Source organism: Schistocerca gregaria, chromosome 6, assembly GCF_023897955.1.
Source record: "Schistocerca gregaria isolate iqSchGreg1 chromosome 6, iqSchGreg1.2, whole genome shotgun sequence".
NCBI classification, from domain to species: Eukaryota; Metazoa; Arthropoda; class Insecta; order Orthoptera; family Acrididae; genus Schistocerca; species Schistocerca gregaria.
Window position 1 is genome coordinate 125,470,118 of NC_064925.1, and position 60,948 is coordinate 125,531,065.

General features: G+C 42.8%; 1 protein-coding gene across 1 annotated transcript; it reads right to left on the reverse strand.

Annotated features, from left to right (window-relative positions):
* Positions 1–16,506: 16,506 nt before the first annotated feature.
* LOC126278753 (odorant receptor coreceptor-like) lies at positions 16,507–57,777 on the reverse strand. The gene is made up of 7 exons (XM_049979030.1): positions 57,517–57,777; positions 45,947–46,087; positions 36,039–36,562; positions 33,066–33,165; positions 30,028–30,141; positions 22,222–22,377; positions 16,507–16,563 (listed from the first exon to the last, which is right to left on the reverse strand). Exons 1-7 carry the CDS (start codon positions 57,775–57,777, stop codon positions 16,507–16,509), a joined length of 1,353 nt encoding a protein of 450 aa, XP_049834987.1.
* Positions 57,778–60,948: the final 3,171 nt, after the last annotated feature.

Below are 60,948 nucleotides of genomic sequence, written 5' to 3' on the forward strand. Positions count from 1 at the left end.
GCCGAGGCTCGCGTGCCCTGGTAGCCTTCTAGTTAATTGCGCACTGATTTACTCGAGGCTACGCGCGAGTCAGCCGGGGTGAAGCAGTGCGCGGGTAGAGATACGGCCCCAGACGTGGTCAGCCGGAAGGCGGTCCTACGGACCGAGCGCCTAGCCCTGTGTGTTTACAGAGAGGGGCTGCCCTATTAAAATTAGTTACGGGCGCGCGGCTGGAGATAGCGGCCGCTGTCGTCTTCGGCGCGAAATTGGAATGGCTTATCTGCTTGCCGTGGAGCGCCGCAAGCGTGACCGATGCTACCTCGCAGGACTTCCCTGCTGCGACGCCGCTTCTTGCAGGTAGGTGGGCGCTCTATTGTTCTCCCCGTGAAAGGGTTGCTACAATGACGTGTTACCGCCGTTGTCTGAGGAAGGCGTACTATCTGTCTGCAGGACATTTGTCTGACCCCTCCATACTTCAGCGCGCATCTCTTCTTACCACACTGTTGGAAAGCATTCGCGGCTTTGCGTCGAAACTACCGCTTTTTGTAGATGTAAACGTCTCGATTCGTTGTTCTTGTCGTCGTAGTATTGATTAGGTGGAGTTGGCACGTAAGTAAACGCAGAGTAACCGAAGAGAGTTCCTCAAACACACTGACGTAAATGAAAGGTATTACACCGTGAAACAAGAGTCCGGAATTTATCAAAGTTTACGGGCAGGTTCATAGCACAGTGGGTGTTAACTGATTCAGTCTGCTTGTACCTCTTGTACATCGTCAGCATCAGAATAAAGTCCGATTCCAGGGTCGTAACTACAGTGATGCCTCTGGGCAAGTACCTCTTCTAGGCTTTTGTGTCCATTTTAAGTATTCTTCTCATTATTTTATTTTTTATACAAGTAAAGGGAGAGTTGCTCTCGTAATAACGCAGCCCCCTCTCTCTCTAAATGTCTACCTTCCCCTCGCTTTCTCTGTTACCTTCTTGTGTGTGTCCTTCTTTTCCAGCACTCTCTCTCTCTCTCTCTCTCTCTCTCTCTCTCTCTCTCTCTCTCTCTCTCTCTGCCCGTGTCACCCTTCTCCACAGTCTCACTGTCTCTCTCTATCCATCTCCTCTTCTTCCCTTCCTCTGTCCACTTTATCATTCCCCCTTTCTCACTGTGGTGTCACCGCCAGACACTACACTTGCTAGGTGGTAGCCTTTAAATCGGCCGCGGTCCGGTAGTATATGTCGGACCCGCGTGGCGCCACTATCAATGATTCCCGACCGAGCGGCGCCACACGGCAGGTCTAAAGAGACTTCCTAGCACTCGCCCCAGTTGTCCAACCGACTTTGCTAGCGATGGTTCACTGACAAAATACTCTCTCATTTGCCGAGACGATAGTTTATCATAGCCTTCAGCTACGTCATTTCCTGGGACCTAGCAAGGCGCCATATTCAGTTACTATTGATTTTGTGAATCATGTACCGTCAAGAGCGACGTTCACCATTAATGGATTAAAGTAAGTATTCCACCAGCTACGTCCGTTTTTATAAATTCTAATTTCCTTGTCCTGTTCCAGACCTCACGCCAGCCTGCGTGAGCTAAAACGCGTGCCTTTCGGCCTCCTCTAGTAACATGGTGTTGGCTCTCCTTCCAACCACAGTACTCACTATCCATCTAAGCTCCATCTCTCGTACCCGCAAGTGCAGCCTTTGAAAGGCAGGCCAATTCTAACCATACAATACGCCTCCTCTGTCCCCTTCCCTGGAAATCAATCTAACCATCTTTCTTTCTTTTCTATCTTTTGCTTGTGGCTTTGCCCTGCAATGTCGCAGGGTGAGCATGGTTAATCGGATTTGGGAAAGTTAATTTAAGGGTTGGCTGGATACAATTCCTGCCGCCACCCTGTATTCCCTGGGACGGAATTAGTGTACCCCAATTGTCTGTGTCGAGTCGAATCCATGGGATAGTGCGAATGTGTTCAGATGTCTGCGAGCCGTGTAACTGAGGCAGGACGTGGGGATCAGCCTGGTAATCATATAGCGGGATGTGGAAAACCGCCTAAAAACCATGTCCAGGCTGTCTGGCACACCGGCCTCCGTCGTTAAGCGGCCGGGCGGATTCGAACCGCGACTGGAGCTCCTACCCGAGTCCAGGAGGCAGCGCATTAGCGCTCTCGGATAACCTGGCGGGTCCAATATATTCATCTTGTCCTCCATAATTCTCTATCTCTCGTCCCCTACATGTCTCTCTCTCTCTCTCTCTCTCTCTGGCTCTCTCTCTCTCTCCGTCTCTCAGCAGGCTGTGTGTCATCAATAGAAAACTCTTCTTTTTTGACCATATCTCACCTCCTATGGGAGCTACGAGGTTCTCGACGCAACAGTCATAATTCTCATTTAAAAAACCAGATTTGACTGAAATCGCTCTATTGGTTTATGAGGAGCACAGATGTGAATAAGGTGAAATCACATATTTCATATGCATATACAAAATGCAAAATACCTATTTGTATTTTGGATTTGAAATACTTTTTTCAAAGTTATTTTCTATTTTATTTGAAATACTTGCAATAGCTGTTTCCTATTTGTAAACAGAAAAACGTTTCCCTTGAATTTTTTCTAGAACAATCATTCGATGTGACCGTCAGAGCTATATCTCTGCAAAAATCTTCTGCATCTCTGGAGGACTTGAAAAGCTGCTTTATCTTCTACTGTCGATAGTCCTAAACTAAACATCATCCCCCATTAACGGATGCCGGCACGGTAGCTCAGCGTGTTCGGTCAGAGGGCTGGCTGACCTCTGACATAAAAAAAACTGAGTAAATGAATCAACGATGAACCTGAAAGGGTTTCAAGCGACGTCCTTCCAGACCAAATGCAACGAACAACCACGAAAAAAGTGCGAAAAAAGTGCGAAAAAAGTGCGAAAAAAGTGTTCAGCACGTCTGACTACAATGCACCAGGCCCCGTTTCGATTCCCGGCCGGGTCGGAGATTTTTCCTCCTAAGGAACTAGACACTTTGTTGTTATCATCATCCTTTCATAATCATCGACATGGAAGTCGCCCAGTGTGGTGTCAGCTGGAAAGACTTGCAACTTGGCGGGTGAGCTACCCAAGGTGGAGACTCCCAGCCATTAATGCCATAAGATTACTTCACTTTTTTTTCAACTGAACATCAAGTTGTTAAACATCATAAAATAGTTATTTCTAGAAAACTAAACTAAAATAGAATTCCACCATTATCGATTTTCGTTTGGTAACGTGTAAAATTGTATTGAAAATAATTAATTTACAATCGCTGGAATACCCAGCATTGCTGAGGAGTCTACTTTTTATGGATTTCATAATGTACCCTAAGAGTTGCTGAAGGTGTATATTTTAGCGTTCTCGGGTGTTGTCTGTCTACAGTTCGTACACGACAAGCAATCGCCTTGGCCCCTAGTTCTTTTCTTGCCACGTTGGCACAATTCGGAATATTTCGTGCCGACTGCTTCCGTTTTCAAGTTCTTCTCCTGCTGAATGACCGTTTTCCATTTTGTGGAGTGATACTGAGGCCACACAGGTTGAACATGAGAGATGAAATATTCGAGGCATTATTAGCGTCAAGATCAGTGAAATAAAGTCTGTAAGATGTTTACTAACTAGAGGTATTTTATTTGAATAAAGATATTTTTGTTTTGTATTTTAATACTTTTATTTAAAATTGCTTTTATTTACATTTTAAGTAGAAAAAATAATCAAGTACTTTAATTTCGGCTTTGAATACTTTTAATAAACTATTTTGCAGATCTAACATGAGGAGATGCTTGATGTCATACCTACAAACACACACCCGCTTTTGTATGTATAAGGATAGTTTAGGTTTAAAAAGAAAACAGTCTTTCAAGTTTTTAATCTTTATAAAGCAAAATATAATCGCCACAATACTTTCTCTAGTATGTAAAAACCTGAACCAGCAACTTGTTTGTACGTCAATATACATATCAAATACTGCTCAGAGCTGTTGTGGTATTTGATCAAAGATTTCGTTGATGGAGCTCTCCACGATTGTTTACTCTTCGTTTCTGTGTAGCTTCTCCATCCTACGTGCCCTGAATCTGATTAACGAAACTATGGTCATATGGTGTATCAAACAAAATTCACGACTGAGTTATAAATTTCTTGATAGGGAGTACGCATCGTGTTCTCGTAGATGGATAGTGATCCACAGGTGTACAAATAACGTGAAACCTTTCCTATAAAAGTGTGTTGTGCTATGACCGTCAATGTTCACGTTGCGTAAGGGGCGATCAAAAAGTTTGAGTTTGAGGGCGTTTTGCCGGGTATGTGTTACGTAGCGTGACTCCGATGGGGGTATACAAGCACCAACGTGCAGGCAAGGGTTTAATGTGGCATCCGTACCTCACAGAAGTGTGCACTTGAACTCTGTCGACGTTATTACTGCGTGCGTGCATAAAGGACCAAAGCACTGTTGTTATTTTCCAGGCCGCCGAAAGATGAACACTGGTGTTAACAACAGCGTAGCTGCTAAAAGCTACCGTATTTGAATACTAGATCGGAGGGCGTTGCTAGTTCGTGACAACATACGATCACGTGCCCACTGAAATCGTAATTGACCATGTCAACAAAGAAACACCTGGGGGTCGTCTGCTAAAGACAGCTCTATGTTCGGAACGAGCGAGGTGGCGCTGTGATTAGCACACTGGACTCTCATTCGGCAGGACGACGGTTCAAACGCGCTTCCGTCCATCCTGCTTTAGGTTTTCTTGCAAATGTAACGCAGAAGTCACGCCAACATCAGTAATACACACTCGAGTACTCGCTCTGTAATCCTGATCCCTCCCCAAGTGATTATCATGCCTTCGGTCCCTTAACAGGGTGGATAATTCTTGTCAGACGAGGACTTCTTCAAGCAGCGGGACACGGTGGTTCAACAAACCCGTGTCTTCAACGTGGTGCGTCGGCGAGATGATTGCCTCAATGCTGATGGTGATCTTGCCTATTTTCATACCGATTCTGGACTGTACGGCCTTCGAGGGGAAACTTTTTGAACAGCCCTTACACTGTTCGGAAACTTTGCCTTGAGTACTGATAGCAGACTGGCTCTCGGAAACATTTAATTGATTTTATGATTCTGTCGAATACAGTAAAGAGCAAATGGCATCCTAGTATTCATGTATTTCATTTTTAATAGGACTGAGATCTTTCTGTTTGCCACTTCCTTATGCACTGTTTACTACATGTGCTGAAGCCGGCGGCCAGACGGGAAGAAACCGATCGGAACAACGGAGGTAGCAAGAGATCAAGACGAAAGGCAATCAGATTGCCTCCAGTTGTGCTACGTAAAGTGAGCACAGACATTAATTACTGAAGTCCACCGTGTATGTTAATTCTGACACAACTTTTTAGTCGGAAGTATTACATTCAGGAAGACACCGCATAGTATGTAGTAGATACATACATAATAGTTATACTCTGTTATTTACTCCGGCTGCTGTTACATCTGCAAATAGTTTTGTGTTAGCAGAAGAGCGAACACCGTGTTACGAGTGGAGGCCGAAATGCACGCGTTTTAGCTCAAGCAGGCTAGCGTGAGGAGGGAAGAACTATACTGACGTGAGGTCTGGAACACAACAAGAAATGAGAATTCAGGAAGCGGACGTAATTATTTTGATACTTAACTTTAATCCATTAATGGTGAACGTCGTTCTTGATGGTACATGATTCACAATATTATCTGTTCAGAATACATTCCTGAAGATAGTTCCTTATAGTAACTGAATATGGCGCCTTCCTAGGTCGTAGCAAATGACGTAGCTGAAGGCTATTCTAAACTGTCGTCTCTGCAAATGTGAGCGTATATAGACAGTGAACCATCGCTAGCAAAGTCGGCTGTACAACTGGGGGGGGGGGGGGGGGGAGTGGTAGGAAGTCTCTCTAGACCTGCCGTGTAGCGGCGCTCGGTCTGCAATCACTGATAGTGGCGACACGCGGGTCCGACGTATACTACCGGACCGCGGCCGATTTAAAGGCTACCACCTGGCAAGTGTGGTGCCTGGCGGTGACACCACACATAGTGTGTGCGGAAAACGACGAACCTATAGCTAAACTTCACTTTCCCTGTTTTAGCCGTGGCGGTTATTTCGCGAGATAAACATGGGAGGGCGTAACAGATTGCCTCAGTCGCCTTCGAAAGCGGTCTTCCCTCGTTGCAGTTCCAGCCTGCTGCCGTAGGAGCAAAGTGTTAGTTCCTCTCTCTGTAATCCGCTTAAGTGGTCGTAACAATTAATGGGATACCTGGGGACGTTGAGCTTCGGTGGGTTACTGCCTCTGATTTGAGATTCTGCCGCTCGGCGATGCTCTCATCTACGTATGGTCAGTGTAACTAGCTACACTCCATCCCGTACATAGAGTAACTTAAACTAATGAAATTTTCTCTATTTTGAAAGTCGAAATTTGTGTTATTTCAAAATATTTTAACTTGTAACTGGTACCGAGAATACTTCTTTTAAACTGATTTCACATACTGATTATTGGTGCATAGTAGATTAATAATGTAATACGTAGACCGTTAAATATAGTATTTAAATTTGAACATTAAATCTGAATTTTTCACGTTTGAAAAAACTTACTTTTGATGATGCAGAAAGGACTACAGCACAGAGAATGTTATTATTTCAAAATGGAATAACAAAATATATTAAACTTCTGTTAGTTCTGGAAAGTGTTCGAAGGATCTCTTTCCTAATTAAACTTGATATTGATTTTATATATGCTCACGTTACACATAGAATGGCTACGAAAATTGTAAAGTAGATAAGAATACAAAATAATAGTGTATTACGTTACTCCAAGCTTTCATAAAATCTCATCTGTTGAAACTAAAATACTGGAAAGCTCCACGTAATTGTTATGAAATATGCGACAGACGGGAGAGACACACCAGGATTCAAGATTAAGGAAGAAACAAAACAGTAGTTTATAGACGGAAGTGTATAAGAGATGGTGATATGATGAACGTGTGAGGAATTCATGTTGGAGAGGCTTACACATAGTTAAGAACGTGTAAATAATATTTCAGCTGTCACTGGTATCGGGGAATAAATTAGTATGCAACCGATGTTAAGTAAAATTATACCTCAGGGGTTCAAAATAACGCCACAGTCAGATTAACTGTATTTCCTAAAACAAACATATCCTGGCTGTTACCTCTTGTCCTTCGGCCTTTGCTTATCGGAAGGTAGGGTAGTTGTCCGATGCTATCAAGCGCTGGCCAGATTGTCTTCTGCTCGCTTTAGTCTGTGTCACATGTTTTTCGTGGAAAAGCGAGGATCTACTACATATATCAGTGCTTCGACAGACGGCAGGCATTAAACATGTATGACGACCAGAGACGGCGAGGACTCAAGGATACGCAAACCTTTTCTAGAAACACAGGAAATGGTCTTTGAGTTGCCTGTTTGACAGCTAATTCTCTTTTTTTGTGGTCTGTCATCTGCTTTGCTTTGAATACTGCACCAGAGGCACCGTTTTATGTAACACGTGCTTGAAAACGGCACCAGTGAAGAAAATATATTCTGAGTGATGTGGCGAAACGCATCTTATTTTTCCTGCGATCTTCTTTTTGATTCGTTTCCTCTCTATTCTATGGAACACGTATCTAAAGACTGGACCGTCTCCGTGACAGCTATGTCATAGGTAATGCTGCCTTGTGACTCTTTTGTTCTCGGCAACATCCGGGGGAAGATTATCGGGAATACTGTGATATTCGCTGCAGGGGTGTTCTAATTTGGTATGGCATGATAGTAGCTCTCGTATTACGTAAGTGTTCCGTTTAAAGAAAAATCTCAGTTTGCTGACGGAAAGCGTGTGGTATAACAAGCACTGTCGCTGCTTAAGCGTCCCATTAATTTTGATGTCCAGTGTTATCACTGACCAATTGGTTTGTTGTTACAGCATATTTTGATACATTACTCTGGAAATGGGCTATTTGAAAACAAAAATGACTGTTTCGAATAATATTATTCTCCTTCGAAACGCAAATTCAAAATTAACTCAAAATTTCTTTAGGTATTTTAAATTTTGGTGAGGGGGTTACTGCTGGTTATCATTTTATAACATTAGATATCATGAATGAAAATTAAATGCTCGTGACAGATTTGGCATCAAGCCTGTCGTACTATATGTATTTCGTCGACACATAAGCTGAGAAGGATGATTCTTACATTTACATGGTGACCCAAACTCCGTTAACGTTTGAAAAGTAATATGTCATGGAGTAACTTATGTGGAGACGTAATAATTGACGCACATGCTTGATATTGAAACAAAAATGTGCAAAAAATGACTAGTAGATCCAAAAAATGGCACTCCATACGATGCAAAAGCAATAAGTAGTCCAACAATTGATTATTAGTGAAGACGATGTTCTTTATTATAAATGTTCAACATATCGGTTGTCATTAATAAACAAGCGGTACCAGACAGGCCAGGGAAAATCTGACCTCCTCTCTCACTAGAGCTCATTTTAGATGCGACCCTCGTGCGACGTCACTGACAACTTGCTGCACAGAGGCATCTCTGTGCAAGTTTCCACTCGTTTTTGGTTTCAATGAAACCCCATTTCATTAGAGACATATGTGTCAATTTTATACCTATGCCTACATTATTGCAAGAATCAGTGAATTTTCAGATGTTAACGGGCTTTTAGGTCAACTTGTATATAGTCGCCTTTGGTAACACGACCTCTCGCAATCAGATGACTACTGAAATTAGTAAGTGGATGCGGGAGTTAGTACTAATCGGGCAAGCAGCTCCTGAGTTGGCTTAGCGAGGGTGACTACACCCCACACCAGTACTCCTACTGGGGAAAATTTCCTAGAAGTATCAGGAATCGAACCCGGGTCCTCTATGTGGATGTGCAGTACCACTCATCAACATTAATTTATCACCAATAACACTACACTTAGGGCTTTCCCATACATCGTAGAGGCTGCCAAGTGTTCAGTGGTACAGCACAAAACATCTCTATCACTACATGGAGCATTGGTAGCAATGCAACACGGTTATAATCAACATAAGTGATAAGCCTGTAGCAACCCTTCTTTTCTTCGGCGCTGCATCAAATACACTACCGAAAGAAAAGTTGGCAAACTAGCAAAGACGACGTCGATTTGGATTCGATGACGACATATGCCACCTTGGGGATGTACTGATAATGATTTCAACGTCATCCTGCCATCTGGGAGACAGCAGATGTACTGATAGTGGTTTCAACGCCTTCCTGCAAAAGATGGCGTTGTAGAATATCTTCCTGAGAACCGTCTGTGTCCGGGCCTAAATAGGGAATGTTGGCAGCCAGAAGGCTCAGTGTGGTTCAAACGCCTGAAGCAAGCAGAGAACTACGCCACAGAGACACACTGGTGATTCCTCTAGACAAACGATCGAGTTTCTAAGGGATCAGATTGTGGCCTTCCACGAGGAAGGATGGTGTTTTCGGAGAGCTGACACACGACGTGGACGTGCTTAGTCAGTTCGTTGCTGGTATCAATGGTCACGCGAACATTTTCACATCTGTAGATGAGACTCTGGACGTCCACACAGCACAGATGCCCACCTGGATCGACGTACTGTGAGGACAGCAGTAGCAGAACTAACAGGTATCACAGAATGGAAAAGACGGCTTCTGAGCCCAGACGGGTCAACACTAATTGTTGCGAAACATTTATTAGCAGTGGACTATGGGCACGCACATCTCTAGCCAAACTCCCATTCACGCCACGGATTCGACATGCACTGCTCGACTGGCACCATCAAAGGACCACGTGGAAGATGGAATAGTGGACCGTGGTCTTCATCGATGACAGCAGATTCTGAAACTTACTGGCAGATTAAAACTTTGTGCCGGACCGAGACTCGAACTCGGGGCCTTTGCCTTTCGCGGGCAAGTGCTTTACCAACTGAGCTACGCAAGCAGGACTCAAGCCCCGTCCTCACTGCTTTACTTCTGTCAGTACCTCGCCTCTTACTTTCCAAACTTCACAGACGCTCTCCTGTGAGACTTGCAGAACTAGCACTCCTGAAAGAAAGGATATTGCGGAGATAGTGCTTAGCCACAGCCTGGGGGATGTTTCCAGAGTGAGATTTTCACTCTGCAGCGGAGTGTGCGCTGATATAAAACTTCCTTGAAGGGGGGACGGGGCGTGAGTCGTGCTTGGGCAGCTCAGTTGGTGGAGCACTTGCCCGCGCAAGGCAAAGGTCCCGAGTTCGAGTCTCGGTCCTGCACACAGTAATAATCTGCCAGGAAGTTTCATATTAGTGCACAATCCACTGCACAGTAAAAATCACATTGTAAGAAAGCAGATTCTGCCTCCAATCAAGTGACAGTCGTTTGCGAAGTGATGAGCGCCGACTCGTAGACTGCATTCATGCAATACTGGCTCCAGCCCAGGTCTTGTTACAGCTTCAGTTCATCTTTTCTGTATGTGGATGGGACGCTAAACAGTGCTCGGTACTGAATAATGTTATCAGATCCGTTATTTTGTAGTTTTGCCTACAGAAACATGATGTATTCATCCTACAACACCTGTAGAAACTTCACTGGAGAGAACGATCTTCTGTCTTGTCTCCAATAGAGGACGTGGGGGTATGATGGGACGAGAAGTGACTCCTGCGACCCGTCAACCAACTACTCTTATAGGAGTACGTGAACAGTTGGAGCAGGCGTACATTATTCGGTGTCTTAACGGTTCAAAATGGTTCAAATGGCTCTGAGCACTATGCGACTTAACTTCTGAGGTCATCAGTCATCAGTCATCATAACTTAGAACTAATTAAACCTAACTAACCTAAGGACATCACACACATCCATGCCCGAGGCAATATTCGAGCCTGCGACCGTAGCGGTCGCTCGGTTCCAGACTGTAGCGTCTACAACCGCACGGCTACTTCCGCCGGCGTGTCTTAACGATCGACTGGAAACCAGAGTTAGTTCCTGCACTCCTGTCCGTGGAGGCTACAACGCATACGAAGACGGGTGTTCCTGGTACCTCAGAACCGCTTGTGCTACCGATCTCTAAATGTAATCATTTCATGTACTCCATATGCATTGTTGCAACCATAAATCGTGAACGAGATGGAAACCTCTAAAAGAGTGCCCAATTTTTTCCTGCGGCTTAAAATAGCAGACTCGTGGGCAGATAATGTGTTCACACGTTTTCACCAAACAAGTAAATTACGGAGATCCCGTGCTCATGACATCCATGATCTCACTGGTTTCTTAAGGAATAAAGTTATTTGTGAATGGGGTAGCGGTTAGACTGATGAGTGTAAGCCAAAACTGCGCACAGTGCACCGACGCCGTAGCAAATATAGCGATCTTGACAATATACTATTGCCAAACAGATCCTCACAAGCAAACATGCGATGATGTTTGACGAAACGAAAATCTTATTAAGTGCATCGAGGTACTGGAGAGTTCGGAATGTGCAATAAAAACTTTAACTGCGACAGCGGTTATACACTTTATGGTGCATGGGAACGGGAGATCTGTGCTGAAAGGCTGCAGAAAAAGAAGCTGAATTATCTACCATGTAAAAGAATCAGCATTGATACTAACGTTCTTCTCTGACAGAGATTGATTTATTCCCTGGTATCATGTGGGAGTTCCATGATTTAGTGACGTCTCCATAACATAACTCCTTCAAATACACACGAAGATACCACACGTCCTGTTAGTACGTCACTTAACTTCTGACGGTGCCAATAGAGTAACCGTTGACAGTTTGAGTATACAAATAAATCTGGCTCTGCAAGAAAACCATTCCCGGCGGGATCAGGGATTTTCTCTGCCTCGTGATGACTGGGTGTTGTGTGCTGTCCTTAGGTTAGTTAGGTTTAAGTAGTTCTAAGTTCTAGGGGATTTATGACCATAGATTTTAAGTCCCATAGTGCTCAGAGCCATTTGATCAGAGCCAAGAAAGCCACGAATCCTTTATCGAAGAATTTCGTATCGAAAAACTACTTTTTCGTCCTCTTGTTTTTCCCAATAAGCTCTGCTTTTGGAATTTGAGCGATCAGAATTGATAACCACAATTGCGTTCCTCTGCAGACTCTTGCGTATCTATGCACTATGGTTTTAGATACGACAAAGGCACCATAAAGCTTACGGACTAACCAAGAAGTAAATTACTCTCCAATGTTAGTTTGTACTCTCATTTTCAAAGCGTGGTGGCGCAAAGGTTAAGCTGCTAGACTCGCCTGCGGGAGGAGTCTGGTTCTAATCCGTGGCTGGACATCCACATTTAGTTGTTCCATCGTCCCTCAAATCGATTAAGCCGATGCCAGGATAGTCCCTGTCAAAAGGAAGTGGCTGATTTCTTTCCTCATCCTTGTTGTGATCATCAGGTGCTCCTTGATTGGACAAGTCATCTTCGAAGCCAACTTAGCCCCAAATTTTATTCTATGTACAGTATTATAGTTAGTATGCCAAAAAGAATTTTACTATCCAAGTACATTACTGTTTTATCCATAGCTATTTTCTCCGTTGTTCGCTATTTTCGTCATTATAAATTACAGGTAATCGTGTCAGTCAAACCTAGAGAATTCTGAATATCACATACAAGCTTAAACAAACCCAACAAAAACAATCCACTGAATAAGAGACAGTCTGGAATTACTCATGAAATACGCACCTGATATCGCAGCGTGTAATCTGTTCCTCTACTATAACCGAAGAAGATGCACACCTAGAGAGTGAAAGGACATAGAAAATTTGGGTACTTCGTGCAAATACAACTAATGTAAATTCTTAGTGTACCTGGAAAAGTGAAAATCAAAACCGCTGAATTCTCTAGGTATTGGACAAACATAGAAACAAGCTGACGAAGGGTCCGTCGCGTCTAAAAGCAGTGGATCAGATATTTCAAAATATGGTTTGGTTATAATTTATACAAATTCTGCACAGATGAGCATATACCTACCAGTCCTTCAGACCATAGCGAACATCTAAAGTGTTAAGTCCTTTAGAGTAGCAGTATGTTTCGAAAATACTCCTTCATATTCTAGACTAAAAATAGAGACACTAAAAATAGCGTTGTTTCAAAATTTTTCGAAGTTTTTACTAAAATTTGAAATCATCACTAACTAGCAGTGCTGTAAGACCGAGAGTTGACACTGATGTGCCTATTTTCGAGATCGTCGCTGTACTGCCGTCGTATCCGTAACGGGCGTACAACTGAGGCTGTGACGTCAGTAGGCCCAGCCGCTGTGTCCCTACCGTTGATGCCTCCATCTGGCTAACGAACATGTCTCTCAAGTTAGAGTATTGTGCCTGTGGTTGAGATGGGGCAAAATCGCTACCACTGTGGGCAACATGTAACCATAGTGATGGGACAACGGACTGGCTTCAGCGTGACTGTTTAATTTTATGAAATATGTTACAGTAATAGTTCTGTTCTTGCCTAATGTGCTGCAATACCAGATTTTATGAGAATAAGTAACGTTAGATATCACAATAAAACATAAGAGGAGCAACTCATTACATATGTTTGCGTGGTGTCTGATCTTTAGGACATGCCTGAAAGAACAGACACAATTTTGATCCCACAGCTGTTATGAATCAAGGGCAAAGTAATTAATGACATTATCTGACAGTAGGCATGAATTTAAATGGATGGGCAAAGTTGAAAATTTGTGCCAGACTGGGAGTCTGCTGATTTCTAGGTAGATGTGATGAGTAGTGTACCAGCTTTTCTTCTTTGTCGCTCTCTCTCTCTCTCTCTCTCTCTCTCTCTTTCTCTCTCTCTCTCTCTCTCACTCACTTCCTTTTTTTTTGTTTGTGCCATCCGAACACAGTTGTCATCACAACTGCATAGACCTAATCCCTCTCGTCAGACACAAATTCTCAGTTTATCCCTACACAACTAACATATTGACCCATGCACCACTATCCTCATTACTCCCGAAAATTCGTACTTTCCGTAAGAGTTAGAGCATTATTGCTCAGCCTCCCCTTAATAGTGTCTGTCCTTCCGGTCATGCCCAAAAGAACAGACACCACATTCACAAAGTTTTCGAAAATTTCCGTTGTTCCTTCTACGACTTGTAGAGAAGAGTGAGTAAATAACAATTTGAATATGAACCCATGTCTGGAAACGTGCCCTTTCAGTCTACGATGGTTTTAATCCAGATGTGTAACGTGTCCACATATGCTGAGGGAAAGAGAAAAGTGTCACAGTTGTTTGTCCTGGACCGGAACATGCTTCGCAGGAACAATGTCTGTAACAACGTTGGCGGTCGCCACATCGAACCGCTGTTGTAATGCATCAGTACTATTCTTTACGTACAGAATTCTGGGTCCTCTTTATTTTTCGATAATGTAAACACGCAGTATTTAAGTGTTAATACAAACACACGTACTTAATTGATAAATGGATGTTTCATTCCATTTTCCATTAGAATTGTTACCTAACAATCCAGTCCCTCAAGCAGAAGTGGATGAGGAAGGCATCTAAATTGAAACCGTCAAGAATGGAAACACACAAGGATTCCTATTCGAAGTATTATGTATCAATACTTTCTTTAAGTCCTAGAACCCTGTAACGGGAATTTCTGAACACTCTGTATATAATGAGAGTTAGGACGACCGGTTGATTACTTCGGTGCGAAAGCACACTACGTTCGAACTCTTACGGGAATCGGCGAAATGCCCCAAGTAATGAGGACAGTGGGGAAGGGGCGCCGGCCGGAGTGGCCGAGCGGTTCTAGGCGCTACAGTCTGGAACCGCGAGACCGCTACGGTCGCAGGTTCGATTCCTGCCTCGGGCATGGATGTGTGTGATGTCCTTAGGTTAATTAGGTTTAAGTAGTTCTAAGTTCTAGGGGACTGATGACCTCAGAAGTCCCGTAGCGCTCAGAGCCATTTGAACCACTTAGGGAAGGGGCACCACATCTGTAGTGTGTACCATAAGTTGACAATTCGTGTCTGACAAGAGGTGCGCTGGGTTAGTCCGTGCAGTGACGATGACCACTGTATCCGTACGGGGCAGTGGTCAGTACATCTGGCTGTTAAATAGGAGAGCCGTGTTCGAACCACGGTCCGTTACAAATTTTCGACTATCCTCATTGATTTAAACCAGTGCCCACTGACTCAAGCAAAAAATCGTGTAGTGATGCGGACGCCAGGCAGCTAACGCTTCTGGGTAGGACCTCCCATTCGCCTACAGTCTGGTAGAGGAAGGGCGTGTCCTAAGTGCTCCACGAGAGCTGCTGCGTACAGCCGAGGCTCAGTAACACTTCTAAGGAAACTCAGTAGCACAGATGGATGTGTATCTAGGATTAGATGTGTAGACAGTCTGATATTTGTTTTATTAATTCTAAATTGTTTTTATAAGAACGTTGTAACAAATTTATTTAAACCAAATGTCTGCGATTGTGTACCGTGTCTCATGGTAGGAAATCGTGATCGTAATTGTAAGTTCCTCCAGTTGATTATATAGGGTCACAGAAGTTGATTCACTGGTTTGATGTAGACACGAAGAGCTTGCTTATCATCTTAGTAGGTACTCAAGCCTAGTTGCGTCCTTATTATACAATAGTCAATTTATTTTTGTCATAGTCCAGAGATACCACACTTAACTACTAGCAGTACTTTAGTTCAGTCGTATTGTAACAAACTGGTGCTAATGTAGTGAACGAAGTGCTACAGCGAAAGCCAATACATAACCAACCACCAATCTTCACATAATCCTACACGTTGCATGACTGCCCATTACTGAGACGGGATCTAAGAGGATGTTAAGCCAGTGAGTGACACTCCGCCACAGACCTGAAAATGTGAACATGAATTTAGTTACAAATTATTGGTAAGACTGCTTTTTGTTTATTTTAGGTGCTGTTTCTCTCATTCTGTAGAAAGTATTCAAACACATCTTTATGTTCCGCAGTGAAAAACAAGGTTAATATGGAATGAATGAAAATATTCTTTGTTGTCAAGCATAACAGTGCCAATGTGTATATTATTACACACCATACAGAATTATTTTATTTCGAGATTAAAAAATGGTTCAAATGGCTCTGAGCACTATGGGACTCAACTGCTGTGGTCATCAGTCCCCTAGAACTTAGAACTAATTAAACCTAACTAACCTAAGGACATCACACACATCCTTGCCCGAGGCAGGATTCGAACCTGCGACCGTAGCAGCAGCGCGGCTCCGGACTGGAGCGCCTAGAACCGCACGACCACCGCGGCTGACGAGATTAAAGTAATTAACAATACACAAGTAGTTGCTTTCTGAACTTGTGAGAGAAAATTATAGCTACTGTATCGTTTTAGTAATATTACCAATAGGTTTAAATTTGTGTACTCTTCACTATACGAACTTAAATTTATCACTGGTGGTAAGTAAAGTGCATGTAAGATGAATGTGCTGTTGTTCTGATCCAGCACATTCAGAAACCGTGATCCTTGTGACACAGCTGCGTCCATCTTCAGACCGTCGTTGTAATCCGCAGTTCGAGAGGTAGCCATGGTGTCAGAGCATCCCTGTCTAGTTGGTGTGGACCTGGTACACCAAGTTGAACAGCTGGTACGTTCCTTTCAGCAGCTGTAGAAAGTAAGAGAGCGCACCGTTGTTGATTATAACTTAAGAGAAAGATGAACATTTGTGAGGAGTCAGAAAAGCTGATACCCTTCACGCTCGCGCCTGACAAACCGTCTCGAAGCTTCAACTTCAATACTAGCTCCTCCCATGACATTGTTGGATACGTTACAATTATTGGTAGTGTAGAAAAACTGCGGAAAACGAAATTTTAGGGAAAGATTACGTGTTTTTTGCATAAAATCTAAGAAAGTTTACCCAAACCGTTATCTGTATATTGTTTACTGAGTCCTCCCGACTGCATATCCCATCGGTAACGCTAGCCTGACTGCTGGGGCTCGCTCGGAGATAGGCTATTCAAAACCTGTTGGTGGCCAACTGTTAGTGGGAACATTTCTTGAGTATTGTTTATCTGCTTGGGCCCCTTGTCAAGGGAAATTTTAACGTAAAAGATGGACGCCATTTTAAGAAGAGCTGTACTGATGTTCATTGTATGTTCAATCAACTTGAGAGGGCTGCAGAAATCTTCAAAAGAACTTCATATCCAAGAAACACGTTTCAAAACAGGTGCACAAATTTATTACGTCTACCGAAATACGCTCCACATAATGAGCACTATACTAAAATGGGAGGTGACGTGGCTTATCTTACCAGTCCACGTAATTTTCAACACGACATCTCATAAGCTTCGATTCTCTTTCATTAAAGTCTGCGTGTCATGGTCCTTGCTTCGGTAGATGTGTTATTTAGCTACCAAAATAGCAAAATTCTTCAACTTCGTCTAATTCTTGATCACCAGTTTTGATGTTAAGTTAATCGTTAATCTGACTTATACCACTCTTTGTTACTCTAGTTCTTTGGGTTACTCTCTATACATCCTCACTAGTCATTACATGTTGTTCCATTTCACCAGATCCTGTAATTCTTCTTCACTTTAACTTAGGATAGCAATCTCATAAAAAATTTTAGCATTGACATCCTTTCACTGTGAATTACAGTCCCACTCTTGAAGCTTTCTCTAATTCCCCTTATTCCTTCTTCGACGCATATATTTAACATTTGAAGCGAAAGACAATATCCTTACCTTACACCTTTCTTATTACGAGTATTCTTTTCCTTGTCTTCCATTTTTATGTTTCCTAGAGGTATTTTATACTGCCCGTCTTTTTTCCTATGTTTAACTCCTTCTTTTCTCATATTTCGAACATCTTGCGCCATTTTATACTGTCGAACACTTTTTCTAGGCTGCCGAATCCTATAAACGTGTCTTCCTTCCTTTATCAACCGTAATATCAGAAATGGGACTCTGGTGGCTTCACCTTCCCAAAAGCCAAAATAATCGTCACCTAACAGATCATCAGACTACATATTATCCTTGTCAGCAACTTGGATGCATCAGCCCTTCAACTGATTGTGCGAAAGTTCTCGCATTTGTATCCAGTGATATCTCGATTACTGTGTCGATGTTACTTTTCCAGAAGACTTAAGGTGTGTCGCCAGTCTCGTACATTCAGCTCACCACCTTGGTCGCCACTTACTACAGTGAGCGTAGACGTTCTAGCTTATTGGGTCTTCGAAAGCTCTGTTAAACTATAATACTGGATTCCCTATGTCATACACATCGATTACCTTTCTATTTCTATCACATCATCAGACAAGCCATCCTCATGGTAGAGACCTTCAATGTACTCTTTACAGCCTTTCTATCTCTCTCTTGTATTCGTAGCAATGCAATTTGCATTGCACTCTTAATGTCGACTCGCTTCGTCTTTTCACTAAAGGTTGCCTGGACATTTCTGCATTTCGAATTTGTCTATCCGTGTGCCATTTCTTCTTCGAAACCTTCTCCCTTTTCCTGCAGGGATTTGGCCTTTGCTTGGCTGCACTCCTTATTCCTTTCGTTTCAAAACGACTTTTCTTTCCCATGCTTCCAGAATTCCCTTAAAATATTATTACCTCTATCTTTCGTCGATCGTTTGACCTAAGGTTTCTTGATTGTTTCTTTCCACGTATCGTAGGTGACTGCCTATTTTAGAGATGTCCAACTCTCTTCAGCTGAACTACATGCTTGGTATTAATTATAGCAGTAACTATGTCCTTAGCGAACTTGACAAACGTGTCGTCATTCCTCAGTACTTCCGTATTCCACTTCCTTCCACACTGATCTTTCCGGACGATTCTTTTTTGACTTAGGTGTACCCTTCATCACTACTAAATTGTTAGCATTGTCTACATTTGTCACTGGGTACTCCTTACAATCCCATATCTGATTTCGTTATCTCTATGTTACGATGTTCGTCTGGGCAGAAAACGTTATCACAAGCTGCCACACAATCACGTGAGGTGTAGAATTCCGTTTTGTTCCAGTCTACCATCGCAAATACTTTTTTGTCCTCAGAGTACCGATTTCGCTCAGTGGTGACCATCTTTAGATTTGTATACAATGTACCTTAATATAATGAAGCCAGGATGGCATAATCAAGAAATAGAGAAGCTAGGGATCTTTGAGTACGGTTAACAATATGGAACGAACAACGCCACTCTAGTGGCATCGTGTTGGGCAGTTCGCAACGTATTCTTAGCCGCATTCGACGATGCCTAGATGGATGCATTTCTTGATGATTCCACTCTGGCTTTATTATATTAAGACATGTTGTGAACAATTACAAAGATTGTCACTGTTGACCGAAATAAATGGTGAGGGTTGTGGAGAACATCTTTTTATTGCGGTCATATACTGCAGTAAAAGAAACGAATTCTAGAAGTTCTTCTTTCCATTGCACTTCACTGACACATTCCCCCCCCCCCCCCCCCCCCCATCGTCACTTCCACCTACCACATTAAAACGGACTTCTTGCCTTGAAGATTTTCTAGCTTCCGTGTCACGTTCAAACATCTGAAATTACGCACTCTGGATCGTTGGATATTCAATATTGTTCTGACAATTACCTCCCACCTGTACCCCGTTACGATTATCTGAGTGGGGAACTAATTCGTAATCTTTTTCCAGAGGAGAGATCATCATGATATTCTTTCAGTTAGTGGCCATATGACTTATGGATATACCTTATGCGTCTTTAATATAAAGGTTTCCTTTGCCTTCTGCAGCATCGCGTCGTTAATCATTGCAGATTTTTTCGCCTTTTGAGGACAGCTTCCCACATCAAAAGAAAGACGATGCCCTGAAACTCAGTCCATCCTTCCGCCCATTTTGACAAAACGAACGAGCGTGACCACTCATTGCCGGAAGTCTTCGTCTGCCATTACAGCTGCCCTTTTCTTTAGAATTTAAGCAGAGGTTTCACTCGAACTGGGGAACCACGCCGTTTTTATTACTAGTCAAAGACGCTTCCAGTAGACCACGCTGAAATGTGCAGACTAAATATTTGAGGACTTTGGTTATAAGAGATGAAGAGACTGGTACTGAAGAGGAAGTCATGGCCGTCCATTTCAGACGTCAGAAAACTTGTAGGCAAAAATCTGTCACTTCACAGGACCATGTGCGGCAATGCAAAACCATGTCCACTCTCTTTAGAGGTGGATAATGGGCTGATAGGCTCCACGAAAGTGGTAAACTGACACCTCTGGTCGAACTTTTATGGACTGTGAATACTCTTTGCGAATTTGTAGTTTAGGTGGAAAGAGTACAGTGATGGCCCGTTCCGGGGGGGGGGGGGGGGGAGTGGGGACTCATCCGATGACGCGATGGAAGAGGAGACAGGAGTCGATAGAGGGTAGATAGGGGATCCATTGTTAGCACCAGACATTGAGAAGAGCTTTGGAAGACTTAAAATCGAATAAAGCAGAAGGCATGGATAACATTCCATTGGAATTTCTAAAATCATTGTGGAAAGCGGCAACAAAACGATGATTCACGTTAATATCTAGACTGAATGATTTTGACGAGATACCACCTTTCTTCCGGAGAAATATCACCCACACAATTTACACGTCTGCGACAGCTGACAACTGGGACATTATTGCAAAATCAGCTTAACAAGTAATGCATCCAAGCTGCTGACAATAATAATATAAATAAGAATGGAAAATAAAAGTGAGTATCTGGTAGATGACGATCAGTTAGGCATTAGGAAAGGTAAAGGCAGCAGAGAGGCATTGCCTTGATAATGGAAGCAAGACTGAAGAAAAATGAAGTCACGTTCATAGGATTTGTCGACGTGGAAAAAGCGTTCGACAAGATGTTGTAAATCATGAGGTAAACTGGGTAGGCTGTAGGGAAAGACGGATAATATACAATATGTGCAAGAAGCAAGACCAAGATGTAAGTGCACGGATTTAAAAAGGGTGTGACACAAGAATTTAGTCTTTCGCGCTTACTGTTCAATCCATACATCGAAGGAGCAATAAAAAGGTTCAAGAGCGGGATTAAAGGTGAATGGATATCAGTGTTCAGATTCGCTGATGACATTGCTGCTCTCAGTGAAAGTGAAGTAGAATTATAGGATGTGCTGAATCGAATGAACAGTCCAATGAGTACAAAATATGGACTGAGATTAAATCGAAGAAAGGAGAAAGTAATGAGAAGTAGTAGAAATGAGAGCAGCGAGAGACTTACTATCAGAATTGGGGGTTAAGAAATTGATGCAGTTAAAGAATTCTGTTACCTCGGCAGCATCATAGCTCGAACGGAGCTAATAGGACATAAAAGGCAGATCAGTACTGGCAAAAAGCCATTCCTGGCCAAGAAAAGTCTACTGGTATCAAAGATAGACCTTAATTTGAGGAAGGTATTTCTGAGAATCTACGTTTCGAGCACAGAATTGTGTTGCACAATAGCATGGACTGTGGGGAAATCGGAACAGAAAAGTATCGAAGCAATTGAGATTTGGTGCTACAGAAGAATGTTGAAAATATAGGTGAACTGTTAGGATAAGAAATGAGCAGCTTTCCGCAGAATAGGTGGGGAAAGAAATATATGTAAAACACCGACAAGAAGAAGGAACAGGATGAGAGGACATACATTATGACATCAGAGAAAATCTTACATGGTGCTAGAGGTCAAAACTGCAAAGAAAGTCAAAGAGGACATAGGGATATTGCTCCGCGAATGAACCTACACGATATAGTGGAGTAAAAGAGGACAGATGTAAAGTATATGAGCTCTTAGTGTTTTGTAAACAACCAGCACTTGAGCCAAAGGCAGAGTTCCAAAGTCACTGTTGCGATCTATGCAGAGAATAGTCTCTGTACGTCCATCTTTTCGGAAATGGCTGTGGGACTCGGGTGTTCGGTACAGGATGTCAAGTTAAACACCTTTCAGCCGTTTAATTTCCAAACTGTTATTTTATTTGGCTATCAGTTTCGGCGACTTAGTGCGCCATATTCAGGCACCTGACTGACTTGTAGGAAGATTCTAACCTTGGTTCAGGTCAAAGTAGGGGCCAGCATTCAAGTACTGGTATCTGTAGATTTCTGCCTGATACAGCGATCACTTCAACCATCACCTGCCGACTCAGAAATCTACAGATACCAGAATTTGAGTGCTGGCCCCTATTTTGAACGGAACTGAGGTTTTTATATTCCTACACGTCGGTCAGGTGGCCAGAAGATGGCGTGGAAATTAGACCACTGAAAGAAGTTTGATTTGACATCTTTTACAGTGTATAGTTTGCTGCTGTGTGTTAGTGAAAGATAGTGACTGACCTCCTGGAAGGTGGCCCTGGAGAGCTCGACAAGCTTGCCCACTTTGATGCAGAGGGGTTGCTCGGCGCGAGTCATCAACACCCGGAGGGACCTCTTGAAACGCTGGTCGGCGTCTGGCCAGCCGCAACTGTAGGCGGAGTCGGCGAGACGGTCGCTCTGGAACATGGCAGAGACACGCCGCTCTACGCTGTGGAGCCAGCAGCCAGGTGGTATGTTGCTTCCGAACGACAAATAATATTAGTCGAGGAGTCTACAGTTCACAATCCAAGATCACACACAAAAAGTAACAGGGAATACATCACTTCATCCCACATACGCCTTCCGGAAAGAGGGTGACGGTACGTAATGTGACATAGAAAGTAAGAGTCCATACGTAGGCTTACCGATATTCGGTCTTCTCGCTCACATATTCTTATTTATACAGGGTGTTACAAAAAGATACGGCCAAACTTTCAGGAAACATTCCTCACACACAAATAAATAAAAGATGTTATGTGGACATTTGTCCGGAAACGCTTAATTTCCATGTTGGAGCTCATTTTAGTTTCGTCAGTATGTACTGTACTTCCTCGATTCAGCGCCAGTTGGCCCAATTGAAGGAAGTTAATTTTGACTTCGGTGCTTGTGTTGACATGCGACTCATTGCTCTACAGTACTAGCATCAAGCACATCAGTACGTAGCATCAACAGGTTAGTGTTCATCACGAACATGGTTTTGCAGTCAGTGCAATGTTTACAAATGCGGAGTTAGCAGATGCCCATTTGATGTATGGATTAGCACGGGGCAGTAGCCGTGGCGCGGTACGTTTGTATCGTGACTGTTTTCTAAAACGAAGGTGTCCCGACAGGAAGACGTTCGAAGCAATTGATCGGCGTCTTAGGGAGCTTGAAACATTCCAGCCTATGACTCGAGACTGGGGAAGACATATAACGACGAGGACGCCTGGAATGGATGAGGCAATTCTTCGTGCAGTTGACGATAATCCTAACGTCAGCGTCAGAGAAGTTGCTGCTGTACAAGGTAACGTTGAGCACATCACTGTATGGAGAGTGCTATGGGAGAACCAGTTGTTATCGTACCATGTACAGCGTGTGCAGGCACTATCATCAGCAGCTGATTGGCCTCCACGGGTACACTTCTGCGAATGGTTCATCCGACAATGTATCAATCCTCATTTCAGTGCAAATGTTCTCTTTACGGACGAGGCTTCATTCCAACACGATCACATTGTAAATTTTCACGGTCAACACGTCTGGACTGACGAGAATCCGCACGCAATTGTGCAATCACGTCATCAACGCAGATTTTCTGTGAATGTTTGGGCAGCCATTGTTGGTGATGTCTTGATTGGGCCCCATGTCCTTCCACCTACGCCCAATGGAGCACGTTATCATGATTTCATTCGGGATACTCTACCTGTGCTGCTAGAACATGTGCCTTTACATGTACGACACTACATGTGGTTCATGCACGATGGAGCTCCTGCACATTTCAGTCGAAGTGTTCTTACGCTTCTCAACAACAGATTCCGTGTCCGATGGATTGGTAGAGGCGGACCAATTTCATGGCCTCCACGCTCTCCTAACCTCAACACTCTTGACTTTCATTTATGGGGGCATTTGAAAGCTTTCGTCTACGCAACCCCGGTACCAAATGTAGAGACTCTTCGTGCTCTTATTGTGGGCGGCTGTGATACAATACGCCATTCTCCAGGGCTGCATCAGCGCATCAGGAATTTCATACGACGGAGGGTGGATGAATGTATCCTCGCTAACGGAGGACATTTTGAAAATTTCCTGTAACAAAGTGTTTGAAGTCACGCTGGTACGTTCTGTTGCTGTGTGTTTCCATTCCATTTGAAAAGAAGTAATAAAATGAGCTCTAACATGTAAAGTAAGCGTTTCCGGACACATGTCCACATAACATGTTTTCTTTCTTTGTGTGTGAGGAATGTTTCCTGAAAGTTTGACCGTGCTTTTTTGTAACACCCTGTATATATGATAGGCCTTCTAGTATTACAGGTGATTCAAAAGTATTTCTGTTTGCAGATGACACCAGCTCGGTATAGAAGGATCTTGTGTGTAATATTGAAAAATTATCAAATAATGTAGTTCATGAAATAAGATCGTGGCTAGTGAAAAATAATTTGATGCTAAATCACAGCAAGACTCAGTTTTTGCAGTTTCTAACCCACAATTCAACAAGAATTCATATTTTGATCAGACAGAATGGGCATATTATAAGCGAGACGGAACAGTTCAAGTTCCTAGGCGTTCGGATAGATAGTAAGCTGTTGTGAAAAGCCTATGTTCAGGATCTTGTTCAGAAACTAAACACTGCTTTGTTTACCACTAGAACATTATCTGCAATAAGTGAAAGTTCAACACGAAAAGTAGTCCACTTCGCCTATTGTCATACGTTTATGTCATATGGTATTATTTTGTGGGTTACTTCTTCTGATTCAAAAATGGTATTTTTGGCTAAAAAACGGGCTGTTCGAGCTATATGTGGTCTACGTTCGGGAACCTCTTGTCGACCCCTATTCAATGGTCTGGGAATTCTGACATTGCCCTCACAGTATACATTTTCTTTAATGTCGTTTGTTGTTAGCAATGTTAGCTCATTCTAAGAGTTAGCAGCTTTCACTCAGTTAATACTAGGCAGAAATCAAATCAGCATGTGGATTGCATTTGCTTGACTCTTGTGCAGAAAGGAGTGCACTATTCCGCTGCATCCATTTTCAATAAGCTACCACAAGAACTTAAAAATCTTAGCAGTTGGCCCAACGCTTTTAAGTCTAAACTTAAGAGTTTCCTCATGGCTCACTCCTTCTAGTCTGTCGAGGAGCTGCTGAAAAAGCTGAAAAATTAAGCAAATTATAGTGTTACATTGTTGATTTTCTTTATTTAAACTTACGATTTGTCGCCTGAATGCGATTCTTGTATTTCATTTCATCTGTTTCTACTATCGAGTTATGATTTCATGTATTGACTCGTTCCATGACCAAGGAGACTTCTCCTTAAATTGGTCCCAGGAAACAATGAATAAATAAATTTAAAAAAAACGTGTCGGAAGAAACAAAAATACACCCTGAGGAAGGTTTCTTGCAATATACGCAAAAACGTCGGAATTTTATAGTTGACAATGCGGGTCCAAACCCAGAAGAATTTTTGTTGACTGTGACAACGACCGCGGAAGCCTACGTTAACAGGAAACAGAAAAGTGGTAGTATTTTATGAAATAGAAATGAGCGTGCGGCGTCATTGGCCGGGAGGCCCCTTGCTTACGAGGCAGGTGCGTTAGCCACTAAGCTGCACAACTGGCCATTAAAACTGCCATACCAAGAAGAAATGCAGATGATAAACGGGTATTCATTGGACATTGACATGTGATTACATTTTCACGCAGTTTGGGTGCATACATCCTGAGAAATCAGTACCCGGAACAACCACCTCTGGCCGCAACAGCGGCCTTGATACGCCTGGGCATTGAGTCAACACAGAGCTTGGATGGCGTGTACAGGTACAGCTGCCCATGCAGCTTCAACACGATACCACAGTTCATCAAGAGTAGTGACTGGCGTATTGTGACGAACCAGTTGCTCGGCCACCATTGACCAGACGTTTTCAGTTGGTGAGAGATCTGGAGAATGTGCAGGCCAGGACCGCCGTCGAATTTCTGTATCCAGAAATGTCCGTACAGGACCTACAACATGCGGTTGTGCATTATCCTGCTGAAATGTAGGGTTTCGCAGTTATCGAATGAAGGGTAGAGCCACGGGTCGTAACACATCTGAAATGTAATGTCCACTTTTCAAAGTTCCGTCAATGCGAACAAGAGGTGACCGAGACTTGTAAACAATGGCACCCCATCACGCCAAGTGATACGCCGGTGTGGCGATGACGAATACACGCTTCCAATGTGCGTTCACCCCGATGTCGTCAAACACGGATGCGACCATCATGATACTGTAAACAGAACCTGGATTCATCCGAAAAAAATGACGTTTAGCCATTAGTACACCCAGGATCGTCGTTGAGTACAACATCGCAGGCGCTCCTATCTGTGAAGCAACGTCAAGGGTAACCGCAGCCATGGTCTCCCAGCTTATAGTCGATGATGCTGCAGACGTCGTCGAACTGTTCGTGCAGGTGGTTGCTGTCTTGCAAACGTCCCCATCTGTTGACTCAGGGATCGAGACGTGTCTGCACGATCCGTTAGAGCCATGCGGATAAGATGCCTGTCATCTCGATTGCTAGTGATGCGAGGCTTTTATGATCCAGCACGGCGTTCCGTATTACCCTCCTGAGGCCACCAATTCCATATTCTCCTACCAGTCATTGGATCTCCACCAACGCGAGCAGCAATGTCGCGACACGATAAACCGCAATCGTGATAGGCTGCAATACGAGCTTTATCAAAGTCGGAAACGCTATGGTACGCATTTCTCCTCCTTACACGAGCCATCACAGCAACGTCTCACCAGGCAACGCCGGTCAACTGCTGTTTGTGTATGAGAAATCGGTTGGTAACTTTCCTCATGTCAGCACGTTTTAGGTGTCGCCACCGGCGCCAACCGTGTGTGAACGCTCTGAAAAGCTAATCATTTGCATATCACAGCACCTTCTTCCTGTCGGTTAAATTTCGCGTCTGTAGCAAGTCATCTTCGTGGTGAAGCAATTTTAATTGCCAGTTGTGTACGTTGGCACAGCGGTTGCCACAACTGCGCTGATTATTCTGGCATGGATCCCTCCTCGATCCAAATTCTCAGTGCCGACCCAGTTTATTTTAAATCCTCCCTTAGGTAAGAACAGAACTGTCGAGGCTCTCCATGTTCTGGCTTTGCACCTCAGCATAAAGCGTAAATGAGGGATCCAGCCTGAAACCCATTTGGAGGTGCTTATACATATGAAATGATACAATTTCAGATACTTTACTGGCCTCACGTAGATATAATTTTATGTATGTATACTGCAGCGGCGAGTGAAAATTACATATTAGACAAAAATGACGGAAACACCACAAACACATTACCATATCTAATTGTAGTGTTGGTCATTACCATATCTAATACGGTGCTGACGTTCAAAATAGCTTGCAGTCGTCTCAGAATGGTAAAACGCGTCCTGCAAAGTATTCAAGGAACCCTCATACCATTATTTCCGCAAAGTAGTGGTAAATTCAGGTAACAACGATGGATGGGTATAGCGCTCACGCACCCTTATCCCCGAAATGTACCACAAAGAGTCAATGTTATTGAGATATGGGTATTGTGGTGGCCAGGGAAGATGCAACAGTTCATCCCCGTGCTCAGAAAAGCAGTTATGGAATTCCAGTTACCCAGCTTATTGAGCTCAGCTCGTGTTGTTTTAATGCTGACACGAGTTCTGCAGTGACATTTTCAGTCGTCGTCTTCTTATTTTTCTTGACAATCCTCTTCAGCGAACTCCACGACGATGTTTCAACACACACTTTCGTCCGCGTTTTGACTTAGTGGACGAATATTTCTCGTTTTTCCTGTACGCAATACAAATCTTCGATACGGTGTCTCGTGGAACACCAGATACTTCAGCTACCACGGTTAAGGGCGCCCTCATCATAGGAGCGCCGACAATTTGCTCACTCTCCAAGTTGAGTGGCTCCGACATACTGCACTTACAGCTACACGGAACATTATTCTCATCACCACTGACACCTACAACGTATTGACGACATTAACAGCGCAACCTGTAGGCTTGGCTAGTATCTGTATTTACTTTAAGGCATTCATTTCTAGTGATATTTCCATTTTTTTTCCAAACCCGGTAACTGTCACTGTAAAATTTCCTCATAGTTCTAATTCCATATATATTATGATAATTATGGGTTGACACATGCTGTACAGAGGGCGGTGGTGCGCACTCTGTGGAAAAGATGGCAAAATCATCTCATGAGCGCCTACACGTTCGCAATAATCAGTATTTGGAATGGAAAAAGCTCTTTTAAAATCAAATATCTTTTTATTTCTGTTAACAGCACAACATGCAGCAATATGCAGTGGTTGTGTAGTTCATTTTAGAGTGTTTGGGGGACAATGAATCAATACAGAAGCATGGTTTATTTTCAAGGCTTGTGAGGGATCCATTTGTACGTGGAGCCAGGTATAGTAATATAATTCGTGAGAAATGACCTGAAACGACTGTCATATGTAGAAGAGACTGTATTTTTGACACCACTGAACCAAAGATGTTGCCTATGTGGCAGAATCAATTGAAATAGGGGCGCGCGGAGCGCAGTAGCAGTTGCCTATGCAAGGATATAAGACTTAAAGCTAGTGGCTAGCTGTGAGAATTTAGTGTTGGCCTATGGACGCAGCATAACACAGTTTTTATAATGTGAAATGATGAATGATACTGTAACTCAAAGGCAAAGCCAGTAGAACAAATTTGTAAGGTAATAATGCAGCAACTCAGTGTGGCTTTCGCTAATTTTTACAGTGCTGACTGTTGAAAGTAGGAACCAAGTGTTTCCCATGAGATTTAATGTATAGGTTGATGAGATATACACAATTTGTAACAGTTTGTGTTTTGTAATCCTGATACAGAGGAGTTACATTTTTGAATCTATTTTGTCAAAGGATGTCAAACTTTTTGTTATGTACCAATCCAAGTTTTTTTAATTACCACAGTAAGTGGAATTGTAGAATAGTTGAGAATTTCACTGATTTTGAAGTTAACGTAAAATGTTTCATATCAGATTTTGTGAAGAGGAATCTTTATTTTGAATTCAACTTTCAAACTGAATGATGCATTTCGTCTTAGGATATCCCCTTATCAGTACCTTATCCTCTTCCATGTCGTATCTATTTGAGCCCAATGAATGTTTTTTTAAAGAAATCGTTTTTCAGTCAGAGTCAGAAAAATATTAATGTGCCAGATTTAGAAAAGTGATAATGTTTGTAACAGCTTCAATGCGGGCAGTATTGCACGGCGCTGAGTCAGTATCCAGTATTTTGACTGAATATTTGCAAGGTTATTCTTTTATCAACTATTATCTACTGATATTATTTGTATGAAGATATTTTACGGTCGGCATTGCACTTCGCTGTGCCAAGATTGAATGCTTTCTATGGCTACTGTGGAGAGAAAAGAATACCAAGATTACATCCGTTGCGATTCTAGAACTAAGGAAAATTTTTATTGCACGGGGCCGTAGAACTCGATGCTCACAAGATGCGTAAATTTCAGAGGGATTGATTTCATTACGAAAACTGCGTATTGGTTTTTGCAGATTAAGTCGTTTGCTCAACAAAAAATCACACAGTTAATTTGCATGACACAAACATTACGCGTTGTAAATTCATTAGCAAACAAACAAAAACACAAATCTTTTTAGAGAATGTTACAGGCTGTTATTCATGTTTTATTTAAATTTAAAATATTTGTTCTGATGTCCTCTTGAAGCTGCATTACTAAGCTATTGGTTAGCTAAAACAAATCAAATGGCTCTGAGCACTATGGGACTTAACTTCTGAGGTCATCAGTCCCCTAGAACTTCGAACTACTTAAACCTAACTAACCTAAGGACATCACACACATCCATGCCCGAGGCAGGATTCGAGCCTGCTACCGTAGCGGTCGCGCGGTACCAGACTGCAGCGCCTAGAACCGCTCGGCCACTGCAGCCGTCGTTGGTTTGCTCCGATTAAACTTAGATAGCATGTTAGTTGGTATTAGAAGACGTGTGTCAAGACGCATCCTATGTAACTTCTTACTTCTTTTTGAATGCAGAAGCGACGCTAGAAGTAGTTACTTACAAGAGCTCACCTGGTCGATAATCGCCTGTCCAGTGAGGCAGTACAAACCACTCTGACACATGAAGACTGGAGCAGCGAGGAACATTTTGATTTTAGTGGACATACTGGTGTCCGTCTCCAGCATCTGTAAGACACGTGTTTAAGATTGCATCTCAAACACATAGAATCTAAATACGTAGCAAATGAAGCAAAACTTTTAACACCGATGAAACCCAACAGTCATATTTGCTATATACAAATGACATTTGAAAGTTTACTTCCTCGATGTGCAGGTTGAATGGTAAAGACAAACTGCATCCCTGCATTGCGCCCTTTATAACACGTGACGTTTGGTCTTAGTTACGTTATTTAAGGAAACAGGAAGTGTTTAGCCACATGTGAAACGTCAACCACAACCTGCACGACCTGCAATAAATGGTGATGCCCAAGTAGGTGTTTTAGCTGCTGTCGCGGCTAATCCGCACATTAGTAGCAGAAAAATTGCGCGAGAGTCGGGAATCTCAAAAACGTCGGTGTTGAGAATGCTACATCAACATCGATAACACCCATACCATATTTATATGCACCAGGAATTGAATGGCGACGACTTTGAACGTCGTGTACAGTTCTGCCACTGGGCACAAGATAAATTACGGGACGATGACAGATTTTTTGCACGCGTTCTATTTAGCGACGAAGCGTCAGTCATCAACAGCGGTAGCGTAAACTGGCATAATATGCACTATTTGGCAAAGGAAACTCAACGATGGCTGCTACAAGTGAAAAATCAGCGACCTTGACGGGTTAATGTATGGGGCTGCATTATGGGATGAAGAATAGTTGGCCCGCATTTTATCATTAGAAACCTAAATGGCGCAGTGTATGCTGATTTCCTTCGTAATATTCTACCGATGTCACTACAAGATGTTTCACTGCATCACAGAATGGCGATGTACTTCCAACGTGATGGATGTCCGGCACATAGCTCGCGTGCAGTTGAAGCGGTAGTGAATAGCATATTTCATGACAGGTGGATTGGTTGTCGAAGCACCATACCATGGCCCGCACGTTCACCGGATCTGACGTCCCCGGATTTCTTTCTGTGGGGAAAGTTGAAGGATGTTGGCTATTGGGATGCACCGACAACGCCTGACAATATGCGTCAGCGCATGGTCACTGCATGTGCGAACATTACGGATGGCGAACTACTCGCTGCTGAGAGGAATGTCGTTACACGTATTGCCAAATTGCACTGGGGTTGACGGACATCATTTTGAGCATTTATTGCATTAATGTGGTATTTACTGTTAATCACGCTGTAACAGCATGCGTTCTCAGAAATGATAAGTTCACAAAGGTACATATATCACATTGGAATAACCCAAATAAAATGTGCAAACGTGTCTACGTTCTGTATTTTAATTTAAAAAACCTACCTGTTACCAAATGTTCGTCTAAAATTGTTAGCCATGTGTTTGTGACTATTACAGCGCCATCTATCGCAAAACGAAAAAAGTGGTCCAACTAAAACATTCGTATTCCTTTACGCACTACAAGAATTAATAAAAATGTGGGATCCTATTTTTAAAAAAAACGCAGTTGATATCCATTTCACGTATGGCAGCGGCATCTAGCCGGCCAACCATAGCGCCATCTGGTTTCCCCCTTCAAGCTAGACAAGTTTCGTTTTTTGTAGTTTTTTCGTTTGACGCCTATTTTGTGAGATATTTTACCCAGCCACGATCAATAGACCATTCTGTATATGCAACTTGACTAAGAGCAAAATATGAACATTAAACACCGTCACACCAAAACTGGCAGCCTCAAGTGTACTGATCATAGCTTTTGTTAAGGCGGCACTGCAAGAAGTGGTTTACGGTCTGCTGAAACGTACATTCACTGATCACTGACTCCAACACTGAGACTCCCTTCCTGGACATGGTTTCCTCCTTGTGGCCCCAGAACGAAGTCGGACGAATGACATTCAGGTACTCCATGAGACACCCTTCTTCAGGTATCATTCATGTTTCCACATGCTGTATTCTATCACACCGTTTCATTTCCAGTCGTGGTGCTATGAAGAATGCTTTAGTTAAGGGAACTCCATCTTGGTATCAGTCATGTACGTGTTTTCTAAAAGGTAAACAGAGGACGAGTCTCTGACGCTGTTGTTTTGCTCCTGTTTTTTCTGGCTTATACTTCTCGTTGAATGTCAAGGAGGTGTGATTGCAATTAGACATTACAATCTCTCCAGAGGCGATGGACATAGAAAGCCCGTAATGAGACGACACGTCCCGTTGATATCCACGTCCTCTGATATGGTGTGGTGGACTCTCGTACACGGCTTTCGTATTTGTCAGTAGAGCAACACGAAACTGCCACGGAAATCCTTACAGTTCCTGGTTGTGTTCCCCGATTTGTTCCGGTAAATTTGTGCACAACACTATTTCTGGCAGCCTTTTAAAAGGCTACATTCCGTCCACCAGAGATCATAACTATTCTTAAGTCACGAAATTGAAAATCTTTATTTTTTTGCCTCCCTTTTCCTCATACGAAAAGAAAATGTTTTTATTTTTAGTGGCTTTGGTTGGAAATTGTTCCTTTCACGGCAAGCAGACAGGCTTCATGGAGCAGTCATCAGTTTTCTAGCTAGAGAAGAATCGGCTTTGTAGTCGGTGATAGTAGTTAATTGCCCTACTGAGGATCATGGAGACAAAACTGAGACGCTATGTACTGCTGAAATTTTTGCGAACTTAAGTTGACAGGTACACAAGTGGAATCCAAAAAATGTCTCTGAGCACTATGGGACTTAACATCTGAGGTCATCAGTCCCCTAGAACTTAGAACTACTTAAACCTAACTAACGCAAAGGTAATCATACACATCCATGCCCGAGGCAGGATTCGAACCTCCGACCGTAGCGGTCGCGCGGGTCCAGACTGAAGCGCCTAGAACCGCTCGGACACACCGGCCGGCCGAAGTGTAATCCTAATAATAAAGTAATAAGCGATAAGCAATAGAAGATCACAGGCAATTAACACAATACAAGCGCTCAGATATCATACTTACAACTACTAGTGAGAAGACATGCGAACATAAGTTGAGAATGTTTATAGAAAGAACGGCAAATATTCCCATGCTTACTGCCTTTTCTAACTCGCTCACACACCTGCAAAGAAAAATTTAGAAATGGTTATCGCACTGTCTGTTTAATTTTTCCATCTGCGCTGCAGATTCCCCCCTCCTTTTCATGTGTGACAACTCTTTTAAAATATTCACTTTGTCTATATGTACTTATTCTAAAGAAAAATCATTGTTATTTGTCATGTATACAGAAAATTACTAGAGCGAAAACAAAAATCGTACATGTAACGCATAACAAAATAATATTCGCAACATGGAAATAAACTGAAATTCCTTTTAAATATTCACCATTAAAGATTTCAGCAACTTTCAGCTCATTCTTGATAATTATAGCGTATTTTAGATTTGCGGGAAGTTTTCAACAATTGCTGTTCGGCCTATTTCCTGAATGAAGTGCGTTGAAGAGCTTAATGAGATTGTTATCGATTGCAGTGCCGTTATCTAATCCCCATATATCTGGTTTTCAACTTAGAATAGGCGATATTAATCCCTTTACAAACGTGTAAGATAGAATTCTTTTTACCAGCACATTCTGTTAGTAGATGTAACATAGAAGGGCTTATTTCAATAGTGGTACCGGCCCAATTTTGTTCATATTGAGATACAGAGTCCTAACGTTAAATGAGCGCTGAAAATTCTGCAGTTGAGATACGAGAAATATTAAAGCATATGGCCTCTTGCTAGAGATGAACCTTTCTTTCTGTTTGCTTGCCTCATTAATTTCTTGCAGACAGAAAAGTGGAAGTAATAAACTTGAACCACTTTTGAAATAAGCCCTTCATATATTGGTATCCCTTCTGCTTGGTTCTTAATTTTTACCATTGTTACTCATAAGATGAAAATCTCTTCTAAAGGCACAGTTTAATGTCGAAGTTGACAAATTACTTAACTTGCATGTTTAGGAATTTATTCATATGTTTCCTTTGGAACTGTTCATGACCATGGTTTTAACCAGTTTGAAATATACATTTCTTTTACGAAATAATAAAAGACGGCTTAAAAGTTCCCAGCAAATTGCAGATATTCAGATTCACTTCCAACAAAAATGGTGAAGTAAGTACTTAAACTCTGTCAAAAATGCTCCTTTTGAAACAGTGTGATTGGAGATTTTTGTTTGATAGTAGAAGTTCAAATAAACAGAATTCACTGCAAGTTACCATATAGTAACAAATTACCGTTTTGAAAATGGGAATGAGTTCAGATTGATGAATGAAGGAATGAATTCTGCGTAATATTTGACAGGTCATTTTCTAGAACAGTTAATATATCTACGTATCGTGATTCACAAGTTTAGTATCTCTGTTGGTGGCGTTTTAAATGTACTCACGTTGTTACAGAGTTAACAATGTTCATTATCATTTGACTTTCATGTCAATACTATTTACATTTTTGCACATTTATGTGGCTCATTGCAGGAAAAAGCTTGTGAGTATTGCATAATTTTTAACATTTTTATGCAGCGACAGCAACTGATGTTGTTTATATAAGAATATACAGCCTACACTTGCAGGTTAACTTTATCGTTTACCTAGGTTTCATAAGAAAACGCGAAAAAGGACAACGACTGTAGTAAACACAAATACTCAAACCCAAGATCTGAATCAGACGAAGAAATGGTTCGCGGTTGATTATATAGGTAATGTCTCCTACAACATAGGGTGCTTGTTGAAAAATTCAGGATTTATAATTTCCTACTCGACAAGTAATAGTTTAAAGCAATATTAGGTTCATTCCCTTAAGAAAGACGGTGACAAGCCAGCGAAATCAGGCGTATATAAGATTATGTTTAATGAGTGCCCATGTTATTACATAGGTCAAACAGGCAGGGCTATAGCAGTAAGGTTTAAAGAACATCTTCCAATAAAGGGCGTAGGAACACAGGGGTCAGCCTTTGCGGAACATCTGGTGCAAATGGCTCACACACCTAAACCTTTACGTGACATAGAGCTACTACATCATGAAGTTAAGGGATATAGACTCGACACGCTTGAGGAACCACAAATTCATGCACACCTAATTACAGATAGAAGCAATTTTCTAAACGATCAATTGCATCTAAAAATAGGGCATACTTCGAAGGCTGCCAACCTTTACTACGTTTACAATAATTCATAATGCACCTCACAGTTTCTGTAATAATAGATCCTTTCCTACAGATGTTCATACGAGATTTGTTGGTCAGTTTAGAAAGCTCTGTAGTAGAATGTAAAACGTAGTCATGCTGGATACAGTAATTAACTTACAATAGTAAAATAAAAAATTAATTCATAGCAAAAAGGTTATCTGACGCGTGCGTAATAAGAGTTTGACTCTATGCATCTCGCGCATGGGCGCCGCCATCTCTGAGGCAGGCAGCGAAGCCCTTGGGGTCCACATTCTCTAGTCACACGACGAGGCCAATACAATGGCTTAAAGTGAATTTATATAGGTGGTTTCATAGAAGTGACAAAACCTTATGGTTATGAATCAAGATTTATGAAGTTGAATTAGGACATGGCGTGTTTTAGGCAAATATTTAAATAATAATTTATGTAAGTACTATACGTTGCATCATGCAGGATGACCGGATCTAATATAATTTACTAGCGCATTACAATATTAACTTGTTGCAGGTTCTGAAGAAAACGTCATTACTAACGTTGAAACCTAGGTAAACGATAAAGTTAACCTGCAAGTGTAGGCTGTATATTCTTATATATGTGAATATTACCACTGACACCCAAACTAACGTGGTGTTAAGCCTACGGTGGAAAATGCGTGGATCAGCAGTTTTATGTGTTAATAAAGAAAGAAGTTCTCTCTAAAGAGACATTTTACAAGTAATAAATTCTGAATTAACAATAGTTTTTGACAAACGATAATGCGTATTGTGTAAATCATGTCCTGATGTATACTTACACGACAATGAGTTGATGGTGCTGGATGCTCTTTACTAACAGCCTGTACATTTCGTCATCAGCACTTTTTCCTTGTTTGGAGTATCTTGAAGTGAAGTCAGATATAGAAGTACTGAACAAGCCAATGTTAGTTGTGATAGAATTTGGGAGGATTATCGACTCGTCGCTAGATGCAGTATCTCGGGCCGTTCTAGCGAACGTGGATGTAGTGGTCATCGACCGTAGACTAGTTACATGGGTAGTTGCCTTTCTCATACTCTGAATGTTGCTGTTGAGGACGTGTATCTCGGCCGTGACGCTTATGATGAGAGTGACGAAGACGACGTCGATGAAGAGAGAGAGCTGCACGCCGCTTACTATCATCGAGGACTCCAGCGTCCAGAGGAACCCGTAGTTTGATGGATCGCTCTGGTTGAAAGGCAACCACACAGGAAGCGGCAGCTGGGGCTCTTCATCTGCGCTGCTCAGTGCGTGGCTGATCAGCGGGTCCAGGCACCAGAATGTCAAGTGCATCTCCGCCGGTACCTGCACACATCACAACCTCGAATCAGATAACTGGCTCTGAAGAGGAATCACGGCAGCAGTGGCATTTGGTGACCTGCTGCACGATGACAGGTCCCTGGCTCTTCGACCAGTCCAGTCTCCTCCTCCTTCGTCAACTGAACGCAGCACAGTCTGAAATCACACACCTAGCCCTGGCTGAATGTCATCCACTGTTGAAGGGGCAGCTGCCGCCCATGCTCTACCCTGCCTTACCCTCTTTAGCATGCACAGAGACACTTTTCTCAGCGTAGTCATCTACACATGGCTCAGCCTCAAATCACAGGGATAACTCTGGTTGATGAGTAGCCCAGTCATCAATAGAAGTTGGCGGATTGGCGCTCAGAACCTCACTAATCAATGAATCTAGGCAGCAGAAGGACAAGTGCATCAGTGCCTTCATCTACCAGTAGCCCAATTTCGAATCACAACCGCCAGCATTCACTAAGTACACTGATGTGCCACAGTATCCTGGCCGCTACCCAGGGCAGGATTAAATGGCACCTGCTGGCTGTGATGAAATCATATAACCAGAGCACAGACAGGAGGAGAGTCGTTCCGATGATGATGTTGGTCTAAAATGGGTAACTACACCGAATTATGTGGCTCTGACAAAGGTCACATTGTGAAGGCCTGGTGGATGGGAACGAGCAACTCGGGAACGACAAAGATGGTCGGCTGTTCGCATGTTACTACCATTTACATGTACGACAAGTGCTTGAAGGTCGCCGAAAGCACGAGCAGGCAACAAGGTGTTGGAGGCATTATTGCTGAACATGGACATCTAATGCGCGGACACTTCCTACGGCAGGATATAACGGTGATTTAAAATCTGAGACACCACCTGTTGTGTAAGATTGCCTGTTTGGTTCTGTAGATAATGAGCAGCTCAAATGGTGCAGTACGGATTGCCATATTGAAATAATGACATGTCATTAATATTTGATCTTTATAGCGTGATAATTGGAATGAAACCGAAATGGCTAGTTACATTACAGGACGTACGTAACAGCTGTTTGGAGTTGCTCTCAAAAAAATGTTAAAGGGGGATAGATGGCGACAGTGTACAATGCCATTGCAGGACAAGTGTTTTGGAGCAGGTTATTCAAATAACAGTGTTGAATATGGGGCTCCACAGTATATGACCCCTTCTTTTTCCCATGTTCTCTAAATTATAGTGTCAGTTACGATTTCAGTGAGCTTGCTATCACGGAGACTGGACTATGGCTCAGTGTAAACATTCACTTGGGCTTCTATAGGACCTGCGGTAACCGAAGGTAGTAAGACACTTGTGGATTATGTGAACTCTTTTGCGAACCGTCTTCATTCCTTCAGGTTGGATACCTCTTTCGACGAGCGAGGGCATCTTCTAGCAGGACAGCTCTCCATGTTACAAGCCCAGAATCGTGCTGTAGTGGTTTTAGAGCACGAAAGTGAACTCACGTTGCTGTCTTGCCCACTGGTATGACCCAGATGCAACACAGCTAGTACCGTGCTCGTAAAGTATCTGGGCATTGCGTGACTTCAGAATAGACGTCCAATGTCGCTTACCTCCAGAAACCTATCAATGACTTGTCAAACCTACGCAACGCAGTGTGTTCCAGGTGGTCTAAGTGTTTCGGCATATCATTTTTGCCCCTTTTTTTTGGGTCTTCTATCTTCTGATTGGTTTGATGCGACCCGCCACAAATTCGTCTTCTGTGCCAACCTCTTTATCTCAGAGTAGCACTTGCAAACTACATCCTGAATTATTTGATGGATGTATTCCAATATTTGTCTTCCTCTACAGTTTCATTCTCCGATACGTTCTATCATCCTGTCCCTTCTCCTTGTCAGTGTTTTCCATGTATCCTTTTTCTCTCCGATTCTGCGCAGCACTTCCTCATTCCTCACTTGATCAGTCTATCTAATTTTCAACAATCGTCCTTATCACACCATCTCAAATGATTCGATTCCCTTCTGCTCCGGTTTTCCCACAGTCCACGATTCACTACCACACAATGCTATACTCCAGACGTGCGTCCTTAGAAATTTCCTCCTTAAAGTAAGGCCTATGTTTGATAATAGTAGACTTCTCTTGGCCTGGAATACCCTTTGTGCTAGTGATAGTGTGCTTTTGATGTCCTCCTTACTCCGTCCGTCATTGGTTATTTTACTGCCTAAGCAGAGGAATCTAGCAGAATTCCTGAAATCTTGATGTTAGGTTCCTCGCTGTTCTCATCGCTGATACTTCTCATTAAATTCGTCTTTCTTCGATTTACTCTCAATCCGTATTCTCTACTCATCTGACTGTTCCTTCCATTCAGCATTTCATGTAATTCTTATTCAGTTTCACTCAGGATAGCAATATCATCAGCGAATCTTATCATTGATATCCTTTTACCTTGAACTTTAATTTCACTTCCAAACCTTTCTTCTATTTCCATCATTCCTTCTTCGATGAACAGATTGAACAGTGGGACGAAAGACTACATCCCTGTCTTACACCCTTTTTAACCCGAGCACTTCGTTCGTGGCCGTCCACTCTTATTATTCGCTCTCAGCTCTTGTGCATATCGTATATTATGTGTCACTATCTACCGCTTAGCCGTATTTTTCTCAGAATTTAGAACATCTTGCACTATTTTACATTGTCGAACGCTTTTTCCAGGTCGACAAATTCTATGAATATGTCTTGTTTTTTCTTTAGTCTTGCTTCCATTATCAATCGCAACGTCAGAATTGCCCCTCTCGTGCCTTTACCTTTTCTAAAGCGAGACGTATCGTCATCTAGCACATCATATACCGTGTAATTCATTATATATCTGGTGACTTTCCCATGCGTACTGAACTGTACTATTGAACCTGTGGTTTGGAGTTAGCGTCTTCGACTAGTCATCAAGGTTGGAAGAAGTTACCAAGTTCATCATCTGTGGCAAAACTTTGAAACACAGATGATGTACTTGGCTGCTTCTTGGCATCACTCCACATCGAAGGTATCAATTATCCCGTCGTGACGTGCAGTTTTGAGAAGAGGTTACAGCTCAGATGGGACAATGGTTTTAAGCTTTTTTATGGCCACAGGTTGTATGGAATTGATAATAAAGGAATTCATAACTAGAGCGGTACCAAGAGTAATGAATGTATGAAATTTTCTCGGTGTTCCGGCCTGAGACTTCCGAAGATATGCACTCTTAGTGTCGTATGTAGTCTCTTACCTGCTAAATGACTTGGACTGGCCTATTGTTTGTGGAGCAGTGGCACCTGGAGTGGAATTTGAAATCGAAAAAGACAATGAAGGGGGTATAATATCCCCCACGCTACTACGCTTCTGGGCTCGAATTATGGACCGGGCAAGAGAACGGAGGCTGTCCGGAGGTGTGTCCGACATTGTATGTGAATAGGTAAGAGTGAGTGGAAGTGATTGTGTGGGGATTGTGTGTGTGTGTGTGTGTGTGTGTGTGTGTGTGTGTGTGTGTGTGTGTGTGTGTGAGAGAGAGAGAGAGAGAGAGAGAGAGAGAGAGAGAGAGAGAGACAGAGAGACAGAGTTTGGATCATTTGACAGTTCTTTGGGGCGGAGAACAGTGTGCTTCACAAAGAGTTGTGTATTAGATTCTTGTATCTTTTCCTCCAACTACCACTCTCTGTATTTGGTAGTTTTCTTCGTTCACTCAATGTATAGATAAACAATATACCGACCCTTGCATAACTGGAGTTTTCAATATCTGGATTCCTTGAATTCGTCTTTGGAGTGTTTCCTTCGAAGACTTCAGAACAACAGTTTCTGTCAAGTCTTCGAAGGAAACACCCCAAAAACAATTCACGGAATCCACTCCAATTATGCAAGTATCGATATATTTGTTTGTCTATACACAGAGTGCAAAGGGGCCTGAAGATGGCATTAATGAGATACTGAAACTGGTCGTCTAAGTACCGATAATATACGGTAGTTTGAGGACTTTTCTGTGGTAAATATTGGACCAGCCGCTATCTGAGATCCACAAAGGATCAACAGAAATCTTCCAGGTGGTCGGCTTCTGCCAGTTTATTCATTCTCAGTGATTCTGAGGTAATGTAGTCTACTCAAGTGACCTTGTTTCCAGTTAGGGCTTTCAGTGATCTGCCTAATCCTTCTCTCAGTATCTCATGCATCACTGTACGTTCTTGTGTTCCACGTCTAGCTATTCCGGCTGTGCAAATCTGCACGTTTTATCAGTCCCGTTTCTTAAAACTATGTATTCCCTTTTTCCATGATCATTTGCTGCTTTCTAAAATGTTACCCCTTTGTCAATTACATTCGATATCGCGTGCGTTATGCAGGGATTTCCACTGGACCTTTTTTTTCCTGTTTGGTACTCTGCTTTCAGGTTCGTCAGGTCCACCTCCTTAATTTCCTACTTTCCTCATGCGTCTTAAACTTCCTCTGCAACTACTAACAAATGAATTGTGGCCAGAGTCCACAACTGCCTCCAGAAATGTATCTGCTTTGGAAATCTCATATCTCAGCACTGAGTAACCTTTCAGAAATATTCCTACCTCCAGGTCTCATCCACATACACAATCTTTTTTCATGATTATGAAACCAAGTATTAGCTGTGACCAAATCACGCTCTGTGCAAAGTTGTACCACCCTGCATATTCTTTCATTCCTTTGCCCCAGTCTGTGGTCTTCTGCTACTGTTCCTTGCTTCCTTTTCCCCTGTCGAATTCCATTCCCCCATAACCCTTGAAATTTCGATCAAAAATTTTCAGATACCTGAGTTCTTCGGTCCCTAGACTTACACACTACTTAAACTAACTTATCCTAAGAACAACACACACACATATGCCAGAGGGAGGACTCGAACCTCCGCCGGGAGGGTCCGCGCAATCCGTGACACGGCGCCATAAACCGCGCGACAATTTTCGTTTCGCTTGATAATTTATGTTATCTCAATAGACGTTCTTTGAATCTTTTCTCCATGAGCACACCAAGGTGGCATGTCAAGGGGTATTGCTGTCGTGGTGTGTGCTAGCTTCGTGTCTGTCTAGGATCCTACAATGCGTTCGCTATGCTGTTCATGGAAACTTACCCGCTTTCATATTTCCTAACCCATTATTAGGAGTAGTCCTGCATTATACCTGTTTTATTGGGTATTTATGGCGTTGTACTCACATGGCTGGCTCTGAGCACTATGGGACTTAACTTGTAAGGTTCTAAGGTCATCAGCCCCCTAGAACTTAGAACTACTTAAACCTAACTAACCTAAGGACATCACACACATCCATGCCCGAGGCAGGATTCGAACCTGCGCCCGTAGCGGTCGCACGCTTCCAGACTGTAGCGCCTTTAACCGCTTGGCCACCCCGGCCGGCTGTACTCACATGACCAGAAGTTCTCCCCACTATGGGACTTCACAAAGTCCTACTATATAGAACATCAACCTATGCTTTTTCCTTTTAAATTCTATAGCTTACCAACTCGATTAAAGAATGTAGTATTCCACGATCCAACCAGTCATATGCACGTTTCGGTTTTCCTGATGGTGGCTTCAAGTCTCTCCTGGAGATCCTAACTGCGGAGTGTCTTACCACCGGAATATTTTACGAAAAAGAATGCCTTTATCTTTTATATACAAAGCAGAACTGCATGCCCTCGGGAAAAATAATGCCTGTGGTTTCCCTCTGATTTCGCAGTGACAGCATAGCAATGGAAGTTTTGCTAAAATTACCGAAAACCGCTTTTTTCTACGCTTATGCATAGAAAATTGGATGCGACATCCACCTTTGTAAAGATCCCTTGCCTGGCGACCCATTTTCGTAATCAACGATATGAACAGTTTTCAAGATAAAACAAGTTTGAAGCGCTTTCCTGGAATGGGAAATTTTACCCATTCAACGCAAAATTAATATAATTATGGACCTAATTACAATTAAGAACATTTTCTTTAGTGCTTAGAGGCACTGTTAGAGGTGATATTTTAATAAATGTGTGTGAATTCCTAAGGGACCAAACTGCTGAGGTCATCGGTCCCTAGACTTACACACTACTTAAACTAACTTATCCTAAGAACAACACACACACACACACACACACATGCCCCAGGGAGGACTCGAACGTCCTGCGGGAGGGGCCGCGCAAAGATTTTAATACATAAAACGAAATCAGTAAATACATATATCGTAGCCAAGTAAATTTAACGATAGTTTTTATTCGTAGAAATAAAACTGCGACACCTTATTCTGTCACTGACGTAAACGTCCGAAAATACTTCAGTAGTTGAAATAGAAAAGAAAAAATAGAATGAAACCGCGCCGTCTATTGGTTCTTTGGTGTACTGCGAAACTAACAGCTTCGTATGTTGCTTCTTTGGCATACTACGCCATGATGACCGTGCCACTGAGTTATGCATCTGAACTACGAACCTGAGCATGCTCCTAAAACTTTAAGTTCAAACCAATCCTTTTCCGTAATCTACGCTCCAGTTACCTGTGAAAAGCTCATGAGGATTCATCTAGTAGTTAGGGAGTGTCCGTGTGTTACCACCTTATTGATTTTTCTGTTTAATCATAGCGAAATCAGTGATGTTCCGGCCTCGAAAGCCTGACCTGTTACAACCTGATGATTTTGGATTTCTCTAGAGGAAATTTGAACTGGATATCCTTCAAATGTAAAGCTTCCTTTGTGTGAAGATGATCGTTACGACCGAAGTCGGTAGAAAATAAACAATAAATTTGTTCAGCTGACGGCAAACAAGTCATTATATTAACGCTTGGTGTCCATTCGTTTGAGCATGACCCAAAGAACAGACACCACTCCACGTGGAATCTATATGTGACGTAAATTTAAAGTGTAGGGGGGGGGGGGGGGGGGAGGAAAGGAACTAACGACAACAGCAACTCTCCTTCTTCAGGCCGCAAGTGGCCCATCGGGACCGTCCGACCGCCGTGTCATCCTCACCTGACGATGCGGATAGGAGGGGTGTGTGGTCAGCACACCACTCTCCCATTCCTTATGATGGTTTTCTGTGACGGGAGCCGCTACTTTTCGGTCGAGTAGCCCCTCAATTGCCGTCACGAGGGTGAGTGCAGCCCGACAAATGGCTACAGCGCATGGTGGTCCATATTGGCACCCATCCAAGTGCCAGCCACGCCCGACAGCGCTTAACTTTGATGATCTGACGGGAACCTGTGTATCCATTGCGGCAAGGCCGTTGCCAACGATATCAGCAACGACGAGTGAAAATGTGTGCCTGACCCGAACTAGAACCTGGGATCTCCTGTTTACTAGGCAGTTGAGTCAAACACTACACCACCTAGAAACAGGGTTTATTGCAAATGCGAGGACTATCTCTGCACGCCTCCTGGTCGACCCACATTCCTACCCAGCGCCACCTATCCACAGACCCTATGGCGTCCACGCTCACTAATTTTAGATTCCCACTCGAGATCGAACGTAAATGTGCATCCGCACTAAAGGTTGTAGATTCATTTTCCATTGAGGCGAATCAATTATAAGAATGCATCTTTCGAACACTTCTTCCCTTTCGTTTCCCCTCTCCCCCTCCCTCCCCAATCTGTATACATGGAACATATCACAGCTGCGTATTTCGCTTGGTATCCATTCTATTTGACAGGTCCAAGAGAAAAGACATATAATTGATTCACCTTGATGAGCAGTAAGATCCTCCAAACCAACCTTGACCAGTTCACCACTTGATGTAACCAGTGGTTCCTTCGTCTAAACCCCTCCAAAACTCAGGCAATCACCATAGGCCGCACCAACCATTCCTTCTGTCTCCATGACTTCTACCTCACCATTTATGGTTGTCCCATCCAGCTCTCCCCCTCCCCCCCCCCCCCCGCCCCTGAGATACCTTGGCCTCACTCTCGACCATCATTTGGACCCCTCACCTTCTGACCATCCAGCAGAAAGCCCATTCCTGGCTCCATCTCCTGAAACTCCTATGTGGCCAGACATGGGGACTGCATCCTTCCATCATCCTCCACACCTACTACTCCCTCATCCATCCTATCCTCTGTTATGCCATTATTGCCTGAATCTCCACACCAACGTGCTTTTACAAGGCCCTCCAAATACTGAATGTCATGCAGTCTGCCTTGTCTTCCATATCCGCCTTCCTTCCCCTACATGGCCCCTATATGACCTCAACCCCTTCTCCCACTCCTCCTTTTCCTCCAACATCTCCGCATCCATTACACTGTTTGCAGGCTTTATACCCCCCCCCCCCCCTGCGATTTCCTCCCTCCTGTCCACCCCCTGCCTGTTGCCACACCTCTATATCCCTCCCTGTCTCCACCTCCACACCCTCCATCTCCTTCATCATGGCAATTTCCAGCACCTCCCCCTCCCAGATGTTGATTTTCGCCATGAAATATACCCTTCCTCCCAACTGTATCCTGACCTTGCTCCCTTCCCTCCCCAGGGCCCACTTTACCTGTCCCCTCCTTCTCTCTCCCCATGAGCCCTGGACCCCCTCCTCAACTGTGTCCCTTCCCCAGCCCTCTTCAACATGACCCCATCTACCTGCCTCCCCCCTCTCCCCCCCCTCTCCTTTCTCCATGCCTCTGGCAGATCCTGTGTTTTGCTCATTGTCATCAGTGTGCTACTTCTGCGTTGTGTTTGGCACTGTTCTACCATGCGTCGAGATTTGTGTTTTTAATTGTGTGCTGGACTAATATGTAGTGTTACTGTCAGTTAAAAGTTGTGTGCTACACCGTCCGTCGATACTTTTGTGCTCCGGTTATATTTCACCTTGTGTTCTTTTAACTGTCCCAGTGTGTGACTTTTGTGTGCACTACTTTTTACGGTTTTTATCTCCTTCTTGCAGTGGCCCTTGTTCGTCTAATGTCTTCCTTAATATTCCCCCCTTTTTTATATTTCTGTACACCATGTTTTCTCCTTTATATTATTTTTAAATGTCTTCTTTTATATGTTTTCTGTCTTTCGGCTGAAGAGCAGCGCATATGCTGCTGCCATCCCGCCCCATTGGTGAACTGAAGTAGAGTAAAGAAAAAAAGAGCAATAAACCCACCACCACCTTCAGTGCGGAAGCACATTTAAGGTCGACGTCTGGTGGGAATCCGAAATTAGCGAGCACGGAGGACGTGGACAGGGACTGCGGATAGGTGACGCAAAGGAAGCAAAGTGGTTAACGCAGTTGCCTGTTGAGCATGAGGTCCTTGATTCGAGTCCTGGTCTGGCATACAGGTTCACTCGTCGTCGCTTTCCTTTCCTTTCTCCTCCCTCCCTTCCAGTCTACAGAATGAAACACACAATTCTTGAAATTGCCGACGTCTCTTTAGAGTCGCCTCATTAAACTGCTAGTTTAAATCAGGCTGTAGCGAGTGAGAGTGGCAGGCAAGACGAGGTGAAGGGAGAGTGCTGACCAGCCAGATGAAGCCGAAGACGGCGGCCTGGCGGGCGTAGCGTCGGCGGGTGCCCTCCTCTTCCTGGAAGCTCCTCCGGATGTCCACCAGGCTGGCCACGAGACGCCGCAGGCGCCACCGCTGCCGCACCAGCGACAACGCCTGTCGGCACACATCGCTCATGAGTGGCATGCACAGTCGCAGTCACACATGCACACACTTACTACTATCTGTGTACCTTCCATTAAATGGCACCACTTCCAAATACGAGGGGCGTTCAATAAGTAATGCAACACTTCTTTCTTCTCAATGCTTCAAATGGCTCTGAGCACTATGGGACTTGACATCTGAGGTCATCAGTACGCTAGAACTTGGGACTACTTAAACCTAACCAACCTAAGGACATGACACTCATCCATGCTCGAGGCAGGATTAGAACCTGCGACCATAGCCTGAGTGTGGTTCTGGACTGAAGCGCCAAGAACCGCTCGGCCATACCGGCGGGCTTCCTTCTGAAAACGCGTTGGTTTTATTCAGGATTTCAATACACCACATTTTACTCACTCCTCTGCCTTACAAAAATCTATTTCTCAAAATAATCTGCGTTCAATGCGACGGCCTTATGCCACCTTACTGGTAAGGCTTCTATGTTCGAATGGTAACACTCTGCTGGTCGACGACGAAGACAACGCTTTGATGCATCAGTAACCTACCCATTGCTTAACCGCAACAGGAATGGGCGCGGGGTGGACGAGAAACAGCGGCGGGACCAAACAGAGAGCGGCTTGCGAATAAACAAACGAACGGAAAGGACGGTCACGAAACAACGACGGTCTATCGAGAGAGAGCTTACACCGACAACAAGCAAGAAGCAACAGGGTGACAGAGACAACCAAACGAATCCAAGACCTTCAACAGTTATGAAAACAAAGAAAGGTAAACACGATGTCTGTTGTAGAGGCAATATGTCAAGACTCACGCAATGATTAGACTGGCCAGCTAAGCTTTTATTTTTTTTTTCTTTACCGAATTTCTTAGTATGCCGATCTTCAGCCTTTTTTTTAAAAAAAAGATGAAGAGAATAAATAATAAAAACAGGTGATAAAATCGGAGACTTAAATAGTAACATGTCGAAAAAATCGTGGAAATCAAAACATAGACCAAAGGGGTGATGATGCGAATAAAATACATATGAAGCAGACATGTAAAATAATAGACAGACAATTAAAAAAAACACGGCGACAGTCTGGTTTCTCTTCGCAAAAGGCATAAAATTCACATGTAGCGAAAGCATGGTCTCTGTTCTCAACACTAGAAAGACGAACAACACTGAACATTCACTGGAACACTAAACTCAAAAGGTTGGCAAATGTGACATACCACAGCCAAGAGCAGGTGGGGGGAGGGGGGAACTGGACAAATGATGTGGAAATAAAAAAAGGGGGTAAGGAGAGGAAAAGCGAAGGGGGCAGGGAGGAAAGTAGCCAATGGGGGATGAGGACCCATAAGAAGGGTGGGGAAGGCAGAGGAGGGGACTACAAAAAGGACCCGGAGGGGGGGTTGAAGGGAGGTAGGGAGAAGTTTGGCGGAGAGAAGTCGGCTAAGCGGGAGGCTGGCGCTTTAATACTTGATCGGGACGCCACTATTGGCCGCAGGGACCACGTGTTCCACTGTGGCGCCCTCACACTAAATGTGGGCCAGGAGGCGCATGCCGCCACAGCTTACGGCGCGATGGTGCAGACACTTCTAGGGGTCTTCGACGTCCATGATGTCTGGCACGGATTCAAATTCCGTGGCGCGCGGTACCAGACCCATCATCGACGCACTGCTTCACGTGGAGCGCGTAATTCATTGTGTCAAACAGATGTAAGTTGAGGTGTGTATCGGAGCTGTAGGGTGAATGAGAAAGAACAGTGCTCTTTGACCTCCTCTTCTGTGTACAGACTTGTATGAAACCTTGCGTCCGGTTGAGGAACCAGGAGTTCGTGATCCATCCATCACCTTGAATGAGACTTGCGTTACAACATTGCTGGAGTCGCAGCCGTATGCGGATGGTGGACACGCGGGACATCAGACAGCTCACCGTGCTTTTACAAGTACCTACGAATACCTGAGATGCCCAGGTTTTCCGCCGAAAGAAACTCAGTGAGGGCTCCCTGCTAGGAACGCGCCTGCGTACAGATGTAATTTTGAAGTATATGTTTAGCGCCCCACTTATCGGAACTTCAAGCACATTTCACTATATACCACAACAAATTCCACAGTTTTTCAACAATGTCTGACCGAGAATAAAAGGGTTTGCATTATTTATTGAAAAAGCCTCGTAAAACACTTTCTTGTAGCAGAAGAAGACCACTGTGAAAAGCAAAAGTAGTTTACTACCTGATTTCATACAAAAATCCTAAAGTTTAATCGCCTTACATAAATTCACTTTCGTAACAAACACACCTTCGCAGTCGTACAGTGTTTGTACTGTACCGCTGCAGTTAATATTAAATACCAAGTTACTAAGTTCGATTCTCCGGAAATGTTCACTGGCGCCGATATGTGGCGTTCCTCCTTTCAATTGACAAATGTATCAAGACTAACAATCGATTAAAATACTGAAGAAAACTACACATGATAGTCTCTTCTGCAGGCTAAAGAAGAAGAATATATGTAATAAGCCATATGTGTATTTCGTTTAATTGAAGTTACTCAATGCACTCCACAATTACATCCTCCTTCACTGTCCCACCCACCCCCATCTATTCTCTCCCCTACGTGTAAGCCCCCCCTGCCCCAAATTCCTAGAATTTGTCCCAATCCAAACTAACATTTTGTTTTCCATGAGGAATGTCTTACATTAATCGTATATAGCTGATGTTCATGAGACGTATTGAGTTTCAACTTTATCTATGACAATGATGTAGGCTGACGCAATGAATAAAATTTTGTACCAGCACCAGGATTCGAACTCAGGTGTCCTGCTTAGTAGGTAGAAGCAATAATTGCCATGTCACACTGACAGTGCAGTTACTGTACTTGCACAGATTGCCATAGTACATCTCCCAATCCAATAAAAATTCCAATTCACGTTTCAGCAAATTGCTGTTCCCTTTCATAACTCGCATAGGTGTTGCAAGGTCTCTCCATCACAGGAATAGCACCATAGCAATGAGTGAAATGCGGTTAATCCTGCCAATACCTTAGGCATAAGTGTTATAGTAATTATTATATGATTAATACATCACCTAAACCTAAGGTACAGGCAGGATTAACCCCATTTTGATCAATGATAAGGTGCTGTTCGAATATTGGAGGGCCTTATCAATACTGATGTGAGTTTAGAAGAGGAATAGCAGTTGACTGAGGTGTGAACTGGAATTTGTACCGGGGAGGGAGATGTACTAGGGTGCAGATGTGGTAGCCAAAGCGAGGCGCAGCAGTTAAGGCATCTGCGTAGTAAGCAAGAGACCCGGGCTCGAACCCCAGGGCTGTTAAAGTTTAGATTCATTGCATTAGCCTACATCATTATAGTAGGACAGTCATATGTTTAACAAATTTGCTTTACATTCCCCCGGCCGTTCTATGGTTATCTACATTTGTCACCACTTTTCCATTGTCACACCTACTACACACTTGTACTAGAGATGTCTTTTTAATTTTTCCTACAAGTATATTGAAAGACATAGCTACGCTTACAAGAATTTAATTTATCTTCCCACAAAACGCAACACTATCACTCTTCACTACCCCATGAGTTATGTATTATTCTCACTACTACATGGGAGGTGAATTACTGCTCTCAAGATATTAAACAATATTCGGCACTTTACAGTAAGCGAAAGTTTGTATTCTTAATATTTTTCGCGTCTGTTCATAATTCTAACGTGAGCAGTAAGTGACTCTCCCCTGATCTCGTTCATGACACTCGAATTTTTGTTACGTTTGCTGTCAATTATAAAAATTATCTTGTTACGCCTAAAAGGTGTACAATTTCTCCTATAAGTATACGCTACAAAAGTTGAAAACAAGATTTACAGTAGAGAATAATGAAATTTATGAACTGGATAAGTTTCTTCAAATGTTAAGAGTAATATCATTACAGAACTTGCAAAGAAAACAACAAAGGACAACGAGTCAAATTTCATATCCACAAAAGTAGTCACACTAGTATTTTATCGAAGTGGAAGGGATAACTGAAAGAAGATTAGGAGAAGACTCGAGCTTCAACTGTCCGTTTTTAAACTAAATTTCAAAGATAATAATCGTTTCATTTCTGGCTTCCTCATTTTATGAATTTCATGCCCGTGCAGGCCAGTTCTTCAAACACAGTTTTCTTATAACCTTTCACTGGTCTCGCTTTTCATTTATGAGTGCTGAAAGCTGTTTCATTTTATAGAACTCCTTTTCGACTCTTTCAGCCCTTGCTACTATCTCTCTCTTATGTGTAGCCTCTTTCTCTGTTCCACTTTCAAGACAGCAAAAGTCGGCTACCTCTTGTAGAATCTCTCATAAAAGTTTAGGGTTCAGCCCTCTAGCATCTTCATGTTATAACTATCATAAAACACAGCTTTCATTTCATTACCAACTCGAGTCAGTTCTTATTCACTCTTTGCGACCTCTGCTATAGCTTTACAATATTACATAAATCGGGTTTTCTGTCCATCTCTGTCTCAGTTGCTATGACTGTTAAATGAATGATATTTCAGGTATGCCTAAGTGCATTTATAATTTACACCATTGTTCTGTATTAAAGAGAATATTTGTGTAGTTCAAGACACTGAGGGTACTTTCGTAAACATAAATTAAATTTATTTAGTTGCACATCGGCAGCTACGTGGTCACTAATGTAATGTTACTATTCAGATAATACCATTGACTGTCAATAACTGGAAACATCTAAAATCATAAAATACATAGCTATCATAGTGGTTTAATATCACGAAACCCCATAAAAATACTCGTTCATTGGAAGACCTTAGAGAAAATGTCATTGAGCCGAGACGGACACAGTCCTCCTTAGTTCAAACGTTAAATTTTACTTATTAATGAAATGAAATGTCGTGTGACGAGGGCCTCCCGTCAGGTAGACCGTTCGTCTGGTGCAAGTCTTTCTATTTGACGCCACTTGTGGGGCCATTATTAAACACAACTAACAGAGAAGATATTCAAAGAAGATGTGTACGTTACTTCATGTGGTGATTTAGCCAACGCTAAACAGTTGTGAAATAAGTCGCAAATCTGATCACTGGAGATTGCTGTGAATTCGTATCACATGGTAATGAGCCGGAAAGACGCTATGTTACAGAAAACAGTGCCGGAGCACTTGACTTTCATGACTGATGTCCTCCTACACTTACAGATAGGTCTCAGCTTTCAGTTGGGAAATATAATTTATGCGCTGTCCGCTCCAAGAACTGCTCAAAAGAGTTATCAACAGGAAGAGCGATATGTCGCGTTTAAACTTTGGTTTACCAAAGGATATACGGCTTCCCAGCGTGAAGCCTCGTGTTAAAAACTCACGCCAATCGCTTAAGAGTGGCCTCCTGTAGATATCCACTGAGCCGAAAGGCTACCACAACCAGTTAAAACTACTGTACTGTGTTCTGTCCTAGAACATAGCGACTTCCTTGATTAAACTTATTCCAAAGTATAGCTTCAGTGTCTCATTGAGTACTACGAAATTCTTTTGTCAGGCTTGAATAACACGGTAATCCGACTTTACGAATCAGTCCCGACTATTAAACAAAGATCTTGCGAAATTCATTTATGACTTATGAAAAAGAGTGGCCCCAAATACGTAGCTGAAAACCCTTATTTTTGAAAAGTGAAAAAAAAAAACCGGGTAGCCGACAGTGTCACATGTCCCCGTTATGTACGAATGTGAATAGCATCCCGTGGACTTTACAATTGTTCTGTGTATTGATTCATACATAATAAATGCTTTTCAATGAATTTTCATAAAATAATATTGAAGTTATAAAGGTGGTGTTAAATACTGGGTAACACTTTATAGCAGATTTATATTATTCTATTTATTTCAGGGATTTAAAACCCATGACGACAAAATCCTTTTAGGAAATCTTTATTTGGATTGATTACTAGCTTCAGCTAACAATCTGGCCGTCTTCTGATGACAAAACATTCTTGATTAGTGCTGATGCCATTACAGATTACACATTGTTGAAATGTTTCTTAAAATGGCAACATCCACACACAATTAATAACAACTTTTCATCGCTCGTGGTCAGTGTAACTGAACGATGGTCATAAAAAAAAGATGTTACGCCATAAAACTTAGTAACTGACGCAAACAGTATTTACATCAGTGACCTATGTCACGAAATCTGTTACTCTGCGCTCAAACGATGAAATGCTCTTTTTAATTATGTATGAATGTTGTCATTTTAAGAAAGGTTTTTAACGATGTATGAAGTCGTAATGCCACCAACATCTAATAAAAAATGTGTTATGTTCTGAAAATGGCCAAAGTCTTAGCCGAAACAAGTAATCAATCTGAATCAAGAAGTTTTCATGTGCGATATTGACTTCGTGGGTTTTCAGCAAATAAATTTACAAAAGATCTCGGATATCCTGGTTGACAATGTCAACAAACTTCAGTTTTCTAGTGGCTGACGTAGTGTGTCGGACAATAGGGAATAAGTGGATCATTATCAATTTATGAATTTGAAGAATGTTTGGAATAGTACAAGTAAGCTTCAGTCTCGAAACCCGATGACAATTATAGCAGACACAGTGTAGGCTTCTCGTGTCACAGTACTGTTTTAGTTCTGAGTGCCTGTTTGGTTGTCGTCATCTGTCAAACATCACTATCTTTCTTACTTAGCATATTGTTTAAGCAACAAGTCTTTGGTAATGTTTTAGAACAACTATGCAATATGATACTTTAGACATGGAAGTAACATTGTGACATTAGACATGGAAGCAACATTGTGACATTTAATTTGAGGGTGACAGTCGCATTTTAGGGAACAAGTGTACCTTAATCTGCACGTTACACCAGTAGTATCAATAAAAAGCGTCACCTGTTTTTTTAACTCTTACAGGCCAACGATGCAGACAGTGTAATGGAAACATTATTGTGACACTTAATATGAGGCTCCATTGTGTCCTGCACCAGGTGGTTTAAAAAGAACAGACATTAGTCTAGTTCGGATGACAAACGGGAGAAAAAGAAAAGTAGATGTCCTAGTCTGGCAGGTATATACTGATGAGCTGCTTCGTTTTTAATAGCTGACAAACTTTCGGACTACATACGTGATGTGCGCTGCAGCGCTAAGTGTATTGACCTTTGGTCAGAAGCACCACAGATATGCTACTAACATTTTACTAAAAGTCACTAATCCTTTGTAAATAAGAATTCCTGACCAATGTTAAGCTGGATGATTCGGTGAGTCAAATAATTACAGTGAATAATAAGCAAGATAACTTAATGTCTGAGACGAAACAGCAATCAAACTGTTGCTAGTGTACACATACCGAGGTAAGTGAAGTTGATTTCATCGTCGGAACGGTAGTGTTTCCTAGGTCTAGAAAAAAGTAATTAATTCCCTCCTCATCCCTCAAAAAATCGTTTTCTATCAAGACAATGTGTGTTCCAAGACATATGGTTTTCCATTGGGAAATTTGAGCTGTCTCATGGACGAATAGCCATATTCCGATTTCCATCTATTCAAATATTTGAAATTTAAGTCCAGTGAGGAGACTTTGACGTTTTGCAGAATTTCTAGGTTCGCATTAGGGTATAGACTCGACTAACAGAGAAGAAATGAACAGCGTCGTGATATCTTTATTAGAAAAACAACATTCGGTACATTTAATACGAAATCGTAAGGAGACGGCTCCAGCTTAGTAGATACAATGTTATTAAAGAGGTTGAATTCTATGGCTTATTAGCTACTGAACGGTATTACGTACGACTGTTTAATGTACTAATATTTTTTTTACTCCAGACCAACTTGAGGCTACTGTGGTTCAAACATCAAAAGAAATTGGAATATATGTCAACAACGTTGTGATACGGGATTTGTGTTGAGCAGCCACTTGACAACAACAGACAGCATATCTCAATTGTTTTTTCTTTTGCACTTTTCACTGTCCTCTGCAAGGAGTAGGACGGGCTGTTTTAGACCTGGTTGGTTCAAATGGCTCTGAGCACTATGGGACTCAACTGCTGTGGCCATAAGTCCCCTAGAACTTAGAACTACTTAAACCTAACTAACCTAAGGACACTACATACATCCATGCCCGAGGTAGGATTCTAACCTGCGACCGTAGCAGTCGCGCGGTTCCGGACTGAGCGCCTAGAACCGCTAGACCACCGCGGCCGGCATTTTAGACCTGGGCTATTTGAAAATTGTTGCTCTTTCCAGTTGATTAGTTGCTAGAAAGGCTTCAGAATTGAGAATAAATGCGCCAGTCCAATATTACTTTTGGTCTCACTGGACACTAGTACGTTTGTGTGAGTCCGTGATAACGGCTGTTACATTCGTGACCGATACAAGTGTTGTTATCATCGAGAGCTCGTATTTTCAAAGAGACGTAAGTCAACAGTGTATTCAAGACGGCTGCCGCGAAATATTTAGTGGTTACAAAACATCAATATTGAAGGATACGACTGATACTAGTGACTGGAATTCATCACTTAACACACACATTGATGTATGAAGTGCTACTGAGTCTGAAGTACTTAAGAGATTAAGACACTCGAACAGTTGTTACTCAGACACGATCCTGACATCTTATAGTCACCGTATCTAGTAACTTCGTACTAGCGTTATTCAAAGTATTAGCAATGCTAAGCGAGAAAATCTGGAACACGGCGCTCCCCAGTGTCGCATCTCATTGTGGTGTTAATCCAAATGGCTTTGAGCACTATGGAACTTACCATCTGAGGTCACCAGCCCCCTAGAAATTAGAACTACTTAAACCATCCAACCTAAGGACATCACACTCATCCATGCCCGAGGACGGATTCGAACCAGCGATCGTAGCGGTCGCGCGGTTCCAGACTGAAGCGCCTAGAACCGCTGGGCCACAACGGCCGGAGTGGTGTTAATCAATAATTTAGAAGATCACATGTCGTGGGGGAGGAATGTTACCGCCCATGTTTGAAACATTACGTACTCGCGTACAGGATGCGGTCTCCAACTAATGTAGTTTTCGCTAAGCTGTTTTCGTCGAATGTGCAACAGCTTCCTACACCCAAAGCAAAAGCCACATTCTTGTGTATTTTTCGTGAATACCCATGCTGGCGAAGGCAGCGGATTTCATACCATTCTATATGTACAGAGTGAGCTACGAGAAACGGACTGTTTTAGGATGTCTATATTATCAGCTATTATATCTCTGTCAAAAAGGTCTTTGTCTGTTATTGGAAAACTTATTCTATTAATTAAATTATTCAAAAATAAAATCAGATTTTAATGACCATATAGCCCTTATTTATCTTCAGATATTCCCCCTTCAATACTTTACAAATCGCTTTACACGTATCTGGAATTATTTTCGTTAATGTGCACTGTGGTATTCGAGTGATATACTGTAAGCTAGAGTAGTTCTCTTCTGTAGCAAGGAATCGTAGTGTTACGGTAAGATTGTCCTCTGCACGTATAGCATTTCTCAAATGAGTATTCTGCTTTGTAATACGAGCAGCCAGTTTACTGAGCAAACACTGAAATGCCCTCTCTTCCATTGGTAAGTAATTTATATAAGATTTGACGGTGTCCACTGCAGCTCTCGTAACAAATTTCGCTGAATGCTCGACGTACAACTCACGGCTTTACCCCAAGCATACTTCCTTTTCTCCCGCCGCTTCTCTCCTAATGCACACAAAATGCAATTGTGGTACAAGCAAAGTACAGCGCTTAGTATCAAGTTGTTGTTGCCCGCCATCTTGAACTTTGGCGAAAAACATGATGACAGCGTAATACCCCTTTTCAGTGCCATGTCCAGAATATTTGTCGAAGAAAGTTCACGAATACTTGATCGCATTTCTTCGTCGAAAAACTATGATAGCTTAATAACGGCCTTACTGACAACACGAGTAACGTAGAAGTAAATATCCTCGAAGTAGTGAAGCAACTCTAATCGCTTAATAAAAGCAAGTCTTCAGGTCAAGTTTGTATACCAATTAGGTTCCTTTCCGAGTATGCTGATGCATTAGCTCTACACTTAACAATCATATACAACCGTTCGCTCGACGAAAGATCCATGCCCAAAGACTGGAACGTTGCACAGGTCACACCAATATTCAAGTAAGGTAGTAAGAGTCATCCACTAAATTACAGGCCCATATCGTTGACGTCGATATGCGGCAGGATTTTATAACATATATTGTGTTCGAACATTATGAATTACCTCGAAGGAAACTGTCTATTGACACACAGCCAACAAAGGTTTAGAAAACATCGTTCCTGTGAAACACAACTAGCTCTTTATTCACATGAAGTGTTGAGTGTTATTGGCAAGGGATTTCAGATCGATTCCGTATTCATGGATTTCGGGAAGGCTTTTGACACTGTAGCACACAAGCGGCTCGTAGTTGAATGGCGTGCTTATGGAATATCGTATCAGTTATGTGACTAGATTTGCGATTTCCTGCCAGAGAGGTCACAGTTCATAGTAATTGACGGAAAGTCATTGAGTAAAACAGAAGTGATATCAGGCGTTCCCCAAGGTAGTGTTATAGGCCCTTAGCTGTTCCTTATTTATATAAACGATTTGGGAGAAAATCTGAGCATCCGTCTTCGGTTGTTTGCAGATGACGCTGTCGTTTATCGACTAATAAAGTCATCAGAAGATCAAAACAAACTGCAAAACCATTTAGAAAAAATCTGTGAATGGTGCGAAAAGTGGCAGTTGACGCTAAATAACGAAAAGTGTGAGGTCATCCACTTGAGTGCTAAAAGGAACTCGTTAAACTTCGATTACACGATAATCAGTGTAATCTAAAAGCCGTAAATTCAACTAAATACCTAGGTATTACAATTACGAACAACTTAAATTGGAAAGAACACACAGAAAATGTTGTGGGGAAAGCTAACCAAACGCTGCGTTTTATTGGCAGGACACTTAGACAATATAAGAGACCTACTAAGGAGACTACACTACACTACGCTTGTCCGTCCTCTTTTAGAATACTGCTGCGCGGTGTGGGATCCTTACCACATAGGACTGACGGAGTACATCGAAAAAGTTCAAAGAAAGGTAGCACGTTTTGTATAATAGCGAAATATGGGAGACAGTGTCACAGAAATGTTGCAGGATTTGGGCTGGAAATCACTAAAAGAAAGGCGTTTTTCGTTGCGACAGAATCTTCTCACAAAATTCCAATCACCAACTTTCTCCTCAGAATACGAAAATATTTTGTTGACACCGACCTACGTAGGGAGAATCAATCACCAAAATAAAATAAGGGAAATCAGATCTCGTAAAGAAAGAAGTCGGTGTCCATTACGCGCGCTATACGAGATGGGAATAATAGAGAATTGTGTAGGTGGTTCGATGAACCCTCTGCCAGGCACTTAAATGTGATTTGCAGAGTATCCATGTAGATGTAGAGGTAGATGTAGATGTACACGTACCTTGATCAGATTGATTATGGAGACGGAAAAGAGGAACGCGGTGATGGATGCCCTCTCTGTTTCCTCCGACCTGTCGGTGAACAGCTCTACGCCGGTGGTGGCGATCAGTAGGATGTTAGCGACGATGTTGACGGCAGCTCCGGCGAAGCGGCCGCACTCGGCCAGGCGAGCGGTGATCGAACTCCGGTCTCCGCTGGCCAGCCCCAGCAGCCCGCCCGCCGTGCCCAGCACCTGGCGTTCCTCCTCAGATCGCCGCACCATCTCTCCTCACCTGTCCTCCAGCAGCAGAACATATGTACAAATGTCAGTCAAATGAAAACCTTAAGTTTGTAATAACAAATAGAAATTTCGCACTGTTATCCTGTAAGTTGGTAAGCGTGCTACAAACAGCGTGCAGAATGGCCTGTAGGTGGCAGCATAGTGCAGATGCACACATACCGTCGCAGTGTCAGTATAAAGATGGCCGCCCCACTTGCGACATGCATCAGGGAAGAACAACGTTCTGTTATTCGGTTTTTGGGTATTGAAGGTGTGAAACCTATTGAAATTCATCGACGAATGAAGGTTCAGTACGGTGATGCATATTTGTCACAGCAGCAAGTCTACGAATGGAGTACGAAGTTCGCAAATGGTGTGACTTCAGTGGAAGATGCTCCTCGTCCAAGTCAGGCACAACGAGTTGTGACTCCACCGAATATTGCAGCAGTTGAAGCCATAGTGAAGGAAAACCGCCGAGTGACACTCAATGACATTGCAGCACACGTTTACAAATTAGTCATGGGTCAGCACACCACATTGTGCATGATGCGTTCCAGTTTCACAAAGTGTCGGCAAGATGGGTGCTACCGCAGCTGACTCCTGAAATGACAGAACGACGTGTTGATGCTTGTGAAGAACTTCTTCGGCGCTTTGAACGAGAAAGTGATGGCTTCCTTGCAAGAATCGCTACTGGGGAAGAAACCTGGGTTCACTTCCACCAACCGGAGACGAAGATAGCAAGCAAGGAATGGCGCCATTCCTCATTACCAAAGCCCAAGAAGTTTCGAACAGAACCATCAGCAGGGAAAGCTATGCCGACTCTCCTTTGGGACGAAATGGGCGTAATTTTGGAGCATTACATGCCCAGAGGGACCACTGTCACCACTGCATCATACACATATCTCCTACAAAATCATCTGTGGCCTGCAATCAAATCAGAGCGACGAGGATTGCTGTCTGCATGTGTACTTCTGCAATGCAAGGCCCCACACTGCCCGTATAACAGTTGCAACAATCACAGACCTTCATCCGCCACCCCATCCACCATACTCACCAGACCTTGCCCCAAGTGATTTCCATATGTTTGGACCAATCAAAGACGCAATGGGAGGAAAGGAGTTCCGTTCTCATGAAGAGGTACGCCACGCGGTGCATTAGTGTTTGCGCGGACTACCAAAAGAATTTTTTTCTAAAGGAATTTATGCACTTTGTAAGCGCTGGAGGACTTGCATTGAGCGTGGGGGAGATTATGTTGAAAAGTGATACAGCTTTGTACCACTTCTGCACAAGAAATAATATTTTAAAAAATATTTAAGGTTTTCATCTGACTTACCCTCGTACAACAGTTTGTGTGCTCGCGGTTTAATGCGAACGTCTCCTGTCACGGTACCGCGCGATGTATTCGAGCTACACAGTGCTAAGGAGTGTACGCGGTTACTTCAAAAATGGTTCAAATGTCTCTGAGTACTATGGGACTTAACATCTGAGGTCATCAGTCCCCTAGAACGTAGAACTACTTAAACCTAACTAACCTAAGGGCATCACATACATCCATGTCTGAGGCAGGATTCGAACCTGCTACCGTAGCGGTCGTCCTGTTCCAGACTGAAGCGCCTAGCACCGCTCGGCCACACTGGCTGGCCTACGCGGCTATTTTGTAGTCACGCAGCGTAGCCGTGTTGCACTAATGGAGGACCATTTTAACAAAATTCAACAAAGCTAAGTTTTTCAGAACGTACGTTATTTAGAATTCTGCTGCTGTAATATGAGACCCACATAATGGCTATCAGAAAATACGACAAAACGATATTTTCTGTTGCAAAAGTCGTCTGAATATAGCAATCCTCCTTTTATACTGTATGATTAACATTCTGAACATAAAATTTAAACACATCAAATGAGTTTGCAATTGCGAATAAAGACTACCGTCAGCTGTAAAATGTAATGACTACAATGAAAGTGTGTGTCGGACCGGTACTCAATCCAGAATTTTCCGCTTATCGCGAGAAGTCGCCTTACCATTTGGCTATCCGTGCACGACTCCCGGTCAGATACAAACCTATGTATGCCTCTACGACTTGTACTCATACATCCCTTACGTATATTCCCGTACACGTGAGACGTTTCACTTGAAAGTCGCTTACTCGGTATCGGCAGATAAACACGATATTCCAGTGTCTGTGTTATTCTGATTACGATGAGAAGTTATTTTTGACAGGCTTGTATTCTGATTACGATACAAAGCTACTTCGCATCGTAATCAGAATAACACAGGCATTGCAGTATCGTATGAAATTTAAAACTTACACTACTGGACACTAAAATTGCTACACCAAGAAGAAATGTGGATGATAAACCGGTATTCTTTGGAGAAATATATTATACGAGAACTGACATGTGATTACATTTTCACGCAATTTAGATGCATAAATTCTGAGAAATCAGTACCCAGAACAACCACCTTTGGCTGTAATAACGGCCTTGATATGCCTGGGCATTGAGTCAGATCTTGGATGGCGTGTACAGGTGCAGCTGCCCATGCAGCTTCAACACGATACCACAGTTCATCAAGAGTAGTGACTGGTGTGTTGTGACGAGCCAGTTGCTCGGCCACCATTGACCAGACGTTTTCAATTGGTGAGAGATCTGGAGTCGAAAATTTTCTGTATCCAGAAAAGACCGTACATGACCTGCAACACGCAGTCGTGCATTATCCTGCTCAAATGTAGGGTTCCGCAGGGATCGAATGAAGGATAGAGCCACGGATCGTAACACATCTGAAATCTAACGTCCACTGTTCAAAATGCCGTCAATGCGAACAAGAGGCGTCCGAGACGTGTAACCAATGGCACCCCATCCCATGACGCCGGGTGATATGCCAGTATCGCGATGACGAATACAAGCTTCCAATCAGCATTCACCGCGATGTCGCCAAACACGGATTGGACCATCATGAGGCTGTAAACAGTACCTGGATTCATCCGAACAAATGACATTTAGCCATTCGTGAACCCAGGTTCGTCGTTGAGTGCCGGAATCGCGAAATGCTACAATCCGACCTTTATCAAAGTCGGAAACGCTATGGTACGCATTTCTCCTCCTTACAAGAGGCATCACAACAACGTTGGACCAGGCAACGCCGGTCAACTGCTGTTTGTGTATGGGAAATCGGTT

What these genes read in the sequence shown, in the direction of transcription:
- LOC126278753 (XM_049979030.1), bottom strand. Translation starts at nt 57,777, where the DNA reads ATGGTGCGGCGATCTGAGGAGGAACGCCAGGTGCTGGGCACGGCGGGC. An exon ending in CACCATCAACTCATTGTCGT is followed by an intron (nt 33,166 to 36,038) that starts GTAAGTATACAT and finishes TTTTCTTTGCAG; the next exon opens with GTGTGTGAGCGAGTTAGAAA. An exon ending in CCAGGGCCACCTTCCAGGAG is followed by an intron (nt 16,564 to 22,221) that starts GTCAGTCACTAT and finishes TACTTTCTACAG; the next exon opens with CTGCTGAAAGGAACGTACCA.